The following is a 72,089-nucleotide window of genomic DNA, read 5'->3' as shown; positions in this document are numbered from 1 at the left end:
CACAAGATAAACAATATATTAAACTCAACAATATGCATGAAAGAATGCCAAATGCACATATCCCATAAATCTATATTTTTTCCACACACGCCAAAAAACTCATTTTGGCCCAAAAACATATCCTTTAAAACCAGTCATTGCCATTATCCCAGATAATGGCCCAAATCAAGAAAAACTACCATTTTTCCAGAAAATGGATCACAATAACCTTAAAGATAACTTCACCATTTTCCCAGAAAATGGCTTGTATCCAATATCCAAAACCCGTTCCAAATATTGCATGCAGCATGATCTCCCCTAGGGATCATCTGCACACTCTGGCTCCTGTGCCACACCGCAGGTAAAGACTACACATGTGACACCTAAACGAGCGATGCCATTCTCGCGCCTAGTGCGTACCTGGACCAGGCCATCCTCTAGTCCCCGCCAGCCTAAGGACCACAGAGTCGACACGACAGCGTTACCGTATCGTGCGATCCGGTTGCCGCCTAGCGACAACCCAGCGGATGTCACTCAGTATTATACACTCCTGAGTGACTAGAAGAGCTGCACCGAGATAATACCCCATCCCGGCTTGGGGTCGTGATACACACACCCGAAAATCCATTTACACAAATAAAACCAGTTTTTCTCGATTTAATACATGCACATGAATGCACCAAGCAATGCACACCTCAAGACACAATTTATCCAACAAATAACAATATCAACAATAACAAACAACTTCGTCCTCAAATCCATCCGACTCCCGACTCCTCGGACTTAGTCCGGAATGACCAACCAATCAATGAATTTATTGTAAAAGCAATAATTTATTTAAATCTAAAATAGAGTTTTGAAAATATTTACAGCGCTATATGATAATTTTCAAAGGATCAAGGAGCTGTAAACAGCAGAGAAAAAAGCAACTTAACAGTGTAAAATACACCGTGACCGTGGGTTGTAAAATACCCACTTTCGAACGGGGACAAACCAAGACTTGAGATTGATAGGAAATGGCTTAGAGGTGTTTATGAAACTAATGGAAGTGAGAGTTAGCAGTAGGTGGCAGTGGAAATGGTGGTGGAAGTGAAAAACGGAAAAAACAAGGATGAGCTTGTTGGAGCTGCTTCGGCAATGGATCGGAGCTGGAAATGGGTGATTTAGGATGACAAGAGGTAGGTGATGAAGTGGTGAAGAGATGGTGGCTGGAGGTGGAATGGCGGCGGCGGAAAAGCACAAAAACTGTGCGGCTTGGAGGAACTCGTGGCGGCTAATAGTGGCTCGGATGGAGGTAAAACTTGGTGGGGATGTTCACCGGCCGGAGGGGAAGAAAATTGGGTGGGTGGTGTAGGCCACGGTGGCTGGACGGCGGCGGTTTGGACGGAGAAGCACAACGGCGATAGTGAGGAGAGAGAGAATGTATCGCGCGAGGTAGAAGAACGACGGGGAAGAAGAAGAAAAAGAAGAAAAAAAAAGAAAAGAAAAGAAAGAAAAGAAAAAGAAAAAGAAAAAGACAAAGAAAAGAGAAAAAGAAAAAGAGTAAAAGAAAAGATGGGAAAAGAAATGAAGTCCAGTCCTCACCTCTGGAGTCCAAAAACTGATCCGACAAAAATAATTTTAAAAGCTATAAAACGACTAAATCAATTTAAACACCACATCAAGCTAAAATATAATAAATAATTATTAAAAACTAACAATTAAATTTTAAATCTAAAAACAAACTAAAATAAATTACATAGCAATTTAAACTCAAAACGATAATTAATATTAAAAAAGCTCTACAAAACAAATATCACAATTAAATAAATGTAATTAAAATACAATAATTTAAAATAAAAGAACTAATATTTTAATTAAATTAAAATACTCATTCAGTGAAAATACATGTAAAAATGGGGTATCACATTGAAGCTTCATCAAGTGACATGTTAATATGTTTTATAGCCCAAAGAGCTCGATGCTGAATATCAACAGGTAAATGACAAGCTTTACTATAAATTAATCGATAAGGAAACATCCCTAGATTTATTTTAAAAGTTATCCTATAAGCCCACAAAGTGATAAGGAGACATCCCTAGATTTATTTTAAAAGCTGTCCTATAAGCCCACAAAGAATCAAGAAGCTTAATTGACTAATCTTTCCCATTAGGATTGACAGTTTTCTTTAAAATGATTTTTATCTCTCTGTTTGTCAATTCTGCTTGCCCATTTATCTGAGGGTGATAAGGGGTAGAAACTCGGTGTGTGATATCATAATTCTTCATGAGTGTAGAAAATGGTTTGTTACAAAAATGAGAACCCCATCACTTATGATAACTTTGGGCATGCCAAAACGAGTAAACAGAGATTGTAAAAATTTTAGGACAACACGATGGTCATTTGTTTTGCAAGTGATGGCCTCAACCCACTTTGAAACATAGTTCACAGCCAATAAAATATATGTATTTCCAAAGAAAACCAGAAAAGGTCCCATGAAGTCTATTCCCCAACAATCAAAGATTTCTAAAGTAAGCTAGAATGGGGGAAAGGGACATCATGTTTCTTTTACTAATGGCTCCCAACTTTTGACAAGAATCACATACTTTATAAAAATTGTAAGCGTCCTTAAACATGGAAGGTCAATAAAAACTGTTTAGCAAAATTTTTGCCACTATTTTCTTTACTGAAAAATGACCACCACATGCACCCATATGACAAAATCTCAATACTGAAGAAAACTCATCATCAGGAATGCATCTCTGAATCAATTGGTCCGAACAGTATTTGAAAAGATAAGGGTTATCAAAGTAGAAATATTTTACCTTAGATAGAAACCGCCGCTTATCTTGGGTTGACCATTCATAAGGCATTTGCTCAATCACCAGATAATTGACTACGTCAGCATACCAGGGAGCTCTATTAATCACAAACAGCTGCTCATCCGGAAAACTATCATCAAGAGGAAGGCTGGCATTTGAAAAGGAGGATGGTGACAATCTAGAGAGGTGGTTAGCTACCACGTTTTCAACTCCTTTCTTGTCCTTAATGTCGATGTTGAACTCTTAAAATAGAAGAATCCAACGAATCAAGCGTGGTTTTGCATCTTTCTTAGTCAACAAATACTTAAGAGTAGAGTGGTCAGTGAAAATAGTAACAGGAGAACCAAGAATGTAAGTTCGAAGTTTATCAAGTGTAAAAACCACTGCAAGCAATTCTTTTTCAGTAGTGGTATAATTTTTCTGGGCATCATTCAAGGTTCTACTGGCATATTAAATCACAAAAGGTCTATTATCCAGACGTTGCCCCAAAACAACTCCTAAGGCATAATCACTTGCATTTGTCATGATTTCAAAGGAAATGTCCCACTGCGGGGGTTGCATAATAGGGGCAGTGGTAAGCGATTTTTTAAGAGTATCAAAAGCTTTTTGACATTCATCAGTCCAAAAAAATTCAATATCATTGATGGCTTGCAAAATTTCATATTGCAGATTTTACAAGTTCGCTCGAGCGGAGGCTTTTGGCCGCTCGAGCGAATTCAGGCAGATTCAAACGCTCGACTGCCGCTCGACAGGGAGCTCGAGCGGGTTGCTGAAAAATGAAGATCGCTCGAGCAGAGACATTGGCCGCTCGAGCGAAATCAGGCAGAGTCGAACGCTCGATGTGCGCGCGATAGGACGCTCGAGCGAAACGCGCTCGACACCCCGCTCGAGCGAACATCGTATTTTGACAGATTTTAGGTTTTCCGCCGTGGGACCATATAAAAGGCCATTCTTCACTCTAGAGCCGCGAGTTTTGACTGGAGAACACTCTTTGGGAGAGAAAAACATAGCTAGAGGGATTCAAATCATTTGTTTTGGAGACAGAATTCCAATTTATTGCACGTACGTTGGATTCATACACGAGCACGGACGGGAGAAAGGCGTTGAATCGTTCTCTTGAGCTTTTGACGACCAGTTGAGGCTGCAAAGAGGATTTTTCAGTGTTTATTTTCTTCTTCCCATCTTCTCAGAACAATTATGGTGAATTCGTTTATGTTGAATTCCAATTCTAGTATGAGCTAAATTTTCTTCTTTCTAGGAAAACGATGTAACCTAATTCCGAACTATGCTTGTTTGTCCATGCTAATTTAATGCAATTCTCTCTTTGTTTATCTGATTTATTCTGAGTTTAATGCTTCTAATTAACTGGCCATTGATTAGATGATTATTAATCTTGTGATTTGCTATCGAAAGAGGGAATCATAGGGTAGATCTTGGATATTTCAGCATAGGTAAGTATAGAGATCGAAAGACTTGTATGAACCTGTGTAGTAATTAAATCATTGGTCTTATTGCGTTCTTGATTATTTAATTTGCATACTCTTGTGTGAATTGATAAACTAGAATCACTTCCAATTGACTATCGAAAGAGGCTTTTGGATGAATTAGAGATTTGCTAATAGATAAAAGAGGTTTAAGTTAAATTAGCTGGATGAGAAAAGCATAGTGAAGAATTATGGTGAAATCGATTTCCTAGAAGGTTTCTTCCCCATTGAATTTGATCTTTGAAAGTCAGTTTTATTTTCTTTGCTTATTTCTCTTTGAGTTGATCTAAGTTTATTTGCAACTACAAAAACCTTAGCGATTCCTCTAGATAAAATTGAGATTAGTAAAATTTTGGTATTTGGCAAGAGTAAGGTACCAATCCCTGAGGACGATACTCTACTTATTACTTTACTATAAAACTACGATACTGTGCACTTACAGTTTTGCACCGGTCAATCATTTTGTAAAAGAGTGCACAAAGGTTTTGCAATAGAACTGAACCTTTGAATAAACTGCCTATAAAAGCTAGTATGACCAAGAAAAGAACCAAATCCTTAATTGTCCTAGGGATAGAAAGTTTAGATATTAATTCAATTTTTACCTTATCGACCTTTATACCTTCAGAAGAAACAATATGTCCTAAAACAATGCCTTATGTAACCATAAATTGACATTTCTTCCAATTAAGTAAAAGATTTTTTTCCTCACATCTCTGAAGAATACGTGCCAAATTATACAAACAACTATCAAAAGATTTCCCAAAAATAGAGAAATCATCCATAAATATTTCACAAATATCATCAATCATGTTAGAAAAAATACTCATCATGCATCTCTGAAAAGTAGCTGGAGCATTACACAAACCAAAAGACATTCTGGTAAAAGCAAAGGTGCCAAAAGGACAGGTGAAAGTGGTTTTATCCTGATCCTCAGGTGCTCCAACAATTTGATAATAACCAGAGTATCCATCCAAGAAGCAATAAAATGCATTACCAGCCACTCTTTCTAAAATTTGATCCAAGAATGGTAAAAGAAAATGATCCTTCCTACTAGCTGAATTAAGTTTTCTATAATCAATACACATTCTCCAATTAGTAACCATTCTAGTTGGAATCAACTCATTTTTATCATTTTTTATAACAGTTAAACTAGATTTTTTTTGTATCACTTGAGTTGGACTTACCCACTTACTGTCTGAGATGGGGTAAATGATACCCACTACGAGCAGCTTAATCACTTCCTCTTTAACAACTGCGTTCATGGTAGGATTGAGCCTACGTTAAGCATCACGAACCGGTCTAGCATCATCTTCAAGATAGATTCTGTGGGTACAAATAGCAGCATCAATACCTTTAATGTTGGCTATTGTCCAACCAATATCGCCTCGATGTTTTTTTAAGACTTCAATCAACTGGGCTTCATCATTCTGATTTAACTTTGAGGAAATCACCACAGGAAAAGTGCCTTCTTCAGGACCAAGAAACACATACTTTAAACCTTGAGGAAGTGGCTTAAGTTCCAACTGAGGAACTTCTTCCCCTGAGGATTTAAGTATGTCTGGTGGTGGTAGAGTTTCAAACTGGAGTTTCCATCTTGTGCCTGCAAATTGTACTTCAAGTGGTAAAGAAGAATCTGCAAAACAATCCAAAAATTCAACATGGTTAGTTTTTTCATCAAGTAAAAATTCAGGTATCTAAAAAATAGAATCATTATCAGAGAAAGGAAAAGTTGAGCAAATAAATTTTGTTGGTGTCAAACTCTCCACAGCATTCAAATCACTTGTGTCATCAAAATGGGCTGGCATCTTGCAAGCATTGAAAACGTTCAACTCAAGTAGCATGTTCCCAAAAGTAAACTTCAGAACTCCACTTCTGTAATTAATCAAAGGATTTGATGTAGCTAGAAATGGTCTTCTAGGGATGATAGGAGCTTGGTAAATAGTGGAGGCTGGCTGCTGCATATCAAGAACTACAAAATCCACTGGGTAGTAAAATTTGTCCACTTGGATCAACACATCATCTACAATACCCCTCGGCTCCTTAATTGATCTGTCAGCCAACTGTAACATGATGGAGGTCTTTTTTAGCTCATCCAATCCCAATTGCTCATACACTGAGAATGGTAGCAAGTTCACACTACTCCCCAAATCAAGTAAAACTCTCACAATGCGTGACTCACCGATCATAATGGAAATGTTGGGAGAGTCGGGATCTCTAAACTTCTGAGGAGTCTCGCTCAATATCAATGCACTGACTTGCTCCGTTAGGAAAGCTTTCTTCTTAACATTCAGCTTCCTCTACACTGTGCACAAGTCCTTCAAAAATTTTTCATACGAAGGCACTTGTTGTATGGCATCCAAAAGTGGAATATTAATATTTACTTGCTTGAAAATCTCCTGAATCTCAGTGTGGTATTTGTTCTTTTGGCCAGTTGCCAATCTTTGAGGATAGGGAACCATAAGTTGGTACCCCATACTAGTTTCAGCATCTGCACTCATAGGCTTCTTCAGCTCTAGTCTCACTACCTCTGGTTCTTTTTCAACTTCATCAGTCTCTGCTGCATCTTCAGGTGTAGGGGCAACTACCTTTGTGTCTATGGTCATCTCAAGTTGGGGAACATCCTTCTCACTTCTCAATGTAAGAACGGCTTTCGCTGTCTCAATAACGTCCCCTGAGACATTATGCACTTGATGTTGTTGTTGCCTATATACTTGAGGATTAGGCTGAGGCTGTGCTGGAAATTTTCCTTTCTCTAAAGTGCTCAAGGTCGTGCTCATCTTATTAACAGTGCCACGCAACTCATTTATGGCCTGTGTGTTCTGATTGTTTGTGGTAGCTTGAATCTGCATGAATTGCTGGAGTGTATTGGCCATCTGTGCCACACTATCATCTAGAGACTTCTTTGCAGATGATAGAGGCTGAGAACTCTGAGCAGATACATCGGGCTGAAATCCAGGAGGAGCCATAAAAGGATAGTTCTGAGAACTCTGATATGGCTAATACTGGTGTTGAGGAGCACCCTGATGAAATGGATGCTACTGATATGGTGGAGACCGGCTAGGCTGATCATTTCTCCATGAGAAATTTGGGTGATTCCTCCACCCCGGATTATATGTGTTGGAGAAAGGTTGATTCTGTGCTCTGTTAACCCAGTTAACTGATTGAATCTGCTCTGACCCACTTTCTTGAAATACTGGCATAATTGGGCAGTCTTGGGTCTTATGGTTTGAATAAGCACATATAGAACATGCCTCTACTACTTTCACAGCCTTCACTTTTTCTAGTTCCATGACCTCCAATCTTCTGGTTAAAATAGTTATTCGGACTTGAACATCAGTGTCTTCCTTAAGCTCATATCTGCCCTCTCCAGAAATAGCCCTTAGTGGCTGTGCTGTTAGCGTCACTCGATCAGTACGAGTGTTCCACTGTTGTGCGCTCTCAGTAGGATAGTCAAAAAATGATAGTGCTTCATCAGGTTCCTTGTTAAAGAATTCCCCATTGCACATCGTCTGAACAAACTGCATGCATTCTGAAGTGAGACCAGTGTAAAAATAGCTCACCAACCTCCAAGATTCGAAACCATGATGTGGACAGATATTTACCAAATCTTTAAATTTTTCCCAACTGGCTTGAAAAGTCTCATCAGGTTTCTGATTGAATTGACTGATTTGCTCTTGTAAAAACTAAGTTCTCTGAAAATGAAATTTTTTTTGTAAGAATTCACGCTGCATATCAGACCAACTAGAGATAGAATTAGCCCTCAAAGAATTAAACCAAATCTTCGCTTTATCCTTTAAAGAGAAAGGAAATAAACGAAATCTAATAAGTTCATCAGTAATGGCCCTAGTAATGAAAGTAGTGCAAGCCAACTCAAAATCTGTCAAGTACTGGTAAGGACTCTCAGAATCCATCCCATGGAACAGAGGTATCACTGATATCATACAATGCTTAATAGAAAAATTAGGTGCATCATTAGGTAAAACAATGCATGAAGGTGTAGTGGTGCGAGTGGATTGCAAATAATCCTTAAGAGTGCGTGGTGCATGTACAACCATGTTTTGTTCAATTTCAATATGCTTGCTCATAGAAGAGATAAAAGAGCTATCTATCTTTGAGCTATGTATACTACTCTCAACACTTAATGTGACTCTAAGCAACCTATTTGAACTGTCTCTCACCCATGACATGAAATATCAATCTAAATAGCATAAATAAGATTCAAGTGACTGCGTGGTAGATGCAAATGAAATATGTAACCAGAGATAAGATAGTAAAAAATAAAAATAAAAAATAACGAGTTTAAATTTAAGTTAGACAACTTTTCCCCAGAAACGGCGCCAAAAACTTGACTCACTCAAAAATGAGTAGCACAAAAACTATCCCAAGTGTAGGAGGATGTCATGTAATAATTAGGAATAAATTCCTAGATCGTCTCCTCAGGAAAAGTTACTTAAAATCAAACTCGTTTAAAATGGTGAAAATATTCACAAAGAGAAAAATAAAAATGATTGTATGTGCAATGGATGGAAGAGTGCAACAAGAATGAAAAAGGGTACTAGTCATGGACTAGATTTATATTTTTAGATTTTTGAATGTCAAAATGAAATGTAAAAGACTAACAAATTGAAACTAACAATCAAAGAGTCAACTAAACTGAACAATCTTAATTAATTTGAAAATTAAACAATGAAACTGAAATTATTTAAATCATAATTAAACTTTTAATTAATCTAATATGCAATGGAACTAAGAGATTAATAAAACTAAGCTAAGAATTAAACTAGATAAGAAAGTAATTGATAAAATACGAATTAGAAATTGAAAAGCCCCAAAACCAATATTCTAGAGTTCATCCTTGTATTCAAATTACAAATTCTCAAAATTAATCCATAGCAATTGTAATCACTATTAAATGAAAGTTTAAAGAAGTGAGAAAAATAAATAACACGAAATAAATAAACAACAAATAAATTGTCCAAACTTCTAAGTTAAAAATCTCAAAAATATTCCATAAACTTTAAACTGAAATTAAATAAAAAAAAATAGAGAATGAAAAGTCTGGACAAAAACTCCCTTTCACCGTCCAGTTGAAATCCATAGCAGAAAAGAACTAGCTTCTCACGTTCCCACCGACTAAACAATGTAACATCAATCCAAATCCCAGACTAACACACCTTCCCTCCAACCTCACCGTATGACTTCCTCCAAGAATAATTAATCCTCCACTCCTTTCTCTTTTCTAGCTCAGAAAATTAAATCCCCAAACTGACTAAAACTCCCCACGTATCACTCTGAAAATTTAATCTCCAAACCAACTAAAACTCCTGCAAGAAATTAAGGCAGCACTGACTTCACACTCCCACGTCCCTACACGTCTCCTGCTCAGCAAAATAAAACTAATCCCACCGACTCACACCTTCTCATCCAACCTTTAATGAAAACTCAAGAACAACCTCTACTCCCTACGTATCATGTTTCAGAAAAAATGAAAAACTAAACTTGCATGAAACTGACTAACACTCTTATAATGAACCCACCCACCGACTTCTTTCAATGATGTCAAATTCTGTGGAGAGACAACCAACCTTTAATCATGAACCTGCATTACTTTGCTTTCACTTTAATCATGCATCGACTCCAGACGTGGGATCATGTTTTAGCTCAATTCCCTTTTTCCTGCACCAACTTTCCTTATTCAGACGTGGGATCACGTTCAGCTATTATTTTTCCTGCACCGACCCTCTTTTCATTTAATCATGGGTTCTTTCTCTTCTTTCTTCCAGAAAAATAGCACTGACCTTCACATTTCAGACGTGGGATCACGTTCAGCTCTTCTTTTTCCTGCCTCTTCCACCAACCCAAGTTTCAGCCACCTCAAAATTAGCCTCTTCTCTTCTTGCTTTCACTTCTTTTCTTTTTTTATTCAATCATGCACTGGCTCCTCCTTTATTTAAGCATGCACCAACTCTCTTTTATTTAATCATCTTGCATCCAGCTTTGCTTTCAATTAATCATGTTTCTGTTTGTGTGTTTCCACTAATGTTCGTGTGCATCTATAAACAACCACCGAAAAGTCATCTTGTCTTAGATCTCATGTGAATTTTATTTAAGCTGAAAATAAGTAGATAAAAATAACACTCAATCATAAATTAAAATGAAAAATATATTTTAAAAAATATGTTATATATATGAGGAAATATTGGCCAATTACATCATAATTGTAAAATTAAGGATAAACATGATATCAATCAATTAAAAATCACAACTCATATTTATGCTTATTAACAATTTTTTCATCTAAAACCAATAATAATGTCACAAAGAATTTAAAATACATTGGTTTTAAATAGTTAAAACATGCCATATCTCAGCTTAATCACCTGCCCTATAAAAAGGATTTGGACATGGGACAAAATCTCACTTTTGAGAACTTAAATACTTGAGATCTTGTGAAGCCAGATTCTTCACAAGAAACAATGAAGTAGTGGTGTGGCTTAGTGGCGATCTCGACGCTAAGAGGTAGGTTAGATTTTAAGATAGTTCTAGGGAATATGGGATGAATGTTGTATGTAAGAGGCATACACATATTTTGTAACATTTCCCCTTTTTGATCATGAAGATATATGGTTTTGGTCATTATGTTTATCTTATATTTATTCCTTGTTTTCTGAAACTTTGAAATGAGTTTACTAGTTTTACTGATCTATGATTTGTGTGAGAAACTGTTTTCTCTGTGAGAGAGAGTGAGAGAGGGAGAAATGTATGTCAATAATTATGGGATGGGATGGAGTTCCCTGGACTATTCCTGTGAGACATTGCCACAAACTTCACGTGGGAAGAAGAATGCCTCAGGGTGATTGGGTTGGAGTGATATCGTATTTGGCCTCACTTGATAGTCGGGGATGTAAAGTCTCCCGGCTTGTTACGTGTTGGTGTCTTCTAGTTGGTTGGCGGATAGACCTTTCTTTGGTCTAACATGTTATCTCTATGTGAGAGTTGACCTCTCTTGGGGTAAAGGCAAGTTGACTTGCACCATGTTGGTCGGGTAGAAGGGGTATCCTTGATTTCAATAGTGCAGCAATTCATCACTATTGGCCAATCAGGAGATGTATGTCAGTGTGACGAATATATGTGTTAATGATCTATGTGATAACGAATGTGCTTCGGAACTGATATGCCTATATGGATTTTACCTACCAGAGTAGAGGGTGATTCCTTGCCTACATATTACTTGTGTCATAAAGTATGTTGTGTAGCGGGTAACTCCTTAGAGGGTGGTTTCTTACTATACTTATATATATATATATATATATTTCCAGAGAGGGTGATTCCTAGTAGCACGTTCATATATGTGTCCTTACACTGTTTACATGAAACTGTTCATTATATCTTCAGGAGTATTATTTCTCAGTAGGAATCTTGTCATAGTTGCCTAATCTACCTATGGTTTCGTTCTTGGAACTACAGACTTTGAAGCAGAGTTAGTACCGTGAGTGATGCCTGAGAAGGAGGTGGAACTGAAGACACTTGTATCGTTTTGCTTTGTACATGAACCCTTCAAAGGGGCGACCACTTGTATTTGGTCTACAATCATTAGGTGATGAGTAAACTAGTTGGGTTGTATGCATTTCTAAATTTGGAAGTAATGAGGAATGATAGTTATTTTTGTGATGTAGATTTATGGTACTGCAAGGTTTTAGTTTATAGACTAGATCTCTATCTTTTCCGTCGGGATTCATTTTTTTCTTATGTAAGGCAACCCGTGAATTTCCATCTGGACGAGGAATGCCTATCTCGACTATACCCTAGGTGTTGACTGAGACGATGGCACCCTTGGCTCCACATATACTCGCCATGTCCTTTATCGAGGAATGGGGCACCATAGCTTCGTATCAGAGTGCGCTTGTACGTGACTCTGGGTAAACGTATTTGTTACGTAGGACAATACCAAAAATGTAGGGGATGATCCTAGCATTTTAAGTGTCCTAGAATTGATCTGCATTTATAATTTAGTAATGTGATAGAAAGTGATATGTTTGGGTTATGTGGCAAGATTTGAGTATGGTGTCACTAAGAGCCTCATGAGGAGGGCAGCCATCGAGTGATCACAAGGGAGGACCGTAGGGCAATAGGAGGGATGAAGATCTAGTGAGAGCTCTAAACTGTATTTCAGATGTGTTGGAGCAGGAGCTTGAACTATATTCATGTCACCTACAAGTTCAATCGTTAGGATCTCTAAGGAAGGAGCATATGGGATGTATGTATAGGCAATTCTTGGCTTATTGCTACTCGGGATTCTTCGGTAACAAAGGCTTGATGAAGGTTAGAAATGTGGATAATAGACATTGAAAGGACTTTTGAGGTGCTAGTGTGACACCCCACCAAAGCATATGAAGGGACCAAGAAGACATTAAGATCTTGGCAATGATGATTTGAGGTTTAGGTTAAGTGAAACCATGGATTTATAGGAAATTTAACTTTTTGACATTTAGGACTATGATTTAGCCAAATAAATTACACCTTTACTGTAGCTAGAATTGTGGAATGTAATGCTAAGAGACCAATAGGAGAGTGACAAGTGGCATGGAGAGGACTTGCCACCTCAATGGGCCTGAAGATGAACTTATAGCATGTTATGGATCTTAAATGGATATGAGATTCAAGTTTAGTTAAATGTTTGGACCAAAATTTTGGGGGAAGAAAAGGCCAAAGATGGGCCCAAGGTAAAGCCCAGTGTGAGGCACAAGCTTGAGGCCCAATTGGAAAGCTAAAGAGGCCCAAGAAAAAGCTAAAAAAACTCTACCAAGGCCAAATAGGAAGGCCTAACCTGAGCCCCAAAAGCCAAGCCTAGCCTAATACACAAACTCGGGGCCAAAGTTTCCCAAACTTGGAGACCAAGCTTAGAACCAGCACTCTTGGCCTTAGGAATGTAACACCTAGCATTTGATTTTTGTCATTGGACAAACCATGTGGCTCTATAACTTCTGGGCTACCAAGTTTTTTCCTTCCATCATTATTCAAGGGTAAAAATTCAAAAGATTATAGTGTAAAATTTTCAAGATTGACAAAGTACCATCAATAGGCTTCGAATAAGGCCTAAGTATTTGATTGCCAGAGTGAAGTCAGGTGTCAACGCCGATGGTGCCAACCACCATTCACGTTCAAGATTAGTTTAGTTTTAGTGTACATCATGTTTAGTTTTCATGTCACACCATCTTACATACAGTCTAGGTTCATGTTATGTCAATTCAGTTTACGTTAGTTTCCGTTTATGTCAATTCATGTCACATTATTTGCCAAGTTATGTCACGTTTATTCATGTTCACGTCAACATTTATGTTTTTACTATCATGCATGCATTTGCTTATTTTTATTTTTATTTTTTTGGTAGGAAAACCACTTTCATTAATAATCAAACAACATTACAATTGTAAATCAGCCCATAGGACTTGTTGAACACAAGTAGGAGTAGACTCCCACCATATATTTTTGTCACTAACATTTCTAAAAAACCTTGCTAATCTGTGTGTTGATTCATTTGGTTCCCTATTGATATGCACAATTGAATTCGACAGTTCAGACCTAGTTAGCTCTTGATCTAGTACTAAAGAGTCTGTTTTAATGCATAACGACTGCAGACCAAGAGGAATGGAGAATTGCAATCCTCTTAGTATAGCTATTAGCTCAATCTCTAGAGGCTCCATCACAACAGCTTCTTTGTAACTCACTACCATCAACACCTTCCATTCACAATTTCTTAAAATGAGACCTACCCCTGCATTGCCATTTACTCATTCTCTAAATACTGTTATGATTCAAGCCTTTAACTACCTTGTAAGTCTTATGCAAAGATATAGTATGGTTGATGACCTCTTCTAGTAGGATTTTCTTTTTCTTCAAACACCCATTGATTCCTTCTATACCAACACGTCCAAGCTATCATAAACAATTCTCCAAATCATCATTACAGTGACTACCTTGTACTCGAACAACCATCTCCCTAAAATCTTCATATGTTCTTGCTGATCTGACTCGAGAGAGCTGCTTACTCCACATTTCTTTAAGTAGTTGACATTGGTGAAGAGCGTGTGCTGTGCTTTTTATACCTGTAGAACAAAGCTGACATGTTGCATCTTCAATTATTTTCCTTCTTTTCAAATTGCTTCTAGTAGGAAGGGCTTCAATGCATGCCTTCCAAGAAAATATCTTAACCTTATGAGTAACTTTCATACTCCAAATAGCCTTCCATAGTTTCTTATTATCTCTACTACTAGAGCTCTCCCTTTCTGTTGATTTTACAAATAGCTTTTTGAACATTTTATAGGCACTTCTTACACTAAAACAACCATTCCTCTCCATGTCCCATACTAATTTGTCTTCATGAGTTCCTGCACTAAGTATAATTTTCAATACTGCATCAACAGGTCCAGGGGCCAATAATCTTCTGACTTGGTGAACATCCCACCAACTAGAGTTATGATCTATTAGATTCTGTCCTCTTTGGTCATCTCTTGTAGTCACCATCTCTATCTGTTGTAGACTTTCGAATCCAGGCACCCAATGATCCCCCCATATTCTTATAATTCTTCCATTCTCAACTCTCCACTTGCATTCTTAAAGAAGTTTGTCTTTCTCTGACCATACGCCTCTCCACACATATGAAGGGTTATGTCCAAGAGTTGAAGTCTGAAAATTTGTTCTTGGAAAATATCTAGCCTTTAATATTTTATGAAGTAGACTCTCTACATTTTGCATTATTCTCTACTCTTGTTTTGCAAGTAAAGCATCATTAAAGAGTCTTAAATCTCTGAAACCCAGTCCATCATTGCCTTTAGTCTCACACATCCTCTTCCAACTTACCCAATGTATTTTCTTCTTTTCCTTTTTCTGTTTCCACCAAAACTTAGCCATCATCTATTTTTTAGCTCATAACAAAGAAAATTGGGCAACTTAAAACAAGACATAGCATATGTTGGAATAGCTAGTGCCATTGCCTTAATTAAAATTTCTTTGTCCCTTTGTGATAACAACTTTTCCTTCCATTGCTGTAGTTTTGACCAAATCTTATGCTTTATATAAGAAAAAGCCCTCCTCTTATCTCTTCCAACCATAGATGGCAGCCCTAGGTGTTTGTCATAGTTCTGGTAAGTTTGAACTCCCCAAAACAATAGGATTTGTTGCTGAGTTGCTAAAGAGACATTCTTACTAAAGACCATTGAAGTCTTCCCTCAATTAATTCTTTGGCCTGATGTATTCTCATAAATTTCGAGGATCCTTTGTACCTCCATGTTTTCTTGAAGAGAGGCCTTGTAGAAAAAGATACTATCATCTGCAAAGAATAGTTGATTCACCACAGGAGCCCTTTTGCACACTCTATGCTAGAAATTTGCCTCCTTGTGCTAGTTTGATTTATCAAAGATATGAGTTCCTCAGTCCCTAGTATGAATAGATAAGGAGATAATGGATCTCCCTATCTAATCCCATGAGAAGGGTAAATAGGACCAACTGGTTCACCATTGATGAGGATGGAAAAAGTGACAGATTTAACACAAAGTGTTACCAAGTAAATCCATTTAGCTGCAAAGCCCAGTTGTTTCATAACAGCTCCAAATAATGTCATTTAAGCCTATTATAAGCTTTGCTTATGTCCAACTTAATAGACATGCATTTCTCTTTGCCATTCCTTTTCCTTCTTAAAAAATCAATCATTTCATATGCTATAAGTATATTATCATAAATGACTCGACCTGGTACAAATGCACTTTGTTCAATGGAGATAACTTGAGGAAAAACTAGTTTCAACCTATTGGACATAATCTTTGAGATCAACTTATAGATGACATTACCAAGAATGATGGGCCTATACTGTGAAATTGACTTAGGTTTTTTTTTTTTTTGTTTTAGGAATGAGAACAATGAAGGTATGATTTATATCAAAAGGAAATTGACCTTCATTAAGAGCATGCAACACAGCCTTCGACACTGACTTCCCTAAAATATGTCAATATTTTTGATAAAATAAAGTAGCCATACCATTGGGTCTACGAGCTTTGGTTGGATTAATTTGTTTTAGTGCAGTCTCTACTTCAGCCTCGATAAAAACTTTGATGAGTTCCTCATTCATTTCTTCTGTTACTCTACCTTGTAGAGATGTTAAAAAATCATTGCTAGTTGAAGGAGCATTTGAGGTAAACATCTCTTCAAAGTATCTCATGATCAGCTCCCTACTGCCACCTTCTTGCCACTCTCCATTTTCATCTTTTAGCCTGGTGATAGTGTTCTTCTTTTTTTCTCTGACTGGCTCTGCTATGAAAAGACTTTGTATTTTGGTCAACAGCTTTTAACGAAATTGCTTTTGATCTCTTGTTTCCAGAAAATCTCCTCCCTTTCCAGCCAAATTTGTACTTCGTCTCAAGCTTCTGTACTGCTTCTTTATTAGCATTGCTTGAATTTTCACCTTGAATTCGCTCCAATTTTGCCCTTGCTTGTTTTAATCTCTTGTGTATTGCCCCAAAACTGGTTTTATTCCATCTTAAGAGGCTTTCATTGCACCCAGTGATCTTTTGCATAGCATCTCCAATTGGTCCATTTCCACAATTAACCTACCAGGCCTTCTCTATCAGCTTCCCACACTCATCAGTTTCTATCCACATTATTTCGAATATGAATGGTTGAGGACCCTTGAATCTTTGCAAGCATCCCTTAGTTTGTAGGACAATTGGAATATGATTTGAATAGGCAGCAACATTGTGAATGACCTTTGCATATGGGAAGCCTTGATACCATGCATGATTTGCTAAGACTCTATCCAATCTTTCATGAATAGAATGGACCCCTTCTCTGTTGTTCCACCAGGTATATTTAATGCCTTCATAGCCCAAGTCTAACAATACACAATCATCATCTATCACTTTTTGAAACCTCTCCATTTGTTTCTCAAACCTAACCTTCCCTCCTTTTTTTTTTTTTTTTTTTTTTTTTTTTTTAAGTTTTGCTAGTTATTTCATTAAAATCACCCATCACCAACCAGCTCTCCATGATCACCTGTGTTTAAAAGTCTCATTAAGTCCCAAGTTTCCTCCCTTCTACTAGTCTTTGGATGCCCATATAGACCTATTAGTTGCCAAGTCCCCCCACTTCTATTACTATCCTTCACTTTAGCATTAATGTGATGCTTAGAGAAACTTCTAATTGTCAACTCAATCTCATGTCACCATAACAAGCATAAACCTCCATTCCTTCCCTCACAATCCATTGTTAAACAGTTTTGGAAGCCAACCTAGTACTTAATCCTGTCCATAGACCTACAATTCAACTTAGTTTCTTGCAAAAACATAATGTTGGGACCTTCCTTCTTGACTAAATCACAAAGGGAAAACTTAGTAGTTTTATGGAACCTGGCGGGGCTGAATTTTAGCCACTACCAATCTTCTAGTTGAAATCCTCTCAGAATCTATAACCTTTCTTTGCTTGGTTGTAGGTAAGGAGCCCGAGTCATAGTCCTCCTCTCTAAGTTCCTTCCTCTTCAATGAACTTTTTGAATTCTGATAAACAACACCTTTCCCTGTCATTCTTCTATGCCTCTACAGCTTACCCCCAGCTTCCATTTCCAATTCAACAGCAGCCTTAGATAGAATTTTAGCATCCTAGGCCAAACCTTTGCCTTTCTTTTGGGCCTCATTAGTCACGTTTCTTTTAAGTTCACCATCTTTAAATGGACTTCTCTATATGATAATTCATCTTTGTTGGAAATAGCCCCTTATTGTTCCATTAATCCAGCATTAAAAACCATATCAATTACCTGATTTGATCCTTCCTCTAGGATCTCCCCTCCTAGATTCAAGCCCCCACCATTATTGCACATAACTATCGGTTCTGAAACTGCTCCAATAGCTTCCTTATTTTTTGCTAATTCTTTTAAATGCTGATTCAGAATCGTTACAAGTCGAGCTCTGCCCTGCACAGGCTGCTACTCATGGTGGTTGTACGTGTTTCTAGGAAAGTTAGACACCCGCAACCATGGACCAAATGGAAGGTTCTCTTCCTCGAACACTCCTTGATCATTCTGTGAGACACTACAATCCTTATGACTATGACCCAATCTCCCATATGCAAAACAGAATGTTGGTAATCTTTCGTATGCAAACCGAACCCAACAACCTCCATGAGTACCCATGTTTAAGCATTTACCATCCTTATGACTATGACCCAATCTCCCATATGCAAAACAGAATGTTGGTAATCTTTCATATGCAAACCGAACCCAACAACCTCCATTAGTACCCATGTTTAAGCATTTACCACGCAACAGTGGCTTAGAAACATCCAAATTGACCCTGACTCTGATGAACTCCCCCCATGCAACTTCATCCTTCTCGACATCAATCTCCTCCATCGTACCAATCCTATTACCAATCTTTCTCACTGCCCTCTCATTCATAGCACCTAAAGGAAGATCATATAATCTAATCCAAAAAGCTACCTTTGATATCTTTACTTTGGTTGCCTGTAATTCCCCTTCAAAAGGTTTCATCAATACCAGGTTTCTATCAAATAACCAAGGCCCCTCGCGTTGCACCCTGACCTTTTCTCTCTAGTCTTCAAACTCCACCAATAAGAGTTTAGAGCCCAATTCCTTCACCCATATCTTCTTCATAGGACACTATATTTTTTTTTAAAGTTTGATTGAAAGCCTCCCAGTAGTATGGTTTTTTCGTTAGTAGTGTCACCAGTAAACAGTGCTCACCCATTCGCTTTGTATCCTCGAGCAACCCTTCATCCACTATAATCTCCTCTTTTTCTTGCTCCAATAGAGACAACCTCTGACATAAATCTTCTAAGGTTTCTCCCATGATGGAAAAAAACCTTGTATTCTAGCCTGTACGAAGACAGGAAACAAGGTCTCCATGAACACAAGAACTCTCGAGAGGAAAACAAGTTCTTTTTCCCAACTACACAGCTAGTTAAAGTTATTTGTTAACTTGTTAAGATTTGTAATCAAATCTCACTTGGTAGTCCCAACTACCATTTCCTCTAGAGTGGTAGATCATGTGCCAGGATCAGGAGACACGACTGATGGTCGACTGTAGGAGGTCGATTGGGCGTCAATGCAATGACACATAGCTTATAGCCTCGATGCTCCATTTCATTGATAGTTTGTTGGCTTTCTTGGCCGAGTTGCATGGGCTACTCGAAGAACTAACCTAGTATATATATCAGTAGTCTTTACATGTACTTAAAGAGCATTGCCCCCAGTACTCGAGATGTTATAGATCTTTGGATATACACTGTAATGTTATGTGGAGTTTAGGAAGTATGTTTATATTTTTGGGATATGTTACTTTAGGTGTATAGTATCTGCTCAAAGAAAAAAAATTATTTGTTTCGAATATTGCATATTTTCATATACATGCTAGGTGCATTGCATCTTTATTTGTCAGGGTAGGTAATCTTGTATTACATGTTCTGAAACTTCAGGGTCTGCTAAATTCCAAGTAGAATCTGGACGCTTCACAAAACATAGCCTTTGCCTAGACAAAGTGGTTGAGCAATCCTCTCGCTATCCCAACGAGAAAGGCTAACAATGCGCATGCGATTGAGTTTAGCCTTTGCCCATGCGACGGTCAAGAAAATCTCCTACCTAATTAATGCACACATCAGGTGAACGACTTATTGTTAACAATGTGCATACGATCAAGGTTAAACAAAGTGCATATAATCGAGGTTATCCTTCACCAATGCAACGGTTAGGAAAATTTGCCACCCATTTAATGTGCCCCATGGGAAAACACTAATTATTAATAATGTGCATGTGATTAGGGTTAACAATCACACCATTCATGGATACCAAAGGCTAACAAATCATATACGATTGCGTTAGCCTTCACCCAAACATCAATTTAGAGAATCTCTCACTCCTTTATAACGCCAAGTGTTAACAATGCGTATGCGATTGGGGTTAACACTCACACCAATTAATTGCAACCAAAGGCTAACAATGTATATGTGACCGGTGTTAGCCTTCGACCAAGGAAAAGTTCCCAAAATTAATTTTTCTATAGCCTTTATAGATATTCGCTATCACGATTAACTTGGAGATTCTCAAAGCCTTCTTGTTGGAGGAATCAACCTTAAAAGTCATGGGCATTTGTTGGATATAATATGAATAGGGTTCAACACATGGGAAACCCATCACTAATAATAAAGGAAGATATAAAACAAGAAAAAGATAAAACAAGGAATGGATAAATCCAAGAGATAAGGTAAGGAAGAGATAAAGCCAAAAGAAGTTGACTCATATACAAAAAAAGATGAAAGTGGCGTAAAGAAAGTATGACTCAACTACTCTAAAGAAAGAATGAGAGCTCTATAAAAGGAGAAGATCTCTACAAATCTTCAAACTCTCTAGGCATGTGAACCCTCTAGAATTCTATAGTGATGGCGTCGTCTTTAGCCTCTCCCAAACCCTATTCCCTCCATTGTATTGATAGCTATGAGAAGTCATGTGAGACTGAAAGGCCATGTGGCACACAATAGAACTTTAATTATGTTTCAATTTTGATGAAAATGGGACAAACGGGTCTTCCTTGCTATACTTGATTTTTTTACAACTGATTTGTTAATACTAATTATGTTTGTCAGCATAGTCATTGTAGCTACTCACTATAGTGTCAAAAATGCAATTTTATTTATTTAAGTTAGAAGTATTAGAAAGATATGGTTTGTGCCATTGGACTCAGGGGAATATTTAGGATTTTATGGCACAATAAACCCATTTTTAGTTTTTGGATGAAATGTTTGTTCGAAAACACATTTTGGTTATTTTGAATCACTTCAGAGTTGAATCTTAATAAACAATTTTCACCCTAAGATTAATATGCATATTTAGGATTGTGTAATGTGAAGTTTTTTTTCACTTTTTTTTGGAGTGAATAGTAATTTTGATAGTAGCACCAAGTATGGTGTTTTTAAAATTACAGTGTAGAATATCTAAATTAGGTTAAAGAAGTTTTATTTGGATAACTGGGATATCATCACCAAGTACAGTGTTTTTAAAATCATAGTGTAGATATCCAAATTAGGTTAGAGAAGTTTTATTTGGATACCTGGTAAGATCTTAACCGCACTTGGTGAATAGTATTGAACACTTGGCATCAAGAGGAACCATGAGATGTGTTTGCATGAAAATATCTTCAAGTGCACAAAATTGTAACAAGTAGTAAAGTATTTTAAAGAAAACAGATCTCAAACCCACATATTAATTTTTTGTTATTGAGTACTGAAATTTAGTAAATTAATTACTATTTGGAAGACCGAAAAAATGGAAAGATTCTACTATCTGAGTTAAATTGAAATACTTGACAAAAATAAATTTAAGAGTAAAAGAGCGTAAAATCTAAGATTGTAAATATAATAAGAATAGGTCTAGTGCGTTTGCTTTCACTTAGCAAATCCCACACAATTTATTATTCGTTGTTATAAAATTTTAAATTTTCCAAGTTGATGATAAAAATCCCTTGACTATTCAATATCTTCTCTCGAATAATATTAAAAATATCTTCAACTATAACTCCATATCTCTATATCTCCAACTAAATCACTGAATATCGACGCTATCAGCTCATTGTCATCACTCTGTGGTCTATTCGACCTTGTCCAGTTGGTTATGTGCGGATTCTCCAGGTCTTAACACATAATCTACTATCCCGAGAAAACTGGTAGTTGGGAATACCACAGTGAGATTATAAAATTTCGACAAGTAAGACTTCTAAGCTACCAATAATATGATAGGTATGTGTGACAATAAATGATATATATGCTTCACGGCATGAGCTTGAACATGTGTGACATGACTTGAAAAATAACATGACATGATCTTGACTTGAAAATAATGTGACATGACTTGAGCATAATGTGACTTGACATGAACATGAGACCTTATTAATATATACATGTTTGATTAATGTGAATTGTGGATGGTCCACGACTCCCCAATGGCCATGTACTACTGTCGGTACCACATCATATTACATATATTTGCACCAGATATGAGTATGTCATGATAACTGAATTGATAAAATTGTTAAATGCTTGGTTGGCACCATTGGCATTGGGTGCCTGACTTCGCTTTGGTAACTAGTTACTTAGGTCTCATTTGAATCCTGTTAACTGTACTTTGTCAACCCAAAGGATTCCACAACTAATTTAGATACTCCAACGTGGACAAAAGAGTTCTACTAGGATAACTTCTTATCCTAGTATTTGAGATTGTGATAAAAATAGAAGACTCCAAATGACTTGAAAATATTTCATGACATACTTAATGCATGTGACATGGCATTCATGGCTTGTAACTAATAAGCATGTACAATAATATGGGACATGTCATGGCATATTATAACAATTTATAATAAGTATAATAAACATGAATATGAATTATTAATACCACACATACTTAATAATACCGAGAATAAGTTAGAAGTTAACTTTACAGAATTTTAGTTTAATGTAAAGTGAGCGTAAAAAGAGCATGAATTGAAACGATGTGCTTTTTAGGATTAGAATATCCCACTAAAACCTTATAAAATTTTTTATACAACTTATTGACTTATACAAGTGTAAAAAAACTGAAAAATCGATTAAACTAGACCGGACCGGTTGTCTGGTGTGGTACCGATTCTTAAGAACCATAATCGGTCCTAAACCGATGCGGTAAATGTTTTGATATTTTGAAAACTGGTTTAAACTAAATTGGACTGGTATATATAATTATAATTTTTTATATTATATTATATATATTATATGTTAAATTGCTCATTAATATAACATGAAATTCTAATTTTATTATTTAAGTCTATTAATCTTATAACATAAAATTAATCTTATAACTTTTAATATAACATTTGATATAACATATAAGTTTTAATCTTATAATATAAAATTAATATAACATAAAATTTTAATTTTAATATATATATATATATATGTATATATCAAGGATAAATATATTTCTGGCATTATAAATTATAATATATATATATATATATATATATATATATATATGTATATATATTCTTTTTGTAAAGCCATTTGTACATATTTGATGATATATACTAATATAAAAAGTGTAGAACTTATATAGACTATAGTAAAATTCAATACTATACTATTGTGTTAATTATTATAAAATAATGTACTTATACTATAATATAAATAGATTAATAGTTTAGTATATATAAATATCATATTATTATTAACATAGATAATTCATAAAACCAGACTGGATCGGATTGAAAAAAAAAAAAACTGGAAGTTTTGTTTTCGATAGTGAATCCGGCCAGTTCTAAAAAATGTTCTTCCTTATTAACATAGGTTCTTAAATTTCTAAAACCGGTATATACCGATTCAGTTCTAAAAAATGTACAAAACTAGACCGATTACACCCCTGCTGACTTAGGACTAAATTTGGAAAGTTACTCCCTCTATGTGTGGAAAATTACAAATTTTCTCCTAAAATAATGATTTTGCAAACAAACTCTAAAACTTACTAAAATTTACATTTCTCATGTAAATTTTATCCTAAATCTAAAAAAGAACTTAGAAAAATTTTAAAGTTATTATAACTATGTGAAACACATCTTGGCTGATTCATGTCCTACGCTAAAAATCATGTTTTGTTGCAACTTGGCCATTTAACACTCTAACATGCTTAATTGAAAACGACGTCTCTCAAAAATCATATTCTTAATTCTAAAGTCATGTTAGAATACTAAAACACACATTTCATTCAAACTTGGATACATCATATCAAGGAAAATGCCAAAACATCAAGATTAAGTTAAAATGAACTAACTCTTGATGTTCTTGGTCTAATACTTTCAAATTAACTCCAAGGACTCCAAAAGCCTATAAATACTCTTCAAACATATTCATTATTCAAACTAAGTAATAGCATGCTTGACTAAATAACCAAAAATCACAAAATACAACTTCGAAGAATTGGTTCGCATAAAACCCATGAAACCAAGTATAGCATGATTTGGACTTGAAACAAAGTGACTAGATGTAACGTTCTTGATCCTATAGCAACCAAGAACACTACTGCAACTCTTGAATAAGGAAGAACTCCAAAGAACACAGAAGAATACAGAGCACATGAAACCAAGAATGGCTTAAATGTAAGATTCCCTTCATGAATCTTGACAGGGAATTGTCAAGGAATTCCAATCCTCCAACTCTTATTAAACTCAATGATTCAAGATGAAACTTACACATGCCACGCACTGCTTATATACATGCAGCACATGAAAGAGATCCAAAATGCAAGACTACAAACGTTAAACGCACTTCACAATATCTATAAATGAAATGCACCGTGTCACTAAAACTAAAACATAGCTCAAAAGAAACTAAACAACCCCCACATCCCTTACACTAAATTGCAACATATTATTAAAGAAACAACTACAAGTCGTATAGCCTACTTTGATAGTTAAATCCGTTACAGCAACTCTACTCTTCCTTTTGCTACCAATTTGCACACAGTCAAGGTTGCCCTTCTCCTCTTCACGAGCTTGCCCCCAAGCACCCGTGACAATCTCCTCCTCTTCAAGAGCCTTGCCCCCAAGGCACCCATGACACCTCATAAAACTGTGCCCACCAAATGATGGTATAAACATCTCAAATTGTACAACAATTCTCAAGAATTATCCTCCATATTAGCACCTACCCACTTAACCAATACTTTAGTGGCAGCATGGTTACCTATTTTCTTTATTCTTCTCTCAATAATCTTCTCAGGTTCGGGTTGAATAACCCATTCATCATTAACAGAAAGAAGTGTAGGCAAAGGAACAATCTACTCTCCTACTTTTTTCTTTAATCTACATGGAAAACTAGGTGAATTTTTTATGTGGATGGTAATTGCAATTTAAAAGCAATTGAACTGATCTTCTGAATTACTTGAAAGTAGGGCTAAAACCGACCTATACGGTTAGGTTTTTTGCCTAAATTGAAATTGACCGACTTGGTTGACTTGATGGTGGAAATTGCAGACACCGACCGTGTAAGGGGGAGAAAACCGATCGACTACGGTCAGTTTCGATTGCATGGTCGGTTTGGGCCATTTTTTTGGCCCTATTTTGGGTCTTTTATTCATTATATTTTTGGGCGCTTATTGGTTGATTTGGGCCTTTTTTTTTTTTTCTCAATTCACCATCCAAGATCTTTTTAAGCTTTTGTTCTCAACTAATCATTCAAGATCTTGTAAATTCATCATTCATCATATTAACTAACTAATACCTATATTACTTACTACATAATTAAAAATAAATAAAATAACTTCACTAGATGTTTAGTATTACATATTACAAATTTACAAAACAAGCAAAGTTGTCTTAAGCATAGCAAAATGCAAGTAAAAAAATAACATAAATAAATGAAAACTAATTGTCTTAAAAGACATAAATAAGCAACAATGCAAAATATATATATATCGATCTTCATATTTAGTCATTATTGCTTCAAGCCTTCAATTTTCAATCTTCAATAGTTGTCACGTTCAATTGTGCGCCCAACTTTATAAGAAAAAAATATCAAATGTTAGTAAATTTAGATTATGAAAAATACTTAAATTATATTATAATGAAAACAAAGAAAACATTATCTGATTTTACTGCGAAGTTCTCCACATTATCCATAGCCTCCCGGATATCAATGGGTGTTGATGGATGCCTGAACCAATTTTGAGCACAAATAAGTACCTCAACAATTCTTGGAGCCAACTAACTTTGAAATGCTGACTCGAACGCAACTATGGAAACAGGCATGGCCAATAAGTCTCGAGCAATCCTTGCAAGTATAGGGTAGTTAGCCTCATTTATTTTCCACCAAGTCAACAAGTCAAACAATGGGTTGAGTGCCCCACAACCATCTGATAAATATCGATCCACTTCAGTTTTGGTAATACTAGATCCCATGGCAGAAGATGCCCTATACCACTCCTGGAACCATTTGGTCTCATGTTTGCCATCACCTTTATTTATGAATCTAGATGTTAAAGGGGGTTGAGGAACTTGGGTACTCGTGGTGGAACCGAATGTAGCATTATACTCCGCATACAAATCCCCTAATACCTGTCTCACACTCGAGACCAACTCCTCAGTACGAAACTCATCATAAATTTTCTTCAAGTGAAAAGTAAGAAGCCGTAACTTGCTTCGTGGATCAAGAACAACAGTAATTAACATGAATAAGTTCATCCTATCCAACAATACTTATTATATTTGGTTCTCATGTTTATGGCCATACTTCTCAAACAACTATTAGTACTCTCGCTCAGCATAATCAGCTCATTTTGGAAATCACAAATCTCCAAAAAATTGGTATTGGTTGTCACATATAAAGACCCATAAAATCTATTAGTAGTATCATAAAACATCTCTAATAACTTGACAAACACTCGCACGGTCTCTCACTCCCTAGCTTTAGGAGGTCCCATGTGCCCATCATCAAAGTAAGAGAGGAAATTATAATCCTTACTGTCCATCTGCTGAAAGCCTTCTTAAACTTCCTAGCAGCTTCCAACATCAAATAAGTTGAGTTCCAATGTGTCTGTACATCAAGACACAACATTTTTTTACAATTAATTTTTTCTTTTTCTGCATATCTCTTAAACTTTTCTAATCGTGCGGGGGATGAACACACATCTAATTGCATTTCTAACCATTGTAATATCGTCATTGCACTCCTTCAAACCCTCATTCACAATAAGATTTAATATATGAGCACAATATCTCATGTGCATATACTTACCTCCCAACACATTCCTATCAAGAACTGTTTCAAATAGGAAATTGCAGTATCATTCGAACTTTCATTATCCATAGTTACAGTAAATATTTTATCAATGCCTCAATCAAGCAAACATGACTCAACATATCTCCCAATAGTATCCCTTCAATGATTAGGGATTAGACAAAAATTCATTATTTTTTTTTACAATTTCCAATTCTTATCAATGAAGTGTGCAATTAGACACATATAATTCAAATTCTGTATTGATGTCCATGTATTTGTCGTCAACGAAACCCTCATACCACCATCTTTAAACACTTTTTCAAGTTTCCCCTTTTCTAACCCATACAACTTCAAACAATCTCTTGGAATTTTGATACGACATGGCACTTTAAACCGAGGTTCAAGAGACCAAGCAAATTTCTAAATCTCTGTCATTCAACAACCCTAAATGGCATCTCATCAATAATTACTATTTCTGCAATAGCCAACCTCACAGCCTCTTCACTATATTTTTGGGTTACAAGTGTCCTTAATGTACTACCATCACTCTCTCCAACCCCCTCTTCAGGTGATGCTTCACCTGTCAATGTTTTTTGGTACCTAGGTCCACGTTTATGAGGATTTTTAAGACATGAAGGCAAATGATTTTGCATTGTTGAAGTTTCGTTCCTCTTTGAGTGGCAAGAGTACATCTTGCCACAATAATTACATTTAGCCTTTGGATCATCTATAGGACAACCCTTCACCTTCATAAAATGATCCCATACAATTGACTTGTCTGTCCCTTTCCATTTCTTAGGTAATGGACAAGTACTACTAGTAGGGGGCACTAGGGGGTTTTGATATTTGGGTCTCCCGCACATCATCTTCCAAGTTAATTGCTGGTTGAGGTTCAATTGTATCAACATCAATCGGAGAAGAAAAAGAATCTATCTAATTTATAAAACAAAATATAAATGTTATATGTTTATACCATCTGATAACTTTAAGTTTATACATAGTGCATAACACAGGCCAAAGTTACACAACAACTAGTTTGAAATAATTTAAACATCACAAGTCTAAGACTCTAATCTAAGCACAAGCACATTCAAGAACACAGAAGAATATAGAGCACACGAAACCAAGAGATGGCCATTGAATGCAAGATTCCCTTTGTGAATCTTGATAGGGAATTTTTGAGGAATTCCCAACCTCCAACTCTTATTAAACTCAATGATTCAAGATAAAAACTTACACAAGCCATGAATTGCTTATATACACGCAGCACATGAAAGAAATCCAAAATGCAAGACTACAATGTTAAACGCACTTCAATCTACAGATGAAATGCATTGTGTCACTAAAACTAAAACATAGCTCAAAAGAAACTAAACGACCCCCACATCCCTTACACTAAAACGCAATGTATTATTAAAGAAACAACTACAAGTCATACAGCCTACTTTGATAGTTAAATCTGTTACAGCAACTATACTCTTCTTTCTGCTACCAATCTGCACAGACTCAAGATTGCCCTTCTCCTCTTCATGAGCCTGCCCCCAAGCACCTGTGACACTAGATCCTTTATTTTTATGCAATACATTTCAAATAACATAACCATATACCTCAAATTCAAGTTCTAACTTGATCTAAGCATTAAATCTTGCATGTCATGGCAAACATTTCATCAAAACATATGATCAAACTCGAGAGCCTCTAGATTGAGTTTAAAACAAACTCTTACATGTTTATCATCATTCCAGCAAAGATAAAAACCATGAATCTTCAAAATTAAAATCTTAATCCATAGATCAAAACCTCAAGAACAACATATATGAAAATAAAAGCTGTATAATCAAGTTTCTAGAACCAAAATCACAAACTAAGCCAAAATAGAAATTGTTTTGAGCCAATTTGTTTCAAACACTTTGAACATGATGCAAAACTCTTTTATAAAAAACCTAACATGCTTTAATCATACCATAAATTTTCATATAAACATGTTAACACTTAATTCTATCAAGATATGCCCATAATTTAATAAAACATTTCACAAAACAATCAAAGTTCTTCACAACCTCAAAATTTGTCAATACCGAACCTTTCAACCAAAAGTACTAACTTTCATAAATCAAGCCTCCAATAAAAATTATCCAATACACACCAAGTAAACTAGACTCAATATTAAACAAAATAAAAGAGGACTGAGCCAAAGAAAATAACTTACAAAGCTTGGAATGAAGAATAAAAAAACTACCCATAATTTCTCTCATGCACTCTCTCGGTTTACTCTAGGAGAAAGGGATAAAATCTGCAAAGTGTGGAGGAAAAAAGCAAGGGGCGTGGGGTATAAGGAATGGTTGATATGGGTGGGTAAGTGAATGACCTAAGTGATGGGAGGTAGGCTTGTGAAAGTGAAGGAGAAAGGGCTGAAGTGAGGCTGTCATGTTGTTGCTATTGCTAGCCAAGGGGGTGTGATGGGTGGATTTTTGATTTGCCATTTAGACACTATTTGGGGCTAGTCATGAGGTGGCATGATAGCTATGGTATGACGTTGTAAGGAGAAGGAAGCTTGGGCTAAGTGATGGTTTCAGTGGGACTAAATGGGCTAACTGAAATGCATCTAGTCTGTGTTCTAGTTAGAATTTTGGTCATAATTTGGTGTGCAATCTATCTTGGTCAAATGAAATTTCCAAGTTATAAGGGAGTGGGTGAGGGTGTAAGAGTGTGTAATTGAGTGGTTAATTTCATGTGGAAGTGATTTAACCAAGTGATAAACCACTTAATCAAAATCGAGTATAGCTAAGGTTTTTGGCTTGATTCAAACTATTTGGGGGTTCATTAGGGGTTGAAACCCTCTTTTGGTTAGATGAAATAGTGTTTGATGTAAGAGAGCATGATGATAAACTTAAATCATACTCCATCTCTTCACACTTTGTTTTCCTCTTGACATGTGTCATAGGGTTTCCAATTGAATAACTAGAATTGTGCCATGTGTTCAACTAAAAGGTTTCCTAGTGATCCTTAGTGTATTTGGACATCCTACATGGTGATTTGACAACTGTTTCAACCAATTGACACTTAATGCTCTCCTAAAGGATTACTGTTCACCCAAAAAAACTCAAATAATTTTTATTATATTGTAAAATCCAAAATATTTTTACAAGTCTAACGATGCAATTCTATTTCTACTGCCTCAATTAAATAGAAAGGCAATCACATCTATTATTCTTCCGAAAAAATTAAAACTTATTATTATACCATAAAAGTCTAAATATTTATACAAGTCTAACAGTACAATTCATTTTATAAACTTGTACTCTTAAGTGCCTTCACTAAATAGAAAGACAATTCTATCACCATAGTGAATTGTGATCCGACTACGCTAATGGATTAAAAATTAATCAATCGTTCCTGAAATCTGTTTGGGGTTTCATGACATTCCTAAGGTAAAAAAATAAAATAAAATAAAATAAAATAAAATAAAATAAAATTAGAAAGAAGAAAATCATCCATTGAATTTTTTTTGGTCGTTACAGAGGGTAAACTTAAAAGAGACCCTATTGTCACTAGGACTAGATTGGTGCATGGTTGTGCCATGCTTAAATTACTCCATTCAACTAATATATACATAGGGGCTTAGCAAATACACACACACTAGGACTATATACACAAAGGGGCTCCATATATTTAAATTGAAAAATGAAATGATACAATGGCAATGTAAATCACAAATCTATGACCCAAACTCAAAAATATTTATATTAGACAAAGCAAAAGAAGCCAAGATTTTGGAGTTAATGCTGTCATTTCATGTGTTTGATTATAAAGAAAAAGCAAAGCCAAACAGCATCCTCGTTAAAATTGCAAGTCACAGGAGTAGCTCATGAAGATGAATCCACCAATTCCTGAAACGAACCAAACAAGAATCCCACTAGATGAAGCCATAGTGTGCTGCCTCTTTCACACGGTGGAATATCTGAGCTCAAAATTGAATTAGTTTAACTTTCAAGTAACCGATAGACTGTGATTTCTTGCTGCTTGAAATACCTCCGATCTTCTTCGTCCACAAAAACAAGATTCAAGTAGTATTTCACACTAAATTTGTTGTTGATGTTGCGATATGTCGGTGTCAGTTCATATGGACTGAGGAAAAGTCTGACTGGAATAGATTCTCCTGCAAGAGCATTGGTTGATGCACCCAATAATTAAAAACAAACTAGAGTTGCATGGTATGATAGAAGAAGCATGGTATAGAAATTGACTGGTGCAAGAAGAATTGACTAAGGCGCATCACTGACCAAGTGCCGGTATCGCATTGAAATTATATAGAACATATAAGTTAAAGACAGGCCATATCAAGGAACGACCTCAACATGGAAGGCATAAGGGGAAATGATCTTCTATATTTGTGAATTATCACTGCTTTTCAATTTGCACAATAAACTATCAAAACTGACAATAGACACCCTATGTTAATAAATTTTGACAATTTACACCCTTGGTTAAGACTTCAGTAAGAAATTTCAGAAGAGTTGTACCGGACAGAAATTATAGTTAATGATATGTACATTATGAAACTGCACACCTCTGACAGGAGCACCATCCATCAACTCGAATTTTGCCAGGGTCTCGGTTTCAACATATGTATTGGGCCCCGATCCAGTTGACTCCCGACGCCTAATCTCGAGCTCCATATTTTTAATCTTGATTCTCACCAAAAGAAAATATATTTTGCCAATGATGACATCCTTTAGGTGATACCTTCAAAATGTTTGAGGTTCAATAAGAAAATAATCTTCAATTCCTCTCTACGGGGAAAATTGAAACCAACCACCACTTTACAGTGACCTCACTGGTACCTACTTGCTTTTACCATACTCAAATTCAATGTGTAGACAGTCCTCAATTCCAACCTCCATCTGCATGATAACATCAACATAAACAAACCAGGCAATAAGGCAACACAATGATACCATTTTTTTCAAAAGGTTTGTGTTAAGATGCAGATAATTAGATCTTTTGACAAATTCCCTAACAAGCATTGAATTCCACAATACCTCCCCCCCCTCTTTTTTCTTTTTTCTCTCCCCTTCCCTCCTTCCCTCTCCCTCCAAAAAAATGCAGACATCGATAGGATTGATTATGAAAGCAAGAAAGTAATCAAGAATCAAAATAAGCATCTTTAATATCCAAAAGATTAGATGGATTCAACTCTGCTTGTTGGTTAAGCATCATCCACTTGTAACAAGTAAATATGAACAGTATCAGGAAGTTTGAGAATACTGGAGCAGTAAGGAGCTCACATCAACCATGTATATAACGCAAGAAGCTGATGCATAAAGAAAAGAACCACCATTCTAAACTTAATGCTGTCAACGAATAAGAACTCACACCAACATCTATATGGTGTAACCAACCAATTCATGCAAAATTATCATCATTCTAACCTTGATGCTGTTATTGATTGATGGAGGTGGAGTGAAGTTGCGAACCTGATGCAGGTAAAAAAAATCATTTAAAAAATAATAATTAAAAAAGAGAACGTTTTGTAATATTCTTAAATCTGAACATTAAAGATATTCTTCTTTTAATCTACGACTATAGCAATTGAGCAAAAGATTAGCATCTACAGGAGGTTAAGAAAGGAGATGAGGTGACTAAAACATTATTTGGGCTATCTATTTCATATATACATAATTAAATTATTTCCTTGTAGATTATCATCCGTCCATAAAGCAATTAGACACTACCCTTTTTACATCATACACACAAGTACAGCCCCCTAAATATGTTGAACACATTTTCGATTCTGACCATTAGGCACTAACAGCACAAACATTTTCTAGCATTGTTGACAATTTAACTCGCTGCCCTACACTAAGCATAATTTATGCAGAATATTCAATTTAAATAGAAAACTTGTACCTGTCAGTCCTCTAACATGGCAACTCATGTCAAACGTGCTTGGGCCTGCCCCAAATTCTAGCACTTTTTTTTACCCATTTACATTAACAATTTCCTTAGTTAATGCTATTAGATCACCGCAACAATGAAGATGAGTACACACACCCACACCAGGCACAGTGAAGCTGGTTAAGTTGATAGCGACCTAGCAACAGTGCTTTCCCATTTTTAAACCACTTTATGCTGAGTCAGGCTCCTGTTGAACTACGCAGAGTACAAAGTTTAAGTTACAGCTGCAATGTGGCAATGCATTAGAACTGTTTCTAGTCAAACAATGTCACACCGATCTCACATGCAATACCAATCAATTACAGTGATGTTCCTTTTCCTTCGATTATTTGTTGAGGGAATCTTTCCTACAGAGGCTATCCAAACAAAAAGCATGGCTCTCAAAGGCACCAATGTCCAACAAATGCTCTTCCAATGGAGCAGTTATCTAAATAAGCTTGTCTTCCTCTCTTCTCAACTTGAAGGAATACAGCAAATTAAGCAATGCAGTAAAGGCATTTTACCTCCCAGTTGGATCAAGCTTACATTCTACCAGGGGAAGCCACTTTATCTCAAAATGGTACACCATAGAAGCATCTTTAACACGAGCAACACCATACACATTAAGGCAAAACTTCCTTCGGAGCCCTGTCTTCATTTACATCACAATTCATGCCAGAAGCTAACCCTAAAGCCATCTCCCACCTCAAATACGATATGGCAAAACCTTTTTTTATGCTTTTCCAGGAACCACTCCATGAGGCCCTAGAACCTTGTTAGATTACCATCCACTCCACTGGCATCCATATTTAGAATCTACTACATCCATCCACAAAGCCTTTCTCTCATTCTGATGGTGCCAAAGCCACTCTCACAAGAGTGCACTTTTAAAGAAGAGCAAATTCTGAACTCCCACTCTGCTCTCAGAGATTGGAGAACATACTTTTGGACCAGCTTTTGAGATAGAATTTGACCTCTTCTTCTAACCCACAGTAAAGACAGTTTCATTGTAGATTGTCTAGATTGTTAGCCGTACTACAAGTCGGAAAGGAGACATAATACACGGGTAGATTAGAAATAGTGCTCTTAATAAAATAAAATCCAATCCCCTTTAGATAAATACATCATCTTTCAACCAGTCAACCGATGCTTGATCTTCTCGATAATCACATCCAAATTGCCTTAACCTTGAAAGTGGCTCCCAAAGGAAGACACTAGTACCTAGATAATAGGACACCTTATACCCTAGAATACCAGCAAGAGTATCTATATTGTTTCTAGATTAACCCTCGACCCTGAAACTATTTCAAGGCGTAAGCATTGTAATGACTCAAAGAAGGACCAATCTACATCTGGGCCCATACTCTAAAAGTACTTGCTATTATTATAATTGGATCCTCTTGAAAGCAGTATAAAGGGCTTGAACTTCTCCTTGCCAAGCAATGTGGGATCCTCATTCACTAGCTTCCTATACGTATCCGAGATATTACAATCTCTCCTCTTAAATTTTGAGCGTCTTCGTCGGGAAATCCCATCTAGGTGGCATAGCTCAAGTCCCACATTTTTTTGAGATTAGTTTTGATACCATTTGAAACGACTCAAGGAAGACCTAAGCCACATACAGGCACATATTCCAAAAGGACTAGTCAATATCAGAATTGGAACCCCTTAAGCATTATAAAGGAATAAAGCAATGTGGGATTCCCATTCACAGACTTCCTATGCATAATTCAAGGTATTACAGGAATAAAGAACGAAAACAGAGAAGGTGATTTAAGTTTGGCCCCACAGAACAACAGGGTATCATCAGCAGACATAACATGTGTTAAATTAAGGACTGCAAAATTCCTAGATCCCAAAGAGAAACCAGAAAGAAAACCTCTTCAGTGGAGGCAGATTTCATTTTGCAGCACCTCCATGCAATGACAGGAGACAAGATCTCCTTGTCGCAAGCCATGAGAGCTTCTAAAGAAATTGGAAGGGGTTCCACTTACCAAAATTGAAAAAGTGCACTCTAAAAATATGCTTCTCAATCCAAGATCATCATCTCCCCCCCCCCCCCCCCCCCCCCAAAAAAAAAATTGCATTTCTTTAGCAAGTATAAAAGGAACTTCGAATTGATATGATCATAGGCCTTCTCAATATCTACTGTGTAAAACACTCTAGGCTCTCCACATCTCAGCCTACTATCCAAGCTATTGCTCTCTCAAGCCAAACACAATGAGTATGTGGAGATAAAGAGAACTGTAGAGCTGCAGGAATAATAGTCTCAGAGATTGAACACGTGTAATAATATTGAGTCAATGCTTTAACCACTAGCTAAAAGTAGAGAGCGCAATGACTAAATAATTAGTAAAAGTAGTTAAATCTCCATAATATGATAGACAACACAGTTATTCAATATATCGTTTTTAGATACACGAACAAGTTACCACAAAATCCTGGCACTCCACAATGTTGCTGATATAATTTCGACCAATTGTCACTTTCAAAATATACCTGCAAGTTTGTAAGAAACACAAGAGGGGTAAGTTCTTCTTTTTTTAGTTTTTTATTTCAGCTTATTTTCAATTATCAAATATAATGAATTATATTGAAGAAAGGAATATGGAATATGCAGCAAACGTACAAATTGCATTAAAGTCTGAAACCCACAAGGGTAATGAAACCAGAAAATGATTAAATGGTGGCTGCCTAAAGTATTCATCCAATATATATTTAACTGATTCCAATCCAACTCAACCCACCTAAAATAGAAGTTATTACTCTCTTACAAAAGTATCCACATATAATAAAGCATAGAATTCCAGATTTTGCCATTAACATGGTTACATGATCACTAAAGCAATATTGGAAACTCATTTCCAATTTGAACATAGACAATTGCTATTACCATGATCACCAAAGCAATATTGGAAACTCATTTCCAATTTGAACATAGACAATTGCTATTACCATGATCACCAAAGCAATATTGTTACCTACCATAGATGAAACTGTCCAATCAAACAGTACTCATGGAAAACACTTTGAATCCAACACACAATGAAAGCAATCAACACCATTTCAATTTCAATAAAAGTAAGTAGCAATTGTCTACAAAAGTGATGTCGGACTAGTGCTCGTAAAGGTTGATCGCTGTTCAATGGGACTGTAAAATGGGGATCTTTTTCTTTCTTTTGTTTTTTAATAGAACCACAAACAGTATTATTAGAGAGCATGAGAATAACATGAACAGTATTCTAATTCTCATCTTTTGCTTTGAGGGACCAATGTTCTAAGGTTTTAAGGATTTTGATTTTAGAAAGAAAAATGGTTCAAATTATGTATCTATTGCTTTGGCTGGAGTTTGATGGATTTCTAGAAAATTAAAAGGGAACAAGAAAGAGAAAGAAGAAGTAGACAAATCTAAGAGTGCAATCTGCAATTGAAACTGAAAATTCTCATAAAGGCCATCATTCCTTCAGTAGTAACCATCACATTCCAATATTTATAGGTGTTTGATGCCATAGGATTTGAACTCCATATAAGATTTTAAACCAGAATGACTTTGACTACTTAAAAGACTTCCACTTAATAAAATTTGCTATGGAGTTTTGACTACGACGCTCAAACAAAAATCACCCTATAAAACCCACAGATGAAATTCTCTAAATATAATAATATAACACACGATAAGACCTAACAGACCAAATGTACAGCTCCTGTCCAAATCCATGAGTAAAAAACATGCACACTAAGCAAATGGGCATGAACCAAGCCAAACCATCCTGGCTGAAGACATCATTCCACAGAGCACTAACCACCTGGCGATGCAGTAAAATATGGTCTACAGGCTATCCACTCCTTGTGCACATCACTCAATCACACCAATGCATCTTTTTCTCAGATTTTCCATGATAAGAATCTCCTTGAGAGATTATCCAAGCAAAAATGCAGCTCTTGGAGACATACCTTAGTCGTATTCTATTCCAAGGAAAGGGGGGGTTATTATGAAAAAATAATGAAATTATTATGTTTTTGAATAGGGCACATACACAATGAAGGTGATTTGAGTTTGTCCAACAAAACAACAGGGCATTGTCACCGTGCAAAAGATGTTATAGATTGTTTCCAGAAGTCATGCCCCCGCTAAAAAACCAGAGAGAAACCCCCAATCAATAGCCACAGATAACATTCTATGCGGAGCACGTCCATGACTATGACAAAAGGCTTAGGAGAAAATAGATATCCCTGTTGTGGGCTCTGTTAGCTCTTAAAGAAACAGGGAGTTCCATTCACTAAGACAGAAAAAGGTAAGGCAGAGAGATACAATGCTGAATCCAAAATTGCCATTTTTCTCCAAAACCACATCTCCTTTAGAAATATAATAGAACTTTAAGCTGACATGATTATAGGCCTTCTCGATGTCTACTTTATACAACACCTCCAGATCTTTGGATCTAAATCTACTATCTAGACTTTCATTAGCAATAATGATTCGGTTCAGGATTTTTCTCTCTCTAACAAATGCATTTTGAGGCTTCGAAATGAGCCGTTATTTTCCCCATTGGGCAAAAAAATGGATCCCCAACAGGCTCATTCTAGCCGAACAAATTTTTTTGATATAGATAGAAAAAACATTTCCCAACTATTTAAAGATAGCCGAACAATTCCCAACTATTTAAAGATAGAATTTCCAATAATGTTTATTACATAAGCAAAAAGCAATCTCAATTTTACTGTCATAACCTCATATATTCCATAAGACCAAACATGCAGCAAGAGGATGTTTTGTAGTGGACTCTAGTAGGCAAAGGTACTTTTCCGTTCGTTCCTTCTATAGGGGCCTTTCTCAAGAGCCCAATTCTCAATTTCCTTGGAGAAAGATCTGGAGACACAAGGGACCTCCCAAAGTTAGTTTCTTTGTATGGACTGCCTCCCTAGGTAGGATACTTACCACTGACAACTTGAGGAAAAGGAGGATTATTATTGCAGATTGGTGTTGCATGTGCAGAGGTGGGGGAGAGTCGGTAGATCATCTTCTCTTGCATTGTGATATAGCAAGATCTCTCTGGAATGAGGTATTTACTCGACTGGATATGGCCTGGGTTATGCCAAAAACCATGGAGCCTATTTTGGCTAGTTGGTCAAACATAAGAGGCAGGCAACCAATTAAAGCTATTTGGAAAATGATCCCTCTATGTATTATGTGGTGCTTGTGGCAGGAGCGCAATGAGCAGACTTTTGAAGACCAGGAAAAATCATTGGATGAGCTTAAAGTTTTATTTTTTAGAACTCTTTGTAGTTGGGCTATTGCTATGGATTTTAATCGCATGGCCTTTCATGATTTTCTTGCCGCTAATGTGCCTACCTAGTTAGGGCATTAGAGTTGTATTTCCAGCTTTGCCATTCTTTTATCAATATAATTTGTTTATTTATCAAAAAAAAAAAAAAAAATTACCGTCATACTATTGCAAAGCCACAAATTTGCATGGCAACAGAAATTCAGGTCAACCTTCTTCATTTGAATCAGCAATAAATTAAATGTGAGGCCACGTCCGAAAAATTGTAGTTTGGTAAGGGGTATGTAACAGAAGCTGTAGTTTGACATAAAAAAGTGTACCTTTCCCCTAAGACATAACAAGTGGCACAGACCAGATGCTACCAAGAGGAAGAAGAGATGGGTGATTGACAATTCTGAGATCTTTGAAAATGCAACTTAAATTAAAAATCAACCATACCTTCACAGGTAAGATGGTAGAATGGACCAAAAAATCTTGTGAATCATCTACTTTCCAATCATTCATTTTTTGGGGGTGTGTGGGAGAGAGAGAGAGAGAGAGAGAATGTTCTCAAGGGAAACATATAAGTTCTATAAATAGCATTAAAAATAGAAGTTGGATGACAGCATACCTTAGCCTAACATTGATTCCATTGTATGATTCATGCGGCATCTCAACAGTAGAAAATTCAAATTGGTATGTTTTCCTTTCAAACAATTCACCAGGAACATCAAGTTCACGCACTGCAAATGAAATAAGGGGAGTTAGGGATATTTGGCAGACAAGAAACTAACTCGTTAATAGAAAAAGGACAATAATAGCACCTAAAAGGTGTGGTAAAAGGGAAAAAGACATTGCCAATGAAGATTTCAAGTTAGAGATGATTATTTTGCTGGAAACAAAATCAATGAAAACTGATTGGGAAATGAAATTTATTGGTTGCCAGTTAAAATGATGGCAAGTGTGATATGAAACAATTCAATTACTGTTTCTTTTTTTTTTTTCTTTTTTTTTCCAGAAATAGAAGTTTCACTACACTCACCAAGAGATGTAAAATCATAAAAATTTCCTCTGTCAAAATATAGCTCTGCAACAGAGGAAAACAAAACAGATGAGGCAAGAATACTGTCAGGCCATGTATAATGGGATAGCCCTCCAATGACCAAAACTACTGCACATGATAAACAAAGTCTGTCATACATTGACTCCAAACAAATGTAAGTGTAAACTGCAACACTAAAACACTTCATATATGATGGAACACCACCAAGGGAGAATTAATCTGAACCAGGTTAAAAGATATGCTCTTGACGCCATCGTCATCCCATTAAGATTGAGTCAGCCATGTTAGATTTGGGAAGAGGGAAAGATTAGAGACTTCTTAACTTTTTTTTCTCTCTCTTCTCCAATGATACGAGGCAGATCTCAACCCTATCAACCTTGCTGCATCCTAGATATAACCTCCCTGATCTCAGGATTCCAAGCTTTTTAGCTTCTAGAAAACAATCAAAATCAAGCTTTCCAATCTTTGTGCCCTTAGAATAAATTCATTTTAAATATCTACATACAGAAATAAGACCTTAATTGATCTATTAAATTAACTGACGTAGTACTAGATGAGTTTGCGCAAACAAAAATTAGCAGAATATTGAAAGTAACTTAGCTAACATGAAGAATACTTGGTGTCGGATAAAATTAACCATTGAAGTATCCCTGCTGGCTCCTGGGGGTATGCGTATCTTGCTCATTTGCATATTTAGGGTTTCCATTTGTGATTTAAATTATCTAAACGTTAGTTCAATCTTCACAAAGAAGATTTATTTGGGACGTGATTTCTGCTTTCTTATTAAGACACATAACACAGCCTCATTGTCGATGTATGTCTTTTGTATAAATTCTTGTTCATAAAGCAGTTCACCAAAATGCAACTAATAACTTGATATTGGGACTTCATCAGACCTTAAATTCGTAAAATTTAGTGCAAACATCTTAGATGCTTCTGGATGTTGGGACTTCTTTTTCGATTATAGGTGTTAATGCAAACAGATGACTGCACGTTTTGTTTTTCACAGAAATGGTTTAGAGAAGCTCAGAAATCTTAGAGGTTTCTTCAATGGTCACGGTTCATAGAAGAGGATATTCTGACTAATATTTTGAACATGATATTTTATATAGACTAGGTTTTGGCTTCAATGCCAATATTTGGCAGGTTAAACTCTGTTTTTGCGTTAATTGTGGGCTTTGTTTTGTAGTGGATGACAAAGAATTTCAGATACAATCATTTCACTAGTGCCTGGGGAAGGGTATAGATGTTATTAGTAATAACTTCAAGTTGAATGGATACCATGACAATGCAAGGAAAGAAAAAAATTATTCTGAACCTTTTCAGTCCATATTCTCTGAAGAAATTCTTACAACAAATAATAAATATTTCCACCGTGCTTAAGAAAACATCTTTGCAATGCTTATGATTTATCTGATAAACACAGATTGCAAGAGCTCAGAATAATTCAGCACATGCCAAACATTGCTTTACCCCAAAATCTGTGTTACTACCAATAGCACACTTCTAATTTTGTGCTTGATATAAAAGAACTCTGACTAATCAAATGCAACCACATAAAAATGCCCTTCTCAATGTTAGAAACAAACATAAAACAGAAGGCTCAAAGCAAAGTAAGCAAACCTATTTGGCCAAGGAGCTCAATTTTAACACCATTATGTTCAAATTTCTTCCCTTGAGTTGGTTCTATAAGAACCTGAGATAACAATTGCAAGAGTTAGCTCCCAATTAATGCTTGCAGTACGTAATATTATGCAAAAAATAATTTAGAAAGAACCTTCATAAGATTGGAAAGATAATAATCAATGATACCTCCCCAATGATGTTTTCTTGACTTTGGAAGAGAGGAACCATGATGGTTTGGCCATTGTCCTTCTTCAACGGAACCTAAGGAAAAAATAAAAGATTATATTCTTGAAAGTAAAACTCCATTAAAGTTCTTCCGAGTGAGATAGGTCTAGTTTCTTCTTTTGTTTTTATTATAATTGCACTTGCACCTCATTTGCCTCCATTAGCCCCAAAAAAACCTATCCTGAAAAGTTACTGAGATTACCATTCTCAGGATACTGATCCTGGACCCAAACCAGCAATCCAAATATGAATCTACTTCAGAACCTTGCCCACTTTTAGTTGTGAAACCATTAAAAACCTGAACCAATTTTAAAACTTTATTTTGATGTGACTGCATTTGATTAGTCAAATGAGTTTTATCCTCTGCATGTACAATTCTTTTCTAGTTGTTTCACCATAATTTATACACCCACACAGGATAAAACTCAGTTTTTATATTCGGCCAGCACAAGATTAAACCTTTCTTTTGATTTTCAAGCCTTCCAAATGTTTGAAAACAACATCTCTCTAGCCATCTTTTTTTTTTTTTTTTTTGATAGGTAATAAAGAAATTATATTCATAGAAATAGGCAATGCCCAGGTATACAGGAAGTATACATGAGAACACCTAGCTAGAGGGAAAGTAGAAGGTCATGGACACTTAGTCCATTACAAACTATGGCCCCCGCCCATAGGAACAATGACTTAAACGTTTACGTGAAAAAGTTTTCTCTCCGTATATGGTGTGAAAAAGTTTACGTTTTCGTTCTGTGTTTCGTTCCGTCGCCATGGAGGATGGTGTAGTTACTGTGTAATACGACGGCGGGAGTTACAGATGGTTTTCGTAAAGGATTTCATGATTGAAACAAAGTTTTTCTCGGTCGTGCGAGAAGGGGGACTGATTCGCATCACTGAGCGAGGGAGGAGAAGCAAGCAGGAGCTACTACTGGGGTTAGGCACTGCAAAATGGCTTGAGAGAGCGTTAGAGGATTGTGCGAAAGGTGACCGTAGTGATTTTTATACGTCAACAAGGGAAGGTTATCGGAGCTTTATCGTGCTGCGACGTTCAAATGATCACGGAAACTTTCTAGAAGTTGCCATTTATGGGGAAGGAGGTCGCCGCAATTTCATTATTATCCCTGAAGATGAGGGGGGAAGGGGATGGAGAAGTATGGGGGAGGTGTTAAGGTTGGCCCGTACTGGTGTAGAGGTACAGAGAAGGCCGTGGAAAGACACAAAGGGGAGGCCAAAATCGTATAAAGAAGCACTTACCACGGCAGGGTCACATGCCGGCCTGAGAAAGGGGTATGTTGACAGTGATGTACACCGAGCCCCTTGAGAGAGAGAAATTGGCAGAGACGTGAACGAGGTACACTGCATGGTGAAAGAAATTCAGGCTCAATTGGGTTATTTGCAGTTTTGGGGATGATTTTAAAAAGAAATCCTATAAGGCCTTAAGTAACGGGTTGGGCCAGAATCAGGCTCGTGACCCTTTTGAGGGCCAAGTTTAGGTCTGCCACACTTAAACCGACCCGGAAAGAATGGAAAGCACGGGCAGGGCCTTCCCGTATCGTGCCAAATCCACTTCCGTCGACGCACAGCCTGTAGTAGGTTAAGGATGTGCCGAAATCTTCAGTGCGAAGAGGAACTCAACAGAAACTGCCAACGGCTGCTACAGAAGTCGCCAGAGGCTTGGGTAATGCAGAGATAACGCCGGGCCAGTAGGAGAAACTACCGACAGAAATGGTGGTGGACCTCCCATCACCACCGAGAGTTTTCTTCCCTTCCGAAACTGGACAGACAGAGCCGATAGAGTGTGGGGGAGATGTTGGCTCAGAGAGGCCTCCTACACTACACGGAGAAAACAATCAGTTCGAAGAGTGCAAAATAGGGGGCAGTGAGGACTCGGCCAGTGAAGATCTCTTCCTTTCAGTTGAAGAGAATGCACAGAGGCTCTTCCAGGTGACTAATGATCATGTAGGGGAGGTGGGTTTCGTGCTTGGGGAAGAAATTACAGAGGAACAGATGGACTTAAGAGTACAGAATCCTGTTCCATTAAACTGCCTGTTTCCAGATCAAGCCCGTGTCTTGGACTGGGTTTTTAACACGGTAAAGGACATACAAGAAATTGTGGGTTTGATGTGTGATGGGTATGAGGAACAGTTTATGGCTTTACTCACCGCTATTGAAGCGGGTCATCAACAACAAAGGAAGGCAGGGTCTAAAAAAATGCGGGAGCTCAAAAGACTAACATGGTCCATGAACTCTGAAGGAAGTTCTAGTAGGGATAGGATGAAAGGGAAGGGGTTAGTCTATCCTAAATGAAACAAAAAATTGTTTCATGGAATGTTTTTTTTTTTTGATACGTAAACGATAGTATTAAAATGAATAGGCATAGCCCAAGTAAAACAAGAAGTTATACAAGAGATAAACCTATCTAAGATGCTAAAGAAGACAAAAGGAAATCGTGCATATTTTGGCCATTAAAATTTACAGCAATGGCCCAAAGGACAAGAGAGGTGAAGAAAAAAGAGCGAAGCTCCACTAGAGTGCGCTCTGTCTTCGAAAGTCCGCTCATTCCGCTCTCGCCATATGCACCACATAACACAGATTGGAACCATTTTCCACACGGCTTTGATCTGTGGTGGTCCACCCGGCATCCCCCAACTGGCCAATAACTCAGTCACCGTAGCAGGCATCACCCAACTTAAACCGATTCTGTTAAACACTTCGCACCACAAAGCTCTAGCTGTCTCACAATGTAACAACAGATGATCGACAGTCTCTCCAGCCTTCTTACACATACAACACCAGTCTGCAATAATTACCCGGCGCTTTCGCAGATTATCTGTCGTCAGAATCTTACCCGGAGCCGCTGACCAAACGAAAAAGAGTGCTTTAGGTGGGGCCTTATTCCTCCACAACTTTTTCCAAGGGAACTGACTATTTGGTGTGGTTACAAGGGATTTATAGAAAGAGCGAACCGAGAAGTGCCCCTTACCCGCAGGTATCCACCACAATTTATCTTCTCGCAAGTCATTAAGTTTCGTGGAGTACAATAGGCTGAAAAAAGCCTCAAAGCTGTCTATTTCCCAATCTTGAGCTGCTCTACTGAAGGTGACATTCCACTGGGCTTGATGGCCTGAACGAACCAAAAAATCCGCCACTGAAGCTTCTGGATCACATGCCACACGGAACACTGTAGGAAACGCATCTTTTAAAGCCATCTCCCCACACCAGATGTCCCTCCAAAATTTTATACCGGTCCCCTCCCCCACCAAGAATCTAGTACGATTAGCAAAAACTCCCCATCCTCGTCTGATGTGTTTCCAGATCCCTACCCCGTAAGGGGCATTCCCGTCTCTAGTACACCAACCCCCCCATGTGCTCCCATGTTTGTAGTCGACGACTAGTTTCCATAATGCTTCTGGTTCTGTATTATATCTCCAAAGCCATTTGCCAAGAAGTGCTCGATTAAACATCTTCAAGTTCTTTATCCCCAATCCTCCTGATGAGAGTGGTCTGCACACCTTGTCCCACTTGACTAAGTGGAACTTAAATTCATTCCCCATTCCGCTCCATAAGAAATCCCGGTAAAGTTTTTCAATGCGTGAAGCCACAGAGGTTGGGATTGGAAATAAAGACAGGAAATAAGTAGGTAGATTGGAAAGAGTACTCTTGATAAGAGTCACACGACCTCCTTTTGACAAGTACAGTCTCTTCCACCCTGCCAGTCTTTTTTCCACTTTCTCGATAACTGAGTCCCAGATTGATACTGATCGGGACAAGTACAGTCACACGACCTCATTTGTTTACAGGAGACGAAGTTGGAAGTAATAACTACAAGAATTATACGAAGTACATGGAGTTGCGTACACGTTGATTGGGTTTATCTGGCTTCAAACGGGGCCTCAGGAGGTGTATTGGCTATGTGGGACCAATAAGTGGTGGAGAAAAGGGTGGAGTTTATAGGGCAATTCACGGTGGCATGCTCCTTTAGGAGTATATCAGATGATTTTTTATGGGCTTTTGTAGGTGTCTATGGTCCAAATGTAGATAATGACCGAAGTCTTTTATGGGACGAACTAGCTGGAGTTTATAGCTGGTGGGACCTTCCGTGGTGCATTGGCGGGGATTTTAATGTAACAAGATTCCCTAGTGAGACTCATGGCAATAGAAGAATGCGCCCGGCAAAGTCATGCTTCTCAGAATGCATCTGTGAGTTAAATTTAGTGGATCTACCAATGGTGGGGGGTTCTTGTACATGGGCTAACAATCAGACATGGTCCAGATTAGATAGATTCTTAATCTCTCCGGAGTGGGAGATTCATTACCCGGAGGTTTGGCAAAAGAGACTACCCCGTCTGTGTTCGGATCATTGGCCTATCTTGTTGGATTGTGGTGGGATACAGAGAAGATGCCGATACTTTAAGTTTGAAAACATATGGCTGAAGTCAGAAGGATTTGTGGATAGGGTGCGACAATGGTGGTCTTCCTATCAAATTCAGGGTACTCCCAGCTTCATGCTTGCGGGTAAACTGAAAGCGTTAAAACAAGATCTAAAGAACTGGAATAGACAATCTTTTGGCGATATTGGAGCACTCAAGGAAAGTAAGTTTTAGGGAGGTTCAGGAGCTCGAAAGGTTACAAGAGTATAGGATCTTAACGCAGGAGGAATCAGCCCAAAAACTAGTGCTGGTTGCAGAACTTGAGCAGATCATTATACTAGAAGAGACTTCATGGCGGCAAAAGTCGAGGGCTTTATGGCTGAAGGCAGGAGACCGTAGCACTAAATTCTTCCACAGGGTAGCCAACTCTCACAGAAGATACAATAATATTGAGATGCTGAAGATTGATGTGGTAGAATGTAAGGATGAACAGAGTATTAACTATCATGTAGTTGGTTTTTTTGAACAGCTACTTACTAAGCAGGTGGGTTGGCGGCCTAAGCCCAATGGGCTGATTTTCGACCCTATTGACTCTTTGGACAGCAGCAGGTTGGAGAGGCCTTTTGAGGAAGTTGAGGTTTTTGAAGTGGTGAGGAAGATGACTAAAGATAAGGCCCCGGGTCCGGATGGGTTCTTTATGGGTTTCTTTCAATCTTGTTGGGATGTATTAAAGGAAGATCTTATGAAGGTGTTCGAGGAATTCCATTCGATCGGTAAATTTGAGAAAAACCTAAACACCACTTTTCTTGCATTGATACTGAAGAAGGCCGGGGCTGTGGAGATTAAGAAATTCCGACCTATTAGCCTTGTAAATGGGGTTTATAAGATCCTTTCTAAGGTTCTTGCAAATTGTCTTAGCTAGGTTGTGGGAAAAATCATCTCAAAGCCCCAAAATGCTTTTGTAAAGGATAGACAGATCCTAGATGCGGCTCTTATTGCAAATGAATGTCTAGACAGTAGACTGAAAGCGGGTAATGCAGGGATCCTTTGCAAGCTAGACATGGAGAAGGCGTACGACCATGTTAATTGAGATTTCCTAATTGACATCCTTGGAATGTGTGGTTTTGGAGAAAGATGGTGATCTTGGATCCATTGGTGTATATCTACGGTGAAATATTCGGTTTTGATAAATGGGAACCCAACTGGTTTTTTCAACAGCACACGTGGCCTAAGAGAAGGAGACCCGCTGTCTCCACTACTCTTTGTTATGGTGATGGAGGTTTCGAGCAAAATGATCTCAGCCTTGGCTGATAACGAGCGAGTGACCGGTTTTCCGGTTGGATCCCCGGGTGGGGGAGTTCTTAATATTTCACATTCACTTTTTGCAGATGATACCCTTATTTTTTGCGAGGCTGTTTACAACCAGGTCCGAGTCTTGAAGGCAATGTTACTTTGTTTTGAAGCAGCTTCGAGATTGAAAGTGAACCTAGATAAATCAGAGATGGTACCTATTGGAGGTGTGCAACATTTAAGATATTTTGCAAATATTCTAGGGTGTAAGATCTCCGCACTCCCTATGACTTATCTTGGTCTCCCGCTAGGGGCTGCCTCAAGAGCGGCTCCGTTATGGGACACAATGATTGAGAAGGTAGAGCGCAGGTTAGCAGGGTGGAAGAGAATGTATCTGTCAAAAGGGGGTAGGATTACCTTAATCAAGAGTACACTATCTAACCTGCCAACCTACTTCCTGTCCTTGTTCCCTATTCCAGTAAGTGTGGTGCTTCACATAAAAAAATTGCAGAGGGATTTTTTGTGGGGAGGACTAGGTGAGGAGTTCAAATTCCACCTAGTAAGGTGGGAAAAGGTGTGTAGTCCTATCTCTTATGGCAGTTTGGGCATCAAAAATTTGAGAACCTTTAATCGGGCGCTACTTGGAAAATGGCTGTGGAGATACCATAAAGAACCAGATGCGCTATGGAAGCTGGTAATTGAGAGCAAATATAGTAGCCTTTGGGGGGGATGGTGTACCAATAAGGTGAGAGGGGCATATGGAGTGGGATTGTGGAAATATATAAGAGGAGGATGGGTGGTTTTCTCTTGCCATACAAATTTTCGTCTAGGAGATGGGACTAAGATTAAATTTTGGCATGATAATTGGTGTGGAAAGAGTGCCCTAAAGGATCAATTCCCGGCCCTTTTCAAGATCGCAAGGGATAAGGAGGTTGCAATAGTGGAAGTCATGGGGATGGTTGGGGAACATATCCAGTGGAACATCAATTTCAGCCGGGCGGCACACGATTGGGAATTGGACAGTTTTGCAGCATTTTACAGCCTCTTGTACTCACTCAAACGGAGCAACCAGCTTGCTGATTTACTATGGTGGAAGCCTACAAGCAAAGGTTTGTTCTCGGTTCACTCGTTCTATAAATCTCTTTTGCAAGGGTCCCCCATTCAGTTCCCTTGGAAAAAGGTTTGGAGACATAAGGCACCTCCCAAAGCATCGTTCTTCGTGTGGACTGCGTCCTTGGGTAAGATCCTTACAATGGACAACTAGAGGAAAAGGAGGGTGATCATTGTAAATTGGTGTTGCATGTGTAGGAAAGGGGGGGAATCCGTAGACCATCTTTTACTACACTGTGAGGTAGCTCAAGGATTATAGAATGAGATATTGAGTCGACTAGATTTGGGCTGGGTAATGCCGGAGACAGTGGTGGCGGTGTTAGCTAGTTGGACAGATTTGAGAGGCATTTAACAGATCAAGGCTATATGGAAGATGATCCTCATTTGTATCATGTGGTGTGTATGGCAAAAGCGTAATGAACGAATCTTTGAGGACAAAGTGAGATCTATGGAGGAACTAAAAGCTTTCTTTTTTAGAACTCTTTGTACATGGCCATTGTAGTTAATTTTAATGGCCAAAATTTACATAAGTTTCTTGTATCTATTGAGCCTACATAGTAGGGCATTCATTGTACTGAACAGGGTTTTTGCCTATTCTTTTCATTAATATACTTTGATTTTACTTATCAAAAAAAAAAACAATGACTTAAAGAAGAAGAGTTTTAGTTCATCCATTGTTCCCTCTCGATCTTCGAAGCTTCTAGTATTTCTCTCCCTCCAAATACACCAACACATACATATAGGAACCATTCGCCAAATGGTCACTACCTGTGAGTTACCCATGAAGGCCTCTCCAGCTAGCAAGGAAATCTACCAATCTAAGAGGCATGACCCGTGACAAACCGATTCTCGTGAAAAAATCATCTCACATGATCTTGGCCACCTCACAGTGTAAAAGCAGATGATCTACTGATTCCCCATTCTTCTTACACATACAATATCAATCCAGCACAATCACCCATCGTTTCCTCAGATTATCTGCAGTCAGCATCTTGTTCAAGGTTGCTGTCCAAACAAAAAAAGCTGCTTTTGAAGGAGCCTTAGTCTCTAGCCATCTTAGATAGGTATAATTTGTACACGCACGGAGAATTGAAACCTAGAACTCATCCACTACCCCTTGTTTACTATGAGAGGAGATACCATTTTGTTAGAGGATAATAGGCATAATCATGCTCAAGGGAAGAAATTCCAATCTGAAGAAAAGAATCAACATGAGCAAGGAAATGATATGGTTAAAAGACACGGGTGAGAACTAAGAGCAACAGCTTTTCATCTGCCAATTGAGAGGCCACAAGCAATGGTTTAACCACTGGCCTGCGTTAATATGACATTCAATTTTTTTGAAAGAAGCTTGAATTGTTGTCATGCCTGAGCCCCATGAAGCTCCAAAATCTGGAGTAAGCTTTCAAATTTAGGCACCTGGATCAACTATTTTCTACCCATTAATTTTTTTAAAATGTTTGCTTAGTTTATATGTTAATTGGATCTGATTTTTGAGCTTGAAGATTGTATTTTTGGTGTAAACTTGCCTTTTTTTCCAATAGAAGTCCTGGATAGATTAGGACTTCTTAATTTGTCAAAGATAGCTTGCACTAACCAAAAACCTTAAATGTCATAGTTCTCTAAGGCAGCTGGCATCTAGGAGTATTTTAGGATTCTCTAGCTTGATGACAGCTAGCTAGAAATCTCCATGAAAAAGTTGCCACTGCCAGTTTTATAAACAAAACCACATGATGTCCATGCCTTTATTTCTTTACTATCAATGAATTTTTTCTTTTTCAAGTTTTCCCATGAAGTACCTTGGCCTTCTCTTGGGAGCCTCCTTCAAAGCTAAAGACTAGCTGGGATGATGTGAATGAGAAGATCAGGTGCAGGTTGGCAGATTGGAAGAGCACTCTCTCCAATATGCCCACCTACTTCCTTTCCCTATTCCCTCTTCCAGCTAGCGTGGCGAATTGTATTGAGAAGCTCCAATGTGATTTTCTGTGGAGTGGATTAGGTTAATATTTCAAATTTCACCTAGTTAATTGGGGAAAGTTAGCTCCTCAATCTCAGGTAGTGGGCTGGGGGCTCAAAATTTAAGGGTATTCAATCAGGCACTTTTAGGGAAATGGATGGGGTGCTTTCATCAAGAGAGAGGGATGCATTGTAGAAAGCTGTGATTGATTCTACATATGGGGGAGCATGGTGGGTGGTAATCCAATGAGGTACAAGAAGTATAGAAGTGGGGTCCTAGAAGAATATAAGAAGAGGATGGGGGTTTTATATCAACAAACCAGATTTGTGGTGGTGATGGTTCCAAGATCAGATTCTAGCATGATATATGGTGCAGAGATAGTACCCCTAAAGACACTTTCCCAGTGGTCTATAGGATATTAGGATGGCCTGCAAGCAGAACTCGATGGCTGGATTATTGAAAATTTCAGGAGGTTGTCCGCAGCAGAATGTCAGTTTTCTCAGGGTGGCTCATGATTGGGAAATTGGTGTCTTGTCTGACTTCTTAGACCTGCTATACTCTACGGGAGTTAGTGAAGAATGAAACGATAAGATGTTTTAGACTCCTAGTAAAGCGAAAACTCATTGTCCACTTTTTCTATGAGGACAACACTAGTCAAAACAACAAACATTTTCTAAGGGGGAGTATTTGGAGGAAAAAAGCGCCTCTTAAGGCTGCTTCCTTCATTTGGACAGCTTCCTTAAGAAAATATGGATTGTAGTAATAGACTAATGATGTGTAGGAAACTTGGAGAGACTATGGACCATCCATTTCTTCATTGTGAGGGGGCTAGGGCCTTGTGAGTTGATTTTTTCAGCAGGGTGGGGCTAGCATGGGTTATGCCTAAAGGGGTGGCCGATCTCCTTGCCAACTTGAAAGGTCTATATGGCAGCCCGCAAATCACAGCAGTATGGAAGATAGTCTCCATATGCCTGCAGTAGTGCATTTGGAAGGAAAGGAACGACCGGAATTTAAAGGCAACGAATGCTCATTGGGTCAACTAAAACTTTTTTCCTTCAATACTTTACTAGTTTGGGAATCGCTATGGACTTCAGCGGACTCAGGTTTCATGAATCTATTTCTAGATCTTGATTAGGTGTTTTCTCTAGTTTACGTTTTTTGTACTTGGGCTGCGCCTATTTTTAAATCCTATTAATAAAATTTCTTTTACAAATATAAAAAAGTATCATGATGAGATAAAGCCCTTTTTATGTGGTACCGAACTTATCCATCCCAATACCATGAAAGAGGGCGAATGTAAAGATTTGAAGTGAATGCTTCCATTATGTGATGTAATTATAGTAACACTATGGTAAGTGTGAAAGAAACATAGGGAAAGAAAAGAAAAGAAAGGAAAGGAAAGAAGATGAAAGAAAAAGGAAACGGACAGAGAAGAAATGAAAATGTGATTGTATGAATGAATGTGATGAATTTTAATGTTTTTCTTGGCCTTATGACTGTTGAGGATTAATTGGGTACCAAAAGATGAGAGGCAGATGGCAAGCTGTCTTGTATACTCGGCCAGGAAGGGCTCGCCATATGTACCTAGTTTATCGAGTGATGAAAATCTCCATGACTAGGTTCCACTTGTGCCCATGGACATGGAACCACGATCTTTGAGATCGTAGATGGTCAATCCTTACACTCAAGGCATAAATGTGTGTTGGCCAACTAGAGATAAAAGGAAAACAGTCTGTGATTTGAATGTTCTATAAGTGTATGCAGGCCATATAAAAAGGAAAACTTATTTATCATCTCATTTATTGCATTTTTTTTTTAAAAAAAATATTGAGTCGAGGTCACTTAATCTTTGTTTTAAACATCCCAGGTATTGAAGGGATCGACTATGAGCCAGAAGCTTGTCCTAGCACACGGAGAACATGACTCAGTTTTAACTATTAGAGAGTTTCATTCACAATGTGTATTATAACATTCAGATAATTTATAAAACATATCAGCTTAGGGATTTCCCTATTGCTTTACTAATAAAATTTTCAGTTCCATTTTACTTGTTAGTGGAATCCTCTCATAACTTGGTTTATGCAATATAAACATTAATAGCATCTATAACTGTAAAGAGCATTACAATTTTTACTTTAAATACAAATCCTTCAAAGAAAAGTGTGTTACAATTGTACTGCCCCAATATTTACTTTCGATACCATTTTTTTTTTTTTTTTTATGTCGGGGAATCTCTCCAAGGCCCTTAGGAACCCTACAGAGTAAACCCTGGTCCCGTGCACCTACTTTCGATACTTTAGTATTGAGTTAGAACATTTATGACTATTTTTGAGGATATTTGAGAAATGGGAAAGAAATTATTTTTTAGCGCGGGAAAAATTAAAAAATCTCACCCTATTTGACTAGATAAATAATCTCCCACAACATTTGGGGATGGTGAAAGGTCAGTGGGTTTTCTAGAAAATATCTAGGCCTTAGTTTATAATTCCGGAACCAGAAGAGAGGTTTAAGAAATCTATCATAATAACCAACTTGATTAATCAATCATCTATTTCTGAAACAAAACAGTATTGAGTTATTTATAAGCTTGATTTGAACCAAGTAGAAGAGACTTAGGACCCAAATTATGAAATGATCTTGTTATTCCTCAAGAATGAAACAAAGCATGCTAAGAAGAAATAAAGAACAAAAAAATGTAGTTCTTCTTCTTCTCCTTTTTTTAAGGAGAAAACATTGAAGCGCAATTGTCTCCATAATTGATGGAGCACACTGGACTTTGTACACCCTATTATTAGTAATTGCTGAAAAGTTGGTGGTAGATCCTTTCCAAAGTGTTGTAGAAATATACGTCATAGCTTGTGTGATACCCCATACTGAGTGATAACAATAGTTGATGTATGGAATCCCACATTACTTGGGAATGAGAAGTTCTTGCTCTTTAAAATGGGGGCTATAATTCTATCATTGACTAGTCCTAGGCCTAGATGTGGCTTGTCCCTGCCTTGAGGCATTACAAATAATATCAAAACCTATCCCAACCGAGAATGTGGGACTTGAGCCGTGCCACCTACGATGGATTGGCCTAACGAGGACGTTGAGAAATTAAGGGGGGAGATTGTGATAACTCATATTGAATGATAAGGGTAGGTCATGTATGAGATTCCATATTACTTAGAAAGAAGAAATTCTTGCTCTTTACAATGGGGGCTCCAATTGTATCATTGATTAGTCTTTTTGAGGTATAGGCCCAGATGTGGCTTGCCACTCCCTTGGGGCATTACAACTTGGAACTAAATAATCTTCTACACAAAGGTTATTTCTAACATGTATATTTGTAATACCCAAGCCTATGTGATTGTGATTGGTGTAGGAAGGTAATGAATGTGACCCCACATTGTTTGGGGGAGAGAAGTTTGAGCCATTTATAATGATTCCAAGAAGTCCAATTATAACCTTGACAAATCATTTTTGAGTATCAGTCCAAATGTAGCTTGACCTTGACCCTTCCTTGGGTTATTAAAATATTGCAACAGATATTCCTTCTTCATACTATATCACATCATTACAAAGAGTTTCAATACATGCTCTTGGTTATTATGGACTCCGAAAGCCACAAACAGGTTAATCGGACATGGAGAAAAGATTGCGCAATGTTGATAAGTTAATAAGATACCTGTTTGCGAGTTTTTGTGTCAACAAATGAGATTGAAACATTACATGGTGGCTTGAAAGCTCCAACTAGGAAATCCTGAAAACAAGCGATTATTTCAGGTCTCTAATCCAGATGTCTCGATCAAGATGCTATAGAAATACATCTAGCTCTTGAAAAATATTACCATGATCTTCAGGTCGAATGTTGTATTTACACTTTGTCATACATGAAGCACCTAGTGATAGAAACAATCTCAAATTCCGATTCTGGTTAAACTTTAACAGTTAAGAAACCACAAAAAACAAAACCGACACCCAGAAAAAGAATAACATGAGAAGAAAAAAAAAAAAAAAAAAAAGGAGAACAATGAAAGAAAGGAGAAAGTATATAAAATACCGCCCAAAAGGTTTCCATGGTCGAAATTTAAAAGTAGACTCTGAAAATACTAAGGTGGTTATCAAGAAGAATGAAAAAATCTATTTTTATGGGATTTTTTTTTTTCCCATATGCATATGTCAAGGCTATCTTCGAAGGAAAGTACCTGGGGAAGCGTTGGAGAAGTGAAAAGCAAATAGATTACAATTCGCAATGCAAATAGATGAGGAGGTTTTCCGATTGCTTGCCGCTTCGACTCCTTCTCCGTCAAGCTTCTTCCCTGGCTGTCGGTCTTGGGTTCCTTGTCTGTTCCTTTCCTGATTCTTCAACAAACTGTCAACGGGTCCACTTTCTACGTACAGCTACTCGGTCACGTTTAGTTCACTTTGGAAGGAGGTTGTTTTGATAGTAACATATATTAATTAGAAAAATAATATTTACAGTCATGGTTATATAAGTGGCGTGCAGTCGTTTTAAAAAAAAGTAAATTAATATAAAACTCACATGAAAAAAACTAACTTTTTAATCGTAGACCCACTTTTTTTCAAAGCGATTGTACGGCGTTTGCAATTCTACGACTGTATGTAGAATTGCTCAATTAATAAACATATGGATGATTTAGATTAAATTTAAAAGTTAAATAAAATATTATTATAATGTTACTTTTAATTATTATTTTTAATTTTTAAAAAATTGAATTAAAATTTAAAGAAAGTTGAATTTTTTATTATATTTTATATAATAATTTAGAAAATTTATAATGATTAGATTAAATAGATTAAAAGTGTTTCTCAATCTAAACGATCTCTTATTCGTTTCTTTCTTGACACTTTTACTTGCACTTTTGTAGCAAAGAAAGACTCGATAATATTTTTTACAATAATGATATATGTAGTGGTGAAATGCTCAAATGCCATGTAATTATTTTAAAAAAGATGAGTAATTATTAAAAAAATAATTTTTATATGGGTCTTATATTAACTCACTTTTTTTAAAAAAAATTACAAATATCATTTCTCTATTTTTTAATATATAGAAAAAATCTATAAGAAAGTCTTACACTCCGTATTTCTATCTAATTAATATGTGATTTGTTATTTTTATAATTTTATTTAAACATATATTTAAGCATTAAGATAGAAGTGTAAAAATGACAAATCATATTTTAATTAAATAAAAGTGTGTAGTGTAAGACTTTCATATAAAAATTTTCATATTTAAAAAAAAATTATGAATAAATATTCACAAAAAAGAAGGAAAAACTACCCTATAAATTTGGGAAACCCTAATTTATCCTTCCACTAAGTTATTTCTCTTGCTAATTTATCCTTCCACTAAGGAAATGAAGCTTCCTCCATCAACTATAGACTGTTGTGGAGATTTACGTGAATAGAAATAAAATATTATAAATTATATGATCTTGATGCCTTCATTGTATGATCTTCTTTTGACAATGCAACGAGTATCATGGAATTGGTTGAAGGTTTTGAAAGCTTGACCAGTTATATTTTTCTTAAAAGGAAAGCTAAATATTAAAATAGTCTAAGAAGTCCTTTAGTTTCAATAATTTTATACCTATACTCTGATTTCTAACCATGTACCACTTGCTCACACATAACAACACATATGGAAAAAGAAATAAAAAATAAAAAAAGAATATTTGAAAACAAGCATTATTTAAAAAAAAATCATAAGCAAAAATAAAAATAAAATAAAAAGCCTTAGAGATAGTCAAGCATTGCCTAAGGTAAAGTTTGGATAGTGAGTTGAAATAAAAGTTAGAAATTGAATAAAATATTATTATAATATTATTTTTTAATATTATTATTGTTTTGAGATTTGAAAGAGTTAAACTGTTTGTTATATTTTGTGTGGAAATTTGAAAAAATTATAATACTAAAATGATATGAGTTGAAATCAATTCTGAATCCAAACGGAAAATGACTTGGGCCATGTTTGGGAACTAGATGTTGCCTAGGTCTAGCCACCAGGGCTTTTAAAAATAGACCCCAAAATATTTTTTGAATTTCTTATGCATAATATTTTTTTGGTATTACATTTTTAACGGATTATTAACAATTTACTAATAAAACGTTAAGATTATCTAAATTGAAAAATAGACATTCTAAGAGTTCGATTAGAGTATAAAGACCAATTTATCCAAAACACAAACCACACGTGGTAGTTAAATATTTGACCATCTCCTAATTTATGTCACTCATTTTGCTCCCTTGACGTAGCACCATATGATTTATTACAAAAATAAATAAAAAATATATATTAAAAAAATGGTGCCCAAAAATATAAAAAGATGAAGAGTAAAATCTTATATTCTTTCTACTTTTTTATATTTTTGTTTTAAATTTTCTTAATAAGTCATATGACACCAGATTGTGATGTTACGTCAAGGAGATAAAATGAGTAAAATAACATAAAGCATAGTTGCATTACTCTTAACCTAATACATACATATATATATATATATATATATATGTATGTATGTATATGTGTGTGTATATATATTCTTATATATAAAAGTGTCAATCCGAGAATGGACAGTGTTTTTGTTTTGACATTATTCTTCCCATTTTGCTCCTACATGCATTTCAATATCACCGTTTCATCTTCCATGTTCCATTGGGTTCTTCAATTTCTGGAACATCAATCCACCATTAACTTTCTCGTCTTTTTAGTGTCTTCTTCTTAGATCAAACACTTCATTGCCTTCATATTTTGTCTAAATCCTCTTTCATTCATTGCTTCGCTCACTTTCTAGAAGATCAATCACTTCCTCTACCTTCCTATTTTGTCTGAATCACATTTATACTCTATAAAGTTCATCATCTGCTTTGTCAAACTACATCGTCTTCCTCTGCTCCAATGCTCTTGTTAAGTGCCTCTCCTTCCTTTCATCTCAGTGTTAATTGTACCACTTCTGTAGCACCTTCATAGGAAGCCCCACACCCAACCACGAATTGCGTGCAAATTCCTTGCTCCAAATCAAAATTGAAAGTGTTGAACCCAAGGTTTCAAGTTTCATGTGATTATAAATTTACACATGGATTTTGATGATAACAAATGAATTCAAAGAATAGAGGAGTTTCAACCTCAAGTTGTCCACACAATGAAGTCAAGCACATCAAAGAATCAAGCATGAGCAAGAAGGAAACAAGTTCACATTAAAGTCATAGAGTAATGTTGTAAATTTCTTAAAATTCGAAATTAGGATTAATGCTCAAAATTAATATTTTATCATAAAGCATTAAAATACATTTTCCACATGTGCATGAATTTTTTTTTGAAAATTAAATTTTAAAATTTTAAAAGATGATTGATTGTCATCTTTTACATGTGCATGCCTTGATTAAAAGATTGAACTTTGAAAATATTAAAGATGATTGATTGTCATCTTTTACATGTGCATGCCTTGATTAAAGAGTTGAACTTTGAAAATATTAAAGATGATTGATTGTCATCTTTTACATGTGCATGTTTTATTTGAATATTTTCAAAAGTGATTGATGCTTTTTTAGACTTATACAAAAGGTATATGATTTTGTTTGAAAAATTTGAAAAGTAAAGTGTGCTCCTTTTGTCATATATAAAAAGTAAAAATTTAGGTTTGAATTTTTTGAGAAGGAAAATGTGCTCCTTTTGTCATATGCAAAAAGTAGAAGATTAGGTTTGAATTTTTTGAAAATGAAAGTGTGCTCCTTTTGTCATATGCCAAAAGTAAAATATTAGGTTTGATTTTTTTGAAAAAGTGAATGATGTTGTCTTTGACAATTGAAAAAGAAGAACCTTTTATTTGAATTTTTTGAAAAAATGAATGATGTTGTCTTTGACATGTGAATCTTTTTTAATTTGAATATAAAGTCTTATATGCCTATAAATAGATCATTTGAGAGCTTCACATTTACAACACCAAGAGCATACAACATTCATTCAAAACTTTCATTCTCTCTTCTCTAAGCATTGAGCATTAATCCTTGTTCATTTTGAGAGATATAGTTTGCGCTGTATTGTTCTTATTTCACTCATTGAGGAGTGTTTTCTGATAACCTACCTACTATCAAATTTTGTATCAAAAAAAGGGTGTGTATAACCCTTGTGCGTGTAGAAAGTATTCTACACAGGAAATAGTTGAATCACCACGTGTAAGGTGATTGCAAGTGTAGAGGGTGTTCTACACGGATCCTTTGTAGCGGTGTTGTTCAAAGGTGTAATAGGTTTCTATCTCCACCTGAAGGAGGTTGAATAGTGAATTTGGGAATCCTCAAGGGGTAGCTTGAGGCGAGGACGTAGGCAGTGGGGCCGAACCTCGTTAACATACTGAGTTTGCTTCTCTCTTATCCTTACTCTTTATATTTATTGTTATTTCATATTTTGTTTATATTTTATATTATATATTTGATTTATAATTGTTATTTTTTTAATACAACTCAATTCACCCCTCTCTTGTGTTAGTCATCTGGGCAACAATTGGTATCAGAGCTAAGAGCTCTATTATAAGATCAACTATCTTTTGAGTTAAGATTTTATAGCTAGCATTGCAGCTTCATTTGGTGAAGGTCAATCTAGCAGTCGGTCTCCACTCTTTTGTGGAGATAATTACTCATTCTGGAAAGTTAGAATGAGAATATTTCTTCAAACTCAAGGTAGAGAAATCTGGAAATGTATTGTAAATGGACCTTATATTCCAACAAAAGTGGTTGATGGAGTAAAGGTCAAAAAGGAAGAAAAAGAGTTTGATTGTGAAGACGATAGACTTTATACTTTAAATTTAACTACTATGAATTTATTATATAATGCTCTTAATGGAAATGAATTTAATAGAATAATGAATTGCACTACGGCAAAAGAAATTTGAGATAACTTGGAAGTAACTTATGAAGGAACTTCGCAAGTCAAGGAATCAAAAATTTATATTCTTACTCATGAATATGAAATGTTTAAGATGAATGATGATGAATCTATTTCTAGTATGCACACTCATTTTACTAACATCATAAACAGCTCGACAACTCTTGGCAAAGTTTATTCCAAGGTGGAGATAGTAAGAAAAATTTTCAACTCTTTACCAAAACATTGGGAATCAAAAGTTACAGCGATTCTTGAAGCTGGAGACCTCAAGAAGCTCGAAGTCAATGAACTCATCGGGTCACTTATCACCCATGAGTACACATTAAAAAGAGAAGAAGAAGAAGGAAAGCCAAAGAAGAGCTTAGCACTTAAAGCTGTTTCTCATGAAAGTGAAAGTGATGAAAATGAGGAAAATGATGATAAAGATGAAGAAGTTGCGATGATAACAAGAAAAATTCAGAGGTTCTTGAAGAAAAATAGAACTCCTCCAAGGAAATCCTTCAAAAAGTTTTCCAAGAAAGATTCAGGTAAAATGACACTTTAATTTGTTAGAAATGCAATAAACCTGGTCATATCAAGCCAGATTGTCATCTGCTAAAGAAAGATCGAAACAAGGGCAAGAAAGCAATGAAAGCTACATGGGATGATGATTCAAGTAGCTCAGATAGTGAAGTAAGCAATGAAGAATCAGCAAATCTTTGTCTTATGCCTAAAGATGACATTGAGGTAACAAATCTTGATAATATTGAAAATCCTTCATATGAAGAATTGCAAAATGTTTTAGAAGAGGTTTATTAGGAATTTGAAAAATTGGGTATCAAATATACTACTTTGAAAAGAAAATTTTTTCTTTAACAAATGAAATTGAAATTTTAAGAAAAGAAAGTATCATTTTGAAAGATGAAAATCTTGAATTAAATAAGAAGAAAACCGATTTAGAAAATATTGTCGAAAACTTTACGAATGGAAAAAGAAATTTTGAAAAACTTCTTGGTAGTCAAAGATGTGTTTTTGACAAAGCAGGTTTGGGATATATGCCAAAACAAAAATACAAACCTTATAAAAATTTCTTTGATAATCATTTTACATCAAAGACTAATATTCAAAATTCTTTTCATAAAAATAATTTTGTCAAAAAAGGATATTATTATAATCATTCAAGTTTTTCATATATGTCACATGCTATTTGCAATTTTTGTAATAGAAATGGTCATAATTATCATACTTGTCCTATTAGAAGAAATCATACAATGACTATTAGGGCCATATGGGTACCTAAAAATCTTGTTTATACTAATACTAATAAATAAAGAATCCAAAGAACTTGGGTACCAAGAAAAATCATTTTAATTGTTTTTATAGGTATGCATGAAGTCTTTCACAAGTAAAAACAAATAGTTTTTAGATAGTGGATGTTCAAGACACATGACGGGAGACAAGACTAAGTTCTTTAATCTTAGATCTAAAGAGAGGAAGTTCAACATGGAGCCATCAGGAAAGATCATCAAAATTTAATACAAGATGCAACCAAACAGTAGAAATTTGTGAAAGATCATCCAGTGGAACAAATTTTGGGAGAACCTTCACGAGGTGCAAGTACTCGATCATCTCTTAGAAATATTTGCAATCATACTGCTTTTCTATCTCAAATTAAACCCAAAAATATTGATGACGCACTTCTTGATGAATCTTGGATTCTAGCTATGCAAGAAGAGTTGAATCAATTTAAAAGAAATGATGTTTGGACACTTGTTCCTAGACCCAAAAATCATACTATTATTGGAAGAAAATGGGTTTTTAGAAACAAGAAAGATGAGTCTGGAGTCATTACTAGAAATAAAACTCGACTTGTAGCCCAAGGTTCTAATCAAGAAGAAGGAATCGATTATGATGAGACATATGCACCTGTCGCAAGATTAGAAGCTATTCGAATGCTACTTGCATATGCTTGTTATAAAGATTTCAAATGTTTTCAAATGGATGTTAAAAATGCTTTTTTAAATGGTTTTTATAAATGAAGAGGTATATGTTGAGCAACCTCCAGGTTTTGAAAATCATATTTTCCCAAATCATATTTTCAAACTCACAAAAGTACTATATGGACTTAAACAAGCTCCTAGAGCTTGGTACGAGAGACTCAGTGGTTTCTTGATTGAAAAAGGTTTTTCAAGAGAAAAAATCGACACAACTCTTTTCATTAAATATGAAAATGATGATATTCTTTTGATTCAGATTTATGTTGATGATATAATATTCGGTGCTACTAATGAAAATATGTGTCAAGTTTTTGCTAAGACTATGCAGGAAGAATTTGAGATGAGCATGATGGGAGAACTTACATTCTTTCTCGGATTGCAAATTAAGCAAGCAAAAAGTGGGACATTCATTAATCAATCAAAATATATTAAGGAATTACTGAAGAAGTTTGGGATGGAAAATGCTAAGGAAATTGGAATACCAATGAGCCCATCAACTAAACTTGATAAAGATGAATCCGGTAAGCTAGTTGACTCGAAGATATATCGAGGTATGATTGGTAACTTATTATATTTAACAGCCAGTAGACCAGATACTATGTTTAGTGCATGCTTATGTGCAGGCTTTCAATCATCTCCAAAAGAATCACATTTAATTGCAGTTAAGCGCATTCTTAGATATCTTAGTGGTACAATTAACCTAGGGTTATGGTACCCTAAGCACACATCTTTCGATCTAATTAGCTACACAGATGCAGATTATGCTGGCTGTAAAATAGATCGAAAAAGTACTAGTGGAGCATGTCATTTCTTAGGTCATGCACTAGTTTCCTAGTTTAGTAAAAAACAAAATTCTGTTGCACTATCTACTGCTGAGGCAGAATATGTTGCTGCGGGTAGTTGTTGTGCTCAAGTTCTCTACATGAAGCAACAACTTGAAGATTTTAAACTCATGTATAATCACATTCCAATCAAATGTGATAATACAAGTGCTATAAATCTTTCAAAGAACCCAATACAACATTCTAGAACTAAGCATATTGAAATAAGGTATCATTTTCTTTGAGATCATGTGCAGAAAGGCGATATAATATTAGAGTTCACAAACACACATGATCAGTTAGCAGATATTTTCACAAAACCTTTACCAGAAGATAGATTATGTATGATCAGAAGAGAAATATGTATGATGCATGCTATGAATATCTCTTAAAAGATAAACCAGAGTCAATAAAAATAGAGATAGATTTTTTAATTACTTTTACATAAACTTGAGATTCTTAGCCTCATGTTTGAGACGCCCATTCTCTTCATACAATATCATGTCATTCTTATCCATGGGAATGAGCAAGCGAAATGAAGAATCTAATAAAGATTTCAACTGTTTATTCTTCTGCCGAATGATTTCTTCCCTTGTGTGAGACTCTTGAACAATTCGTTGAAGTACAACAATTTGTTCTTTGAGCTTTTCAACTTCGTGATTTTTGGCTTGTAGCCGCTGAGAAAAAGTAACAATAGAGGAAGAGTAGCGAGTCCCAAGACTCACCAAGTCATAAATAGCATCAGAATCTAACTTATTAGTCAGATTATTATTTTCTTGCTGCAACATGGCACCAATGGCAGCTGCAGAAAGGACAGGAGGTTGAGATGCAGAATGCCTCATGGATGGATCTAGAGAAATGTTAGAAGAATGAGCCATTGAGAAAAGAATAGAAGGCTTAAAACGAGAATGTTGAAGGAATGCAGATGAGTTATAGAGATGAGATGAAAACTTGATGCGGATTGGATGAACTTCAGGACTGATTTTATAGTGATAGCATAAAGAATAAGACAAACTATTGTCTCTTCAAATCTTATTTAGTCAAAAGAAATACAAGATATGCTGGACACACATTGTCAAAAGTTTTCTTACTAAGCCAGCGAGATTAACAGTAGATTGTCCCTATTTTTCTAGTAAACGATGAACCTCTGCTGTTATCTGCCGATGTTAACCTTGTATCTGAACCCTTTCTCGTTCCAGCTCCTCTATTCGTGGTTGCAGATCATGAGCATACCAATCTGCAAATTTTTTCAACTCTTAGTTTTCTTGCTTTAGCTTTTTATTCTCACTATCCTTATTAGCAAGCTTCTGTCGTAACTCAAATATTTGCATGTTAAGATGATCAATCCCACTCACCCTCGCCATTAACCTCTGAGACATGATCGTAACAGAGGCAGCATATTGACTACTGAGCATTCTTGATTCTGCAATAATCTCAGAATTGGCCTTACTAAAAAAACAGTTCACTACTCCTATCATGGTATTGACGGCCTCAGGAGAGAAGATTGATGATTGATGCGTCAAGGGTTCTTGATTCAAGTCTGGAACATTAGTGAAAGAGAATTGCTCAGCCATTCTATCGTTGTGGAAAAACGGAACTCAGGTCAAGAAGCGATTTTTTTTGGACATCCGATAGATGAAAATGATCATTTTTTTATAGCAACTCAAAGCCTTCAATCACGTTTGTCAACAACATCAGGCGATTGTTTAAATCTATAGCCGCACTATATTCATAGAGTTAGGCCTCGAGACTTTGCAGCATTTGTCGGGTCACGGACGGCTCCTTTTTCAACTATCTACAATGACTATTAAACGCATCATTTCTTCAGTCCATTTACTTGCTGCCGATCCTTTTTAATGATACCAAAAGGGGGAGAAGTTTTAGACTAGAACAATAACATTGTTTAAATTGCTAAACTTGTTATATATGCTTGGAATTATATTTATACTTTTGCTTGAAAAACTAACGCATATTTTCAGGGGGAGCTTAAGTATTAATACAGGTTTCAAGTTCTATCAAGTATTTGTCATCATCAAAAAGTGGGAGATTGTTGAACCCAAGGTTTCAAGTTTCATGTGATTATAAATTTACACATGGATTTTGATGATAACAAATGAATTCAGAGAATAGAGGAGTTTCAAACTCAAGTTGTCCACACAATGAAGTCAAGCACATCAAAGAACCAAGCATGAACAAGAAGGAAACAAGTTCACATTAAAGTCATAGAGTAATGTTGTAAATCTCTTAAAATTCAAAATTAGGATTAATGCTCAAAATTAATATTTTATCATAAAGCATTAAAATACATTTTCCACATGTGCATGAATTTTTTTGAAAATTAAATTTGAAAATTTTGAAAGATGATTGATTGTCATCTTTTACATGTGCATGCCTTGATTAAAGGTTTGAACTTTGAAAATATTAAAGATGATTGATTGTCATTTTTTACATGTGCATGCCTTTATTAAAGAGTTGAACTTTGAAAATATTAAAGATGATTGATTGTCATCTTTTACATGTGCATGTTTTATTTGAATATTTTCAAAAGTGATTGATGCTTTTTTAGACTTATATGGTAGATGATTTTGTTTGAAAAATTTGAAAAGTAAAGTGTGCTCCTTTTGTCATATATAAAAAGTAAAAGATTAGGTTTGAATTTTTTTAAAAGGAAAGTGTGCTCCTTTTGTTATATGCAAAAAGTAGAAGATTAGGTTTGAATTTTTTGAAAATGGAAGTGTACTCCTTTTGTCATATGCCAAAAGTAAAATATTAGGTTTGATTTTTTTGAAAAAGTGAATGATGTTGTCTTTGACATGTGAATCTTTTTTAATTTGAATATGAAGTCTCATATGCCTATAAATAGATCATTTGAGAGCTTTACATTTACAACACCAAGAGCATACAACATTCATTCAAAATTTTCATTCTCTCTTCTCTAAGCATTGAGCATTAATACTTGTTCATTTTGAGAGATATAGTTTGCGCTGTATTGTTCTTATTTCACTCATTGAGGAGTGTTTTCTGATAAGCTACCCACTATCAGCTTTTGTATCAGAAAAATGGTGTGTATAAACCCTTGTGCGTGTAGAAAGTATTCTACAAGGGGAATAGTTGAATCACCATGTGTAAGGTGATTGCAAGTGTAGATGGTGTTCTACACGGATCCTTTGTAGCGGTGTTGTTCAAAGGTGTAATAGGTTTCTATCTCCACCTGAAGGAGGTTGAATAGTAAATTTGGGAATCCTCAAGGGGTAGCTTGAGGCGAGGACGTAGGCAGTGGGGCCGAACCTCGTTAACATACTGAGTTTGCTTCTCTCTTACCCTTACTCTTTATATTTATTGTTATTTCATATTTTGTTTATATTTTATATTATATATTTGATTTATAATTGTTATTTTTTTAATACAACTCAATTCACCCCCCCTCTTGTGTTAGTCATCTAGGCAACAGAAAGCTTCCATTGTTAAGATCCTAATTTATTTACAGATCCAGCCCACGATTTGTTTTGAAAAATTTTCTTATCATTTTCAAATAGATTAGGGTTACAACTCTAGACTCCATTTTCTCTTTAAAAACTCTTAAACCCACCTATATACATTTTTTCTTACACATCTCTTGCCCTAGGGTTCACAGCAACACTATCTATATATTTACACGTAAACTTCACAGTTCAACACAGCCCCTCATGCATATTTCGATCATCTTCAACCCTAGACTAGGTTACCGCTGCACCACCTCTAGGTATTTTACACTGCCAAGCTCCTCTTAGTCGATTTAAAACTTTAAAAATAATCTAAACTTAACTACAAAGAAAAAAATTATCAGCCCATAAAAATATTCGATTCAATAAAAAAAAAAAATCTAAGAATTTAACTACAATGGAAAACCCATTTGAAAAATTTGATATCCACTAAAATACAATTTGAGCTTGTAAACTTTATATAAAAAAAAAAAAGTACTCGAAAACTCAACTGGATTTTCATACATATAAACCAAAATTTTTTTAGAAAGCGAACTTGGCAGGTTTTGGTGTTATAGCTGGTTTGGATTGCAAGATGGTTTTATCTTATCACATCTCATCTCAACATCCAAATATTATAAATATAAATACTTTTCAATTTCAAATCATTAATCACTTTTTCATCTAATAATTATCTAATCATTACTACTGTTCTAAACTTACAAGCAAATCATAAAAATAATTCAAATTTTTTAAATCACAAAACATAAATAATATTAAAAAAATTTATTCAAATAATATTCTAACTTTATAATAGTTTTATTCAACTTTTTCTCTCTCATTTTTCAAAATCTCATAAAACATATTAGTTCAAACCAATTCACTATTATCAAACCAGTCACCACTATTCATAAATTTTTCACTTCATCACATCTCAATATCCATACGAGTCTTTAAAATCAGCCAACTAGTTTACAACATGACTGGAACCTTCTCAAGAAAAGCTAGAGATGACAAATTATGCAGTAATTGAACTTTTCCAAAATGAAATCATCTACAAAAATTCCCAATTCGCATAAGTTCCTTGATTTGGATGCTTTGAAAATGTTCTCCTTAAGCGTTTGGATACTAACAATATTTCAACTAATATATGAATAATATGAAATAGTTCATAAATAGTAGTAAAATAGTAGAGTAATATGAGAGTGTCTAAGAAGAGTTGTGTTTCTAAACAGACCCTTATTATACTATAAAAGACTCAAAGTTTAAATGTTAACAAAATTTCAAATATTGACAACACACTTCAACTGAAGATAAGGCCACCCAAGAAAATGAGATAACTTTATATTTTTGTATTTCAAAACATATGTAACAGAGGTCATCCTATTGTAACCGACAACTAATATAAATACATGTACAACTCCCACTACAGAATATGGGAAGCCTTTTATCTCCATTATTTCATAAATCTATTATGGTATCAGAGCCACTCTGACATAAGTCATCATGGATTGTTACAGTTTATCGCTCTCGTCTTCAGCTACTTCCTCTCAATCCTCTTCTATTAACCGAGCCCACCTCATTACTCTAGCTGCTATATCTCAACCCTTTCCAGACTAAAAAATCATCTCTTATACCTTAAATGGGCTTTCCACAAACTATGATTCACTTGTCACTTCTATTACTACTCACTCCTACACGGTCTCCTTGGATGATCTTTATGGTCACTTGCTTGCATACGAAATGCGTCTTGAACAACAGGCAACTATAGTTGATACTGATGTTCCATCTACTAATCTTGCTACTCAATGTTTCTCCTCCTCAGGTCATGACTCTCGATCTTCAAATGGCTCCTACTCTTGTGATAGTAATTCATCTAATAATTGCTCTCATGGTTAGGGGATGGCAAAGGTGCTCACTCTACATACACCTATAATTCTGGTGGTTCTAATAAACCATTTTGTTAAGTTTGTTTAAAGGTTGGACACACTGCTTCTACATATTGACATCTTTTTGATTAGTCATTTCAAACCCCTAATTAATCATCCATAAAAGCTTATTTAGCTGCTTCTTCTAAGCTAGTTTACAATGCTTGTTACCCTGAAATTGGGCTATAAAGCACATTATTTCCAGTCTCCAAAACTCAATCCATGAAATGAGAGTTGCACTGGACCAGATCAAGTGCAAGTAGGCAATGGTCAAGGCTTGAAAATCCAAAACATTGGCTCTTCTATTTTATGCTCTTCCTCCCAATCCTAATTTTTATCCAATGTTTTACATGTTCCTCATATAAAGAAAAATTTGCTCTTTGTTTATCACTTTGCTAAAGAAAACAAGTTTTCTTTGAGTTTCATCTTTCAGTTTTTGCATAAAAGTATCAATCCCCAGGATCTACACTCCTCAAAGGCAAGAGTAATCTTGACCTTTATCCTCTTCCACCTTTGCTCTCTAATTGTAGATCTACTCTAGCATTTGTTGGTGAGCAAGCTCCAATAGATAGATGTCACTCCAGACTTGGTCACCCATCTCTAAGAGTAGTTCATAAAATTGGCTCTCAAAATAACTTCTCTCATAAATAATAAGCCTCATTTTATCCGTAATATATGTCAACATGGAAAAAGTTACCATTTGCCTTTTCATTTGTTTAGTTCTATCTCATCTGATCCTTTAGATTTGTTGATGTATAGGTCTCTCCCCAATTTTATCTATCAATGAATATCTCCAGTACTATGTTTGCTTTGTGAATGATTTCTCCAAGTTTATATGTCTTTTCCCTTTTTCTGCAAACTTTGATGTCTCCGAAGTGTTTATCACATTTCAAACTCTTGTTGAACAATATTCTGGTTGTAAGATTAAAGCTATACAGTCTGATGGTGGTGGAAAAACCCAGGCCTTAAAAAACCCACTTCACAAAAATATTATATCCTCCATTGTCTCATATGTCCCCATACTCACCAAAAAATGGCTTCGTTGAATGCCGACACCATCACATTGTTGAAATTGACCTCACCCACTTAGCCTCTTCCTTTTTAAAACTTCTTATTTTATAAGTAGAGTACTCTCTCTTGTCACCCAAAAAAAGCCACCCTTTGAGCTTCTACTCAATCAAAATACAGATTGTAATTTTCCTAAAATTTTTGTTGTGCATATTGGCCTCACCTTAGACCTTTTCATGCCCATAAAGTAGATTATCAATCTACTCAATGTGTTTTCCATGGCTATAATAACCATGTAATAACCCGCTCCTTTCTCTTTTTTATAGTCACGAGTCTTGTTTTATGTGCCGAACCTCGATGGTGTGTTTTTAAGGATACCAAGTAATTTCTAAAGCAAGTCTAGTGTTTTAAAACCCTCGAATATTTTAAATGTCCTACAAATATTTATACGGAATATTTTCAGTGTTATTGAACCAAGTCTAATTTTAAGTAAGACAATTATAATATTTTTGAAGAGTTCTAAAAATATTATAATTGTAGAAAATCATTTTTATTAAATGATTTTAGTCATTCAAAAATATAATGAGATTTAAATTATGTTAAAAACTCTAATTAATTAAATGGTTTTATTCTCTTAAAGATAATTAGCAAAACTTCATCTTTTAATTAATGATGAAGATTATATTTTGTAAACTAAAGTTTAGTTAAATAATATTTTATCTTAATTTCTCTAAGTGTTTTTAAGTTAAATTAATGTTTTAATCATCACCGTTAGATCGTTTTGAAGACCCCAAGATGAAGGGCTTGGATTAAATACCCAAGCCCCTAAAATTTTTCCCTCACTTTTCCTTTTTCCCTCTCTGTCCTCCCTCTCCCTCAGCTCACGTGTATAGCCCCTCCCCCCTACCTGATCTCCTCCATCAGCTCAGCCCAGCGCCATTGCCAGCCACCCTTGGCCACCGCCACCACTAGCGTCTTGTTAGGAGCCTCGATCTAGTCCTTAAACATTAAGGTCCTCTAGATTCGTTTCTTCCAACTATGATCGAAAAACCTATTCCTCTTGCTTGCCTTGAGTCCTTGAACTTTAGTAATGAGATTTGGTGAATATGGATGGTTTGTGTTGTGGTTGTGAATTGGAATATTGATGGAATGAATTGGTTGTGGGGAATTATGATGGATGGGATGTGGGATCTCACTTGTAGTTGGTGCCACTTAAGGATGATTAGGGTTAGGGTTTATGGTAGGCGCCTCCTAGGGTAATCTTGTAAATATGGAAGTGAGGCAGGGTTTAGGGTTTCCTAAAATATAGGAAATCCTTATGGATCTAGGGTTTTGGCTAAAAATTATGAAGGCACTAGATCTAAGTTAGATCTAGGGCTTATCGATGATGGGAATTATATCTAGGATGAATTATGGATGAATGAAGGCTAAATTAGTGTTTGGTAGGCGAGAAAGTGAATGGAAAGTGTATGGAAAGGCCAACAAAGCTAGATCTTATTGGAAAAGTAGATCTAGTGTGTTGGATTGATGGATGAATCGATGGAATGGATGGAGGCGTAATAAACAATGGAATTTGCAAATATGTAAGATGCAAACAAAGTAAATAACAAAATTGTAACTCAATAATGGAAAAGAGAAACAAAATTGCTCCTAAGATTGATAAACAAATCAACACCCATCCACAAATGTCAAGGTGTTGATCCTCTATTTGGAATTCACACAGGTTGCACTCAAATAGCCCAAGTGCTAAGCATTGACAAGAGATCTCAAGAATAAATAATCCATCCACAAAGGAATTTTCCAAAAGATGCAAAATAAAAGCTAAGGGTCCTATTAATAATAAAATACTTAAGATAAATTGAATTAATTAATTAATTAATTAAATTTGGCTGTGGGACCCATAGGGGCACACAACTTGCTTTGGTGCTGGCCATGTGCTGAAATGGCCCATGGCATGGCCCATGGGCATTGGCTGGCGAAGCTGCATGGCTGGTGGCCTGCGCTGGCTTGGCTGATGGGCAGCACGCATGTCTTGCATGTTGTGTAGGCTGGCTTGCACATGTGTGCCCATTGGGCTGGCCTACGTGCACACGCTGGTTGGGCTAGCTTGGCAGGCCTACCCACTAACCTCGCCAGCATGTTGGTGCACGCTGTGTGACACGCGGTCTGGAACCAACAGCCAATTAGCATACTAAGGCATGTTGGCCATCCTGTTGGCTGGTTGCAGCATGAGCATGCCATGCCATCATGGCATGCCTGTGGCTCGTCAATGGTGCTGACAAGGCATGTCAGTGGTTGTGCTAAGACATGGCCCAGGGCCGCTTTCCTAGGGGTTCTGACACATCTCCCCCTCACAATGGTGAGCACCTTCCCACCACTAGTGAACCCCCACGACAGCTCTCTCTTTCTCCCCCCCCCTCTTTCCCGAAATGGGTTTCATCCATTTCTCTCCTCCATATGCCATTGTCGCCAACCTCCAATCCCACCGAGCACCATCATCGGCCCTCCTTTCACCGATGACCACCGCATGGCTCCCCTTCCCCTGTAGCCCTCTCCCTCTCCCTCAGATCACCCCACTCACACACATACGAAACCCATGGGTTCTCCCCCTTGCAGCACCATGTGCTGCCATCGTACTGCCACCAACAGCCTCCTCCCTCACCGGCGACCTTTGCCTAGCCTCCCCATGCCCCACTGTAGCCCCTAGCTCTCGCACGCTCCTTCACTCTCTAGCACACGAGTTCCACCCTTTGGCCCAGATCTACCACCACCCAGCCACCCTACCGCCACCTCAACTCCACCACAACTTCACCAGCACCCCCCTAAGCTCCTCCCTGCTTAGCCATAGTCCCCAGCCATTTCCTTGCCTCACACGCACCCTCACTCTCTCAGATGCACTGTACACGACTAGATGCCACTGTGCTCTACCCCTCACACCATTCCAAGACCACCATGAGCCTCCCTTGGCCTTCCATAGCCAAGCCCAACACCTAAACAACTCCCAAATGCCCAAAACAGTCACCAAATGGCCATCGTATGCAGTTTGGCCGCCACGTACGACTCTTTCGACACCATTGACAGTGACCGGTAGTGAGTAATGCACGGGTTAATCCTGACGATGGTATAACCCCCTCTCCCTCATTATTCATGTTAGTTGTTAGTTGGTAGTGTTATGGACTATGCTGTGGATAATTATGGAGTTCGCTGTGCAGTGAAGTGTTGGGCATAATTGTGTAGTGTGCTGTGTAGTATTGTGGACTGTTCTGTGAAGTGTGGGTGTGTAGTATGCGCTGTAGTAGTGATGTGGGATAGTGTTGTAAAGGGAGTACACGTAGCGTGTACTCCATGCTGTGTAGCGATGCACTGTGTGGTGTGCATCATAGTAATGTGTAGCGTAGTGTGGATGGAAGGGAGTTCACGAGGAGTGTACTCCTTGTGGTGTGATGCATCGGATGGTGTGTCACGAAGATTGGATGGCGTAGCTAAGAACCATAGAATGTGTGGTGTAGTGTGGAGAACTATAGAACAGTGTCCTGAAGTAGTTGTGATGTGACCCTGCAGTAGTAATGGGTGTAACGGTGTAGCTTGGGATTAGCCTCAAGCTACGTGACGCAATGGAGGTGTAGTGTGAATAGAGTCTTGTCGTGTTAAGTGTCTAGGATGAACTTGTAAAGGGCTGAGAAGTAGGATGAACTTGTCGTGTTAAGTGTCAGAATGAACTTGTAAAGGGCTGAGAAGTAGGAAAATTCTGTCGATCGAGTTTGAATAGAAGTTGGTATCGAAGTATGGAGCTTGTTTACTCAAGCAGACGTTCAACAGATGTTTAAGCCTCAGAGTTGGCTTAAAGCCATGTGGCATGTATGGATGGGAATGAGAATGAAGTATGGGCTAGGATGCTAGAAAGGAAGTAATGTGTGTATTGTCTAGGATTGAGATGCATGACTTAGTCGGTCTGAGTCATGCCTCGAAATGTAGTTAATACGAAGAGTAAAATGAAGGTCATAGTGTCTTAACCCTAAGCTGAATCATGGATGTTCACTTTAGTGGATAAGCATTCATGGTAGAACATTGAGTTTGGAAGAGGTAGTGACCGTAAGTGGATCCC

The 72,089-nt window shown here is 36.5% G+C and overlaps 1 protein-coding gene across 6 annotated transcripts; it reads right to left on the bottom strand.

Annotated features, from left to right (window-relative positions):
• Nucleotides 1-30,711: 30,711 nt before the first annotated feature.
• LOC122293889 (vacuolar protein sorting-associated protein 26A-like) lies at nucleotides 30,712-54,305 on the bottom strand. Of its 6 annotated transcripts, none has more exons than XM_043102326.1 (12): nucleotides 54,094-54,305; nucleotides 53,737-53,818; nucleotides 53,574-53,648; nucleotides 41,138-41,212; nucleotides 40,949-41,021; nucleotides 39,305-39,433; nucleotides 38,894-39,005; nucleotides 35,431-35,497; nucleotides 32,494-32,538; nucleotides 31,910-31,965; nucleotides 31,632-31,807; nucleotides 30,712-31,220 (listed from the first exon to the last, which is right to left on the bottom strand). In XM_043102326.1, the coding sequence occupies exons 2-12, from the start codon at nucleotides 53,737-53,739 to the stop codon at nucleotides 31,045-31,047; spliced, it is 987 nt and encodes a 328-aa protein (XP_042958260.1). In that variant the 5' UTR covers nucleotides 53,740-53,818; nucleotides 54,094-54,305; the 3' UTR covers nucleotides 30,712-31,044. The 6 variants fall into 6 exon arrangements, with proteins under 6 accessions (XP_042958260.1, XP_042958261.1, XP_042958263.1 ...); XM_043102327.1 differs by having other exon boundaries at nucleotides 53,737-53,804; XM_043102329.1 differs by having other exon boundaries at nucleotides 31,615-31,807; nucleotides 53,737-53,787.
• Nucleotides 54,306-72,089: the final 17,784 nt, after the last annotated feature.

Source organism: Carya illinoinensis, chromosome 14, assembly GCF_018687715.1.
Source record: "Carya illinoinensis cultivar Pawnee chromosome 14, C.illinoinensisPawnee_v1, whole genome shotgun sequence".
NCBI classification, from domain to species: domain Eukaryota; kingdom Viridiplantae; phylum Streptophyta; class Magnoliopsida; order Fagales; family Juglandaceae; genus Carya; species Carya illinoinensis.
Note: the sequence above shows the minus strand (reverse complement) of the source record. Positions and strands in the feature narration are given on the sequence as shown.

Coding starts and splice junctions, on each gene's coding strand:
- LOC122293889 (XM_043102326.1), bottom strand. Junction 31,808..31,909: donor TTTGAGTATGGTAAAAGCAA/GTAGGTACCAGT, acceptor AACATTTTGAAG/GTATCACCTAAAGGATGTCA. Junction 31,221..31,631: donor GGATGGTGCTCCTGTCAGAG/GTGTGCAGTTTC, acceptor ATGCTCTTGCAG/GAGAATCTATTCCAGTCAGA.